The sequence below is a fragment of the Rhinolophus sinicus genome, chromosome 17, assembly GCF_057876585.1.
Source record: "Rhinolophus sinicus isolate RSI-liver-muscle chromosome 17, RSI-T2T, whole genome shotgun sequence".
NCBI classification, from domain to species: Eukaryota; Metazoa; Chordata; class Mammalia; order Chiroptera; family Rhinolophidae; genus Rhinolophus; species Rhinolophus sinicus.
This window is the reverse complement of record NC_142517.1, coordinates 179,783,555-179,855,643: the sequence shown is the minus strand read 5'-3', so window position 1 is coordinate 179,855,643 and position 72,089 is coordinate 179,783,555. Positions and strand designations below refer to the sequence as shown.

The following is a 72,089-nucleotide window of genomic DNA, read 5'->3' as shown; positions in this document are numbered from 1 at the left end:
CATTTATCTTTTGTTATCAGTACATATTGAGTATTACAATTTTAATACAGTTTTTTCCTTTCCTAAAAGGTGTATACCTTTTATTTTGGCACCCTCTGTATTTTAAGGAATTGTACAGTTATGTTTCTCCCAGAGGACACACTTTCCATTTTACTTATACTAACTTGACATATATGAGTATTCTTGGATGCCCAGTTTCCCAAATTACATGAGAATGGGAATGATTTAGACATTGTAAACAGATTCCCAGGTCTCCCTAGAACTACTAAGTTTGACCTGTAGGGAAGAGACCTGGAATTCTGTTTTAACAAGTGCCCCAAATAGTAATGTTCACACAGTGCATTAGTCAATAAAATTAACTTACTAGGGCTCCTAGAATCAACTAGAAAGACTGTCCGTAGGATTGCAAGATGCTAGAAGAGACACTACATAATTTGAGAATTTAGTATAGATCTTAACTTTATTATAGAACAGATGAGAGGAGTGAAAATAAATGTGGTTGGACATTTTTTGAGGGATAAGTGTCTTCTTACACATTGATTAGAACAGTGTTTTCTAAACTATTTTAACCAGTATAAATCTGTGAACATTTGTAAATTATTTGCATTAATACAGATATAAATTATCTGTATTGATGTTGTGAACATTATTAAATATACCCAAAAAGGTAAATTTTTAAAGATGAGAGCTATATAACCAGAAAATTTAATATTTTCCTTGGATACTTAAAGGGTTATCTTGAAACCACCCCAATATATTGGCCACTGGCGTATATATACAACATGAAAGCCTCATAGGCCTTTCCTACTGGTTTTTCTTCCTTTTTTCAATTCTCACTTCATCTTTCCTCCCTTTCCGTAACATGTTTCATAGCAAATTACAAATTTAACAACTTAAAATACCTATTTATTTACTTACAGTTCTGTAGGTCAGAAGTCTGGGCAAGACCAACTGGGTTCTCTGCTCACAATCACATTTCTGAAATCAAGGTATCAGCCAGCATTACTGCCCTATCTGAGACTCGTTCAGGTTCCTGTTTTCTTGCTTGCTGTTGACCAGGGGCTCATGTCTTCTGAGCTCCTGTTCCATTCCCTGCTATATGGCCCTCCACAAAATGGCTGTTTGCTCCTTCAAGACCAGCAGGAGAACTCCTTGCACAGTTTGACTCTCTTAAATTTTATTTCTGACCTTTTCACCCAGATGCAGAGGGCTCACATTAGTAGCTCAGATCCACTTAGATGATTAACTCAAGGTCAACTTTAATTACTGCAAAATTCTTTTTGCCATCTAACATAATCATGTTCCCATCATACTCACCAATTCCACACACTCTCAAGGGGCATGGATGATACAAGGGGTGTCCCCTAGTGAGTGAGAACCTTAGGGGCCATTTTAGGAGTCTGCCTACCATGTATATCAGGGAACTAAAGTCTCATATTTGCTATACTTATGTTTTATTCCATAGCTTTAGTTGAAAGAGCTATTAAATATAAAATGTTTCAGTGCAAGAAAAGCCCCTCAATTCTTTGAATTTTAAACAGCCCTCAGAGGAGAGGAAAACAGTCTCCCATCCCCTGGTTGCTTTGCATGTGTTTTGATTTGTTTAGATAATGGTTTTGTTTTCTTGTTTGTATTGAGCAGTCAGACTTAGATATAGCCTTAACTCAAAGAAGAGTTGACTAGCTTGTTTTATATAGTGAGTGGAAGCATTTTACTGTACTTAAGAGATATAATTTTATATTGAATATGGGTCAAGAGTAATGACTCTAATTCAAGCAAAACTATATAAAATCAAATTGAGCTTTTAAAAATGTTTCTAGTGATTTACTTTTCTCTTGAAAATGTTTGGAGAAAGTCTTAACTTTCATAGACTTTCTAGGTGTGCTTAAATCATAGTATACTGTGTAAATGAGAGCTTCAGGTTTTGCAGAGCTATGCTTTTATTTGAATATTCATATATGTAAATTGGCTCATCCTTCAGTATCAAGTAGTTCTGTAAGTTATGTTCACTTTTTAGTATTTGTGCCATTCTGATCAAGAAAGAGCTATAGAAGGCTTAGCAGCCACAATGATCTAGGTATTCCCATCACTGAATATAAGATTCAACTGAAACAAAGGCCTCTTCACTCTGAAACTGCAAAGATTTATTTAGAAGGTATCTGAAGAGGAAACTTGGATTCACTTTCTTTTTGCTCCCTGAATTGCAGAAAGTAACAGCATTTTCCATTGTGGGCATTACAGAGATTGTTGCCCTTAAGAAGGGGATACAGAATTGGAGTGGAGGAGACGAGAGTGTTGTTTTCTTTCTATAAAATGTTTTGACCTACTGGGAAGAAATATAAAGGAATTTAGTTAAGAAAGGAACTTGGTTTACCTTTTTCAGAAAAACAAAGTATGCCATACAGTTGCATTTTAAACTATTTACTGCATTTAAACATTGACTGCATTTAAAAAATCTTTGTTCCAACTAATTTTTAAGTAGAATTAATTTAAAAAAAGACAGTTATATTTTAAAATTACAGATCCACAGAGTACTTTAAAAGGAAATTGGTTGTTTTGGACAGTAATCTCCAAACTTTTTGATTGCACACCCTTATTGTTAAAAAAAGTTTGAACTTTCCCTCCCCACACATACTATTACTATACTAATATGTAAGTAGAAAATTTAGTCAGGATATATTTTTAATGTCTTATAAGAATAGTCTCGTAATATCAATAGCCAGTATCTCCAGGCAGAAAATATGGTTAGGGCAATAGTGAATATAAATAGATTTTTCAAATAAGCTTGATAATTTTCAACATTAAAAGAGGAGTAGCTTCTCATCAAACCTCATAAGCCTGACAAGATCAGAAGGGTGGGCACTGATACGTTCTTTTGTTGGTTTGTACTTTCGTTACTGATGTTATTTTCAACTTTTTGTGGGAAGGAGCAGTTTCTTGTGAGGAGTAGTTTTACGGCAGCTCACTCATTTTGTGATAGTTATGGTAGTTAAAACTAGATAATGTAATAAATTATAATGTATATAAATTAATATAATGTAATCCATGAATGCTTTAACTGGCTCACATACACTGCAATGTCACAAGAGGCTTAAAATGAACAAGCAAATGAACAAACTAGTGGGGTGCCCTGTCATCTCCCACATGCTGCAGAATTCCCACTCTTCTCTCAGAATGTTCCCACACAGTGTGTGTCATCAGCTATGATAAGGGCTGAGTGTGTGAGGGCACTGGTCTCAATCCATGTATAAAATGTCAGTGCATTCATTTATTAGATTAAAAACATGAAAATGGAGTATGTGTTCCTCCCCCATCCCAATATGTTGTCTTGCACACCCTTTAGAATATACACACCCTCTTTGGAGAAACTTAGTTTAGAATATATTGTGTAATCCTTTGAGGTTGTCTTTGGTAGGTTTTTAATATCTGTATGTTATTCTGAAAGCAAAAATGAGGTTTCTGGATCAGGAGCAGAGTATTATTACTTAAAGCAATAACCACATCAGTTCCCCATGCCCCTTCCTTCCCCCTTGAGGGCACTGGGAGGAGAGCCAGGTGAACCCTGCCTGTGCAAAAGGAGTTTTTTGTTTTTTGTTTTGTTTTGCACCACAGAAGAGGAACTCTGAAATTATGTTGGTAGTTTATATAAGCCGCACACTGCCCTCCTCCCCTCCTGAGAGAGCAAGAGAAGCCTTTGCTTTCAAATGGTTCACAATCCTTTGGAATGTAAATATGACTCCCAGTTTCATCTCCCCATAAAATGTAAACACGTGGCTCCACCAAGCAGGAGGCAACAGAAGAAGAACTTTGAAGAGTAAATGTTTCTGGGAAAAGGAGACATTACAGCATGTTGATTTCCTTTGCTCAGGAACCAAACCATGCAGAAATGTGAAAATATTCATGAAACGTTATTTTCCTGATCGTTGTTTCCTTGACAAAATTCAAAAATAATGCCCCACTCTCCTGACATTACTGTTAGAAACATTTAATGACCTGAAATTTTGGACTCTTTAGGGTTTAGCCACTAAGTGGATGCAGTAGACAAGCCTTTCTTCTGTGTTAAGATTTGACCTGGGACCTTGTCTGGCTCCCGTGATGTGGAGAATATCATGTACACAATTAAAATTCCTTAAGATGCCGTCAGCCAATAGCCTATCTTAATTTCCATTATCCTCAAGATGTTAGGTACTGTAACTACACGAGAGAGTGGAGAATGGGTGTTCTGAATCTGCATTTTGTTTTTTCTTTATCTTGCTGCAGTATCTTACAGTTTTAAATTAACTTTTAAGAAAGAAGTTTGTTGTTCCAGTGAGACTACAATGCGATAACATTTTGGGGTTTTAAAATGCAACTAACTGGAATCCTTAATCAGAAATATATGCTTTAATTCAACTTTGAAGGAAAAGAAACAAGACATAGGAAAACTAAAAAGTACAAGCAATTTCTTTCAGTAAAAACATTCCAGACCATATTATGGGGTTTGTACAGACTGTCTTGTCACTGATACTTTATCCTCTTAGCAGACATTCATTGAGCACTGATTGTACTCATTCCTCTCTCCATTAAAAACCTTTAGAGCAAGGATTATTCTCCACACATTACAAGAAAGGAAATTGTCTCAGAAAATTTAAGCAATTTGCTTATGGTAGAATTTAAACCAGATTGTCTAAAAAGTAGAATTCTTCCACTGAAGACCTATAATATGTAGTAATGTTCATTCACTGTCTACTATGTGTCACAATCTTTTCTGACCATATAGCTATTCCTCTTGCCTTGAGAAAAAGAAAAGTCCATGATGTGCCCACAGGCTGCCTTGTTACTCTTTCTACACTTTGTCTTAGAGATTCCATCTAACTATGACTCACTGTTGTACTCTTGGTGGATGACTCACCCAACCAGACAGACTTGTTCCCTCAGTTACATATCTAAGTATCTCTGAATCAATGGCCACTTAGCCTCTCTGAGACTATCCTCATTCATAAATTACAGCTAGTAATATTATTTTACAAACCTGGGATAAGGATTAAAGGCGATAATGTACCAAATGTTCCTGACACATAGTAGGTCTTTGAAAAATGATTGGTTCTTTCTTCCTCACTTGCCAATCTCTAGTTTTCTCCAAACTGGAAAAACTAGTTTCCACTCACTGTTCAAATTTAACCGTACAATTTCTTTCCCTAAATAGCAACTCGTAGTTTTCACATTTCTGTTAAATCTTCCCAATCACACAAGTTGAAAGTCCACTCATTTTGCGAATTTCTCTCTTGCCTACTACATACATCCAATTGGTTACTAAGCCCTAAACAGTCTAACATTTTAAGATGACTCTTACATTGGTTCTCTCTTTTCGGGCTCCCGCACTAGTTTAGACTATTAGTATTACAAATTTTACAGTAACTTCATAAGTGGTCTTCCTCTCCTGTTTCACCCACTTCCCTTCTATCCTGCATATTATATTCCCACAAATCCTTTTCTAAACAGCAATTTAGTATTATTACTCTCTTTGCCAGAACTTTTTAATCTTCCCCCATACAGTTTAAACTTAACAGTTTGACCAGTCTACAATTCCAGCTTTCTACCATTTTCCAGATACTCATCTCTCCACACAGGCTTTTTCACTTAGGATTCATTTGCAAGAAAAAGGAAACCTGACAAACAGTTCCTTAACCAATCAAATCGTCAGGAAGAAAGTCCAGAATAAGACTCCAGGAAGTCATCAAGAACCAGAGCTCCTGTCTCATTCATTCTCTGTCCATAACAGAGATGACTGTGATGTTTCCATTCCGGGAGGAACACAAAGAGCTCTGCTTTTTATTTGGAAAGGATTCTTTCTTCTCCCTTTCCCACCCTCCCTGACTTCCATCTACAGCTCATTGGCCTGAATAATATCACATGGCCACTACGAGATACCTGGAAGGTTGTAGAAGCAAGTTTTCAGGCTGTATATGTTGCTACCCCAAACATCTAAGAATAGAACTATACTAGTCTGCTTGGGCTGCTATAACGGAATATCAGACTGGGGGCTTAAACAACATGAATTTATTTCTCAGAGTTCTAGAGGCTGGGAAGTTTGAGATCAACGTGCCAGCTGACTCGGGGTTAGGACTTCAATATATGAACTTACAGGGGTCACCTTCAGTCCCTAGCAATAAGGAATAAAAGGAAGCAACGGCAGAGTCTGCCACACAAGCCAACTGGGCTACTGCGCCCCTTTGAGTAGCTCCTCCCTTTGTCGACTTCTCTGCCTTTGCTCAAATATTCTTCGTCCCACATTTGTCAAACTTTTCTCCATAGAAATCTACCAGGTGCCAATCAGGACTGATCTTGTCCTTGCTTCTAGCTCTTACTGTCATAGTGCCATACACGAGGGGAACCATCACATTAGATCTTGTGTACTCTTTATGTACAGTTCTTAATAATAGTGATATTTATTTAGCATCTACCTGTTAGATGTTGTGCTAGGCCCTTTATACGTATCATTTCAAATTCTTACACAGAAAAGTAGGATTACCTCACAGATGAGGAAACTGAGGTGCAGAGAGATTAAATATTTGACCAAGGGAATGGCCAAACCCAGTGTGGAACACTGGTCTGAAGTTCTTTCCACCACACCATGCTGTTTCTCCAAATAGATTGTCTTCTCCTCGCAGGCAGGTAGCATGCCCCTTTCCATATAGTATCCCTCTGTATTCCCACACTTAGCAATGCATAACTTACGTGCTAATTATTAAAGCTGAGTGATAATAAGTACATGGACTTCATTATTATTCTGTTCTCTTTACTTTCATATTGGAGTTTTACCTAATAAAAACATTGTAATTATGGTCTGAGTATATTCACTAAGTAGATTAATACATTTAGAACAACTTACAGAAATAATTGAGAAAAGCTTTTTTTCTTTTTTTTTTTTTTTTTAGCCATTCCTAGTTATTTCCAAAGAATTATTATTATCTGTGGTTATTCAATGTATAAGATTACATATTATAATTCCCAAAGTAACTACTAAAATAATTATGCAAAGTGGTACTGCTAAAATCCCAATGGAGAAATTAAAATAGAAATTTAAAGGTACAGGGCTGGCCCGGTGGCTCAGGCGGTTAGAGCTCCATGCTCCTAACTCCGAAGGCTGCCGGTTCGATTCCCACATGGGCCAGTGGGCTCTCAACCACAAGGTTGCCAGTTCAATTCCTTGAAATGGTGGGCAGCGCCCCCTGCAACTAAGATTGAACATGGCACCTTGAGCTGAGCTGCCTCCCAGATGGCTCAGTTGGTTGGAGCGCATCCTCTCAACCAGGTTGCCAGTTCGATTCCTCGACTCCTGCAAGGGATGGTGGGCTGTGCCCCCTACAACTAGAAAACGGCAACTGGACCAGGAGCTGAGCTGCGCCCTCCACAACCAAGACTGAAAGGACAACAACTTGAAGCTGAACGGCACCCTCCACAACTAAGATTGAAAGGACAACAACTTGATTTGGAAAAAAGGCCTGCAAGTACACACTGTTCCCCAATAAAGTCCTATACCCCTTCCCCAATAATAATAATAAAAAAATACTCAAAAAAAAATTTAAAGGTACATATCATAAAAGCCCAAACCATAAAAAAACTGATAAATTAGACTTCAACAAAAAATACAAATTTCTGTTCTTCAAAATACAGTATTAAGAAAATGAAAATACAGTTCATGGTTGGGAGAAAACCAAACATATACCTGATGAAGAACTAGTATCCAAAATATATAAAGAACTCTCAAAACTCAACAATAAGAAAACAATCTAATTTAAAATGAGCAAAATACTTAAACAGACACTTCAGAGAAGATACATGGATGGCAAAATAAGCACACGAAAAGATGGTCAACATTGCCATTAGAAAAATGTAAATTACAACCACAATGCCTAAAGTGAAAATTTTGAAGAACTGACACCACCAGTGCTGGTGAAACTTTGAAACAATTAGAATTCTCATACCTTGCTGGTGGGAATACAAAATAGATAGTATGTCACTTTGGAAAACAGTTTAGCGATTTCTTATAAAGTTAAACAGAAATTTACCATATGAACCAGCAATATCACTCCTATATGTTTACTCAAAAGAAATGAAAACCTATGTATGTGGATATTTATATTAATACCAACTTTTAATAATTTCCCCAAGCTGGAAGCAACCCAAGTGTCTGTCAACTGGTGCATGGATACATCCATAAAATGGAACATTACTTAGTAAACAAAAGGAGTGAACAGCTGATACAGGAATCTCAAATGCATTATTCTAAGTGAAAGATGCCATATGGTGTGATTCCACTTATGTAACAGTGAAGAAAGGGGAAAAAATGTAGAGATAGAAAACAGATGAGTGGTTACAGGAGATTTGAGTCCTGGGGTCTTGAAGAAATTTTGGGGAGTAATGGAAATGTTCTAAATCTTGATAGTGTTGGTGGTTACATAATTATATACTTTTAAAATTCATGGAACTGTTCACCACAAAAGGATATGTATGTTACATATTAATAAACATTTTTTTACAATTATTTTTTTTAAATAAAAAATTCCCACAAAGAAAACTCCAGGCCCAGATTATTTCAATGGCAAATTCTATTGAATTTTTAATTCTATTGAACATTGGGTGACACCCATGTACAATTATTTCAGAAAATAAAAGTGGGGGAGCCATTTCTCAAATCATTTATGAAGCAAGCATAGCCTGAAACCAAAGCATAACAAAGAAATTACAAAAACAGAAAGTTACTGATCAGTATCCCTTGTTAATATAGACATGAAAGTATTTAATAAAATAACAAATCAATCCAGCAGTATGTAAAAATACTCAGGAATGTACAAATCAACTGATAAGACCAGAATTGCATATAGCAAGGTCAGAATACAAAGTCAATATACAAGAAATATTTTTCTATGTACAAGCATCAAACAATTGTGAAAGAATTTTTATAAAATGCCTTTTACACTATTACAAAAATGAGGTACTTAAGAATACGCAAAAGACCTCCATACCAAACTCACAAAATATTGCGTAGAGAAAATTTTAAAGCCCTCAGATAAAAAGAGATATAATAGTCATTGATTGGAAGATTATTTTTAGGTTGTCGTTTTTCTCCAAAATAATATATAGATTAAATGCAATCTCAGTCAAAATCCCAGCAGGTTATTATTCTAAAAATCTACAAGCTGATTCTAAAATTTATATGGAAAAGCAAACAATTTTGAATAGTCACAATTTTGAAAAAGAATCACACTACTTGATTTCAAGACTACAGAGCTGCAGTAAGTAAGGCAGTGTGGTATTGGCAGAAATATAGGTGCATACATCAGTGGAACAAAACATTTCAAAAATACACCCACATCTTTAAGGTTAATTGATCTTTGACAAAGGTGCCAAAATACTTGAATGGGGAAAGAGAAGTATTTTCAACATATAATGCTGGAATAACTGGACTAGCTCATATGGGAGGAAAAAATAAACCTGGACCCCTCCTCACATCATGCAAAAACTGGATTTATGAGATGAATCATAAATCTAAATGTAAAAACAAAATTATAAAGCTTCTAGAGGAAAATATAGAAGAATACTGTGTGACATGATGGTAGGCAAAGGTGCTTAGACAAAATTAAAATGCAACAACTATTTAAAAATTGCTAAATTATACAGTATAACAATTAAAGACTGCTCATCAAAGGACATCATTAAGAAAATATACAGGCAAACCACAGACAGAAATGTATTTCTGATAAATGATTTGTTTTCAGAATATTTAAAATACTTCTACAATTCAATCACAAAACCTCAAATAACCCAATTTTAAAAATGGAAGTCAGCAAGTAATATTTTCAGCAGAAAGCTAGAATGTCCCCACTGCTACTTGGGAGCACATTATTGTTGGAGGATTAAAAGGTAACCATCTCTGCTGTTGAGGTTTCTCAAGGATTTTCCCAGGACAAGACTTACAGAATGCACTTTTGAAGGGAGAGGGTAAAGGTCTGCTATTTATTCTATTTAGTTTAAACAATTGGATAACATTTTATGCACCTAGAGTACTAAAGAGCTCCCCACATACTAGGACCTAACCATCAATTGTTTTTTTTTGGGGGGTGCTTTTGGTTTGGAGATGGGGGTTGTTGATTTTCTTTCTAGGATAAAAGCTCAGTGGCTCTGTTACAGAGCTCACAATTGATGAATAGCACTAAGAAAGAGAATCATTTGCCCATTAAACCCAAAAATAGACAAAGAAATACCCATGTGAATTGTTCTCAATTTTTTTCCTTCTCTGAAACTACTCGCTTTATCATACAAAATATGTGCCTGGAAATTTAGGTAATATTTTTTAAAATGTTTTTTCTTCCAGTTACTTAGATGATTTTATTAATGGGTTAAAACATGTGGTCCATTACAAAACTATGTGACTCATGGATGGGGTCCTGTCTAATTTAGAAGTCTAAGATGGAACATTTTCTCATTCTTTTTGTATCAAAAAGACATTTTAAAGTATAATTTGACTCACATAAGTCCTCAGGTTCATAATAGACATTTCAACCCAAATCCACTTTGCATTGTGAGTTGAATGACAGAAGAAGCTCCACCTTTCTCAAAAGGGAATAAAGAATTTATTAATAAATCCAGCTTCTAGGTCTGTCCACAGTGCAATGTATTCAGTAGAAGCTAAAGCAGTTGTGGTTGAGTTACAGGTCTTCCTCCTTCATAACTGGCCTGACATTTTGACATTCCTTGTATTTGTTTCTTGTGGCTGAGGCAACAAATTACTTAAAAGTGGGTGGCTTAAAACAAGAGACATTTATTGTCTCTCAGTTCTGGAAGGCAGAAGTCTGAAATCAGTATCACTGATTTCAAGGTACGTGCAGGGCTGCACTCCCTTTCCAGTTTCTCATGGTTGCCCACATTCCTGGTTTATGGCTTCAAATCCAGAACAATTTAAATAGAAAGGTGTGTGTGTGGTCATAAAAGTGACACACTCCCCCCAATCTCCATTGGTTTGTGAGCAAAGTAGAAATGCACCAAGGCTCAAATTTCAAAAGGACACTGTCAGAATTAAGCTCAAATTTTACCTAAGAGTTATTAATTCCATAAACATCTGTGAATGCTTGCCTACTCTATGCCAGGCTGTATGCCAAGCTCTGAAGAATCAATGATAAAAAAGACGAGGCACCTACTTCAGGGAGCTCATCTTGTAAAAAACAAGACCCGTGGAAGCAAATGGAATCATCCTAAGGCAACAGGTAAGAGCTGTTGAAGTGACTAAGTGGTTTCTTTTTCTCCGAACAAGTGACATTTGAGGTGGGCCTAGAAGGACAGGGAGAAGTTCTGAGGGCACAGCAAGCTAGAGAAGGCATTCCAGGCAGAAGCAACAGCAAGCTCAAAGGCACTGGGGTATAAGAGTGGGTGGTGTTCATTGAAGAGGTAAAATGAGTGCAATGGTAGGAGTGGGTCAGATGGGTCATACTGAGGACTCTTACATTGTAGTCAAGAGTTTAGACTTCATCTTATGGACATCAAGTAGCCACTGGAGGCCATGTGATGCTAGTAAGCTCTTCCTCATCCGTATGACCTTGTTTATCTGTTGTCTCTGCTCCAGAGTCAGTTATAAGGCCTAAGGTGTTGCCGACCACCTCAGGCTCTCTGCAATGAAAGCAGACTGCCTGCTGAAAAGCTGTTCGAAAGCCCTAAGGAATGACTGAGCCTTTTATATTTTCGGAAAAATCTTTTACTCCTTTATTATGGCTTTGGAGATACCAGGATGGCCTGAGCAGACACTAGATTGGTAACCGGGTTCTCCAACCCAGGTTGAGGGAGTTCGGTTTGTATCTCAGTCACAGTGTGAAGCTGGATGTACCTTTTCTCGCTCGGTTTCTGTGAGCTGTCTTCACATCAGGCAGGATTCTCATGATTTTTACTTTTTGTTGCCTCTCCTCCTTCATCTTGGTTGCAGGAGAAATAGCTTGAATTTAGGGCAGAACTGAAAGACACGTGCTGGCTGTCCTTCTCTGAAGTCGCACCAGGGGAGGGACCATGGGAGAAAGGACAGCTGAGTCCCAGCTGATGATGAGGAAGACCTGACCTGGGCTTGCGAGCAAACGCTCTCCAGGAAGGACGGCCACCCCACTTAGACCGTGTTATTTTTCCTTTACAGGCCTCTGGCTTCTAGCATTGGCTCACACACTGGCCCTAACAGGTAAAACAGCTATAGCACGTTTTAAATAGAAGATCTTTTTTTCCTCTTTAATATACCCCTTTAACATTTTTAAAACAAAACTGAGGATAGCAAAGAATAAAACGTTTCTCCACAGTGAATTCTAAGGGTCAACTCTACACAATCAGATTACTAACACTGTATTAATACTGCCGACAGGGACAAATGGTAACCATATGGTGGAGGTGTTCGAGTTTGATACATATATCAACCAACTTTGTCTTGACTCTGAGCCCATATCTGAATGGAAGATTGGGGGAGAAATTCAATTTCAGTGGTTTCTGGGCCTTCCCTCACCTCCCAGGGTCCCACAGGATCTGGAAGCTTTATGTGGCCCCAGGACATGCAGAGTCAGCGTCTCTCCCGTCCATTGTGGTGACTGTGGTGCTGTGACTCACAGCTCTTTGCTTCTGTATGTGGGAAGAGGCTTATCTCTGTTCTCCCCTCTTCTCTTTACTCTGCTTTCAAACTGATCTGCCACAAACAGCAGTTATGATGGCTATGAGCAAAAGGTACCTAGCTTACTCCATTAATCACGGGGACAACCCTTCCATTATTTTTTGAAGTTCTCGTCCTCGTTGAGGAAGCAGCCTAAAACAGTAATTTTCCCTTTCCCTTCCTCAGACCAGAGGGAAGAAAAAGGAGATGAAATTCTTGTCCCTGTTCGTAATACAGCTAAATAGCAATATCAGCTCTGTCTTTTTCTTTTTTTCCCAAATAGAGGAAGGATTTGAAAAGGTTATGTAGTCCAACAGTGAAAGTTTTAAAATTTTCTGTCTGCCTCCCACAATATCCTTTTCATTTAGCGTCCTTTCCTCACCTTTACCATTATGTTTGAACTTATAATTAAGTTTGAAATTTAATCAACACGTATTTATTGGATTTCTTTTTTATATGTAGCTCTGTGCTGAATACTCTATTTTTCTCTCAATTTCTAGTCAAGAAATGCCAGCAAAGACCTTCATTCAGATGCTTCTGGGTTTGAAAGGGCCTTTTTGCCTAGAATATCTCAACGGCTACTTTTGGAAATGCTCTATTTAATAAAGAGGCTGAACAGGATAATTTACACCAGAAATTAAGGATTTGGTAACCTGAACTACCCTGGGTTTTTTTTCCCCCTGCCTTTTGATTTTCCCCCTCCCTTATCAACCAAATAGTTGCAAAATATCTACTTAGTGCTGTGTTCATACATTCTGAAGAAAACATCATCATCAGCTTTCTCAATAGTACATTCTGCACTTCAAAACAAAGATTTAAGATTAAAAAACAATAAAAGGAATTAAAAACAATTTTTTTTAAAATATATAATTTATTTTAACAATCAGGGAAACTCCTGTCTTTGTGAACAAGATGGTAAAACATATGCTGCCTTTAGTCTATGGCTCCTTTGAGAAACTAAATATTTCTTAAGCGGAGAGCTCTTAAAAGGGAAAACAAATGAGTAATGCTTTTATACAAATGGAATGACAGTTAAAATGTATTAATAGATAAATGGCTATGAAAATCTATCCTAATTTTTTCAGACTTTTCCATTTGAAAAGTGCATTGTCTGTGTATTGGGCTCAGTGCTTGGCACTGGGAATGTAAGGGTGAGCGTTGTTTAAGGAGTTTACAGAGTAGTGACTTTGCTAAAATCCCATTAACAATTTAATACTTCAACATTGTTGCGTGCTTTAACTTCAAAGTCCTGGGGTTTTAAGGAGAGGTGATGTAATGTGATGCCAGGATATTCACTTACTCACTTAACCGCTGACATTTGAACAGCCTCCAATCTCTCACATTAAAAACAGTGATGACACCACCTTCCCCTGCCTCCATTTCCCCCTCCAGGTACCGCCTTCTCCCTCCTCTGACCCCTGTCTTCACAGCTGAACTTCTCAAGAGCTTGTAGTCACTATCTCTCTTTCCTCACCATCCACTCACTTCTCATCTGACTTTCATGTCCATCTACCAAAACATCTCTAACACTCCATGGACCGTTTTCAGCCCTCATTTTATTCAGTTTGTTCCTTCTTGAAATACTTTCTTTTCTTGCTTCCATACTCTCTGGTTTTCCCCCTATCTCCGCAGTCTTTTTTGTATAGATTCCTTTACATGGCTGGTACACATTAAAATTTCTCAAAGCTCAAGTCCTAGGAAACCTTTTCTTTTCATTTTCTAATCTTTACTGAGGTAATCTCATCCGCTTATATGCCAACAACTCCCATATTTACATTTCCTTCTCAGACCTCCCCTCTAAGCTCCAGAACTGTGCATCCAATTGTGTGTCTTCATCCCCATTTGGAGATCTCAAAGTCTTCTCAAACTCAACATATCCCAAATGAAACTCATGACCTTCATCCCTCCATGCCAGTGTTTGATATCTCAGCGAAAAGTGCTGTAGTGTCCACTCAAGCATCATCCTGAGACCTAGGGATTGGTTTCGAAACTATTCCTCTTAGCTCTGCCTTCCATAGTATACAGTACATTCCAGTATCTTCTAAATAGCTGAGATCAACCCACATCTCTGCATCTGTGATAATGCCCTAATCCAACTTAACATTCTGTCCTGCCTGGACATCTGTAGTAAACACCGAACTGGTCGTCCTCATCCCTCCTCTCTATCTCAATCACCCTTCCCCACTGCAACCTGGGAAGTTTGATCAAACTTTTACAAATGAAAGTCTGACCAAACTTCTTGGATGCTTAAAACCTTTCAATTACTTAGCATTGCTTGCAGCAGAAGGATCGTAATCTGACTACCTCTCCAGCCAGGTCTGGAATCCGGCTCCTTGTTGCTCTCTCTACTCCTCGCCTACCAACTTACTTGCAGTTCTTGCATGTGCCATGTTGCTTTCAGCCTCAGGGTTAGTTAGCACAGTTGTTCACCTCATTTGAAACTCTTCTGCCTCTGTCCTCCCTAGGTTGCCTACGTAACTCCTACTACCAGATATAAGGTCACTTCTTCACAGAAGCTGTCCCTGATCCCTGAGACTAAACCAAATCTCCGTGTTCTACACTCTCGTACCACCCAGTTTTTCTTTGTAGAAATTATCATCACTTTTATTTATACATTTTATTGTATAATGATTTGATTAACATCTGTCTTGCTCACTCATATGTTAGTTCAATGAGGACAGTACCTATATTTATTATTCTTATCATTTAACTTTAAAGCCTAGTGCAGTGCCTGGCATTTAGTAGGCACTCAGTAAGAGTTTGTTGCATGAATGAACAAAGGAATGAACAAATGAAGGTCATAGAGACTTGCGCAAGGTCAAGATGGAAGGCTGAGACCATAGCCAGAAATTCTAATTTCCAGTCCAGATTACTAGCCTACTCAAGCCAGAAATTCTAATTTCCAGTACAGATTACTAGCCTACTCAACAAAGAGCTCGTCTGAATTATTGGAATCAAAACAACTCTCAACCCTACCATTTTCTATGATGGCATTTATTCAGCGAGGGGATGCAATAGGTCTAGTTATTGTTCTGTTTTCCACGAAACATGTGCTATATTACAGCTCTATTTGGAAGGGATATTATGATAAACCATGCCACTGTTTAAAACTTGGAAAGATTCCTGAGGTTCTCAGAAGAAATATAAGGGGTAGGTCATAAAAAGAGCAATTTTGTCTCTTGCAATAGAATTTCCTGTTCAAAAAATGCTGTTAATTTCAGAAGATGACATCTCCAAAAATAATTCTATTAGATGGTATAATCATCTTCATAGTCCCAGCTGCTGTGTATACACCTCTTAAAAGTAAAAAAATGAAAAAGCCTCTTTGCTGTGTGGAAGTGCCTTGTGTGTTTTGTAAAATCCACATAAAATGTTCAGTGGTTGCTATATTTATAAGACAAATTGGTTACCCCTGAAGGAGCTTGAAGATGTGGTTCTCAAGGGTCTTTGTGCTGCAGATGAAAATGGAAGCATTATTTTTGAACTCCTTCTGCTCATGTCAGTGACTCCCACCTGCAGCCAATCCACTGGTTATAAGAAACCATGAATTCCCATGTACTGCAGGATAACAACCAGGGCCAGCCCAACCCAAATTCCCGGTAAGTTTTGCTAGCCCTTAATATGTGTTTTGCTTCCATTTCACACCTTGGGGTGGGAGACAATCTTTACTTATGCTGGTGTGGTGTGCGTCTGTCTCAGACGTGTGTGTAAGGTGCATTTCTCAGTTTGGGTCTCTCTCTCTCTCTCTCTCTCTCTCTCTCTCTCTCTCTCTCTCTCTTTCTGTTGAGACTCCTATCTTAACACTTATCAGTAATTTAAGATTGGTTTTGGGTGTTTTGTTTGTTTGTTTGTTTAAGAATTTCACTTTCTTTGAAGATAACAAAGTGTATTTTTTCAAAGATAAAAAGGCATACTCAAACTTTGTAGGTTGTATTCATAATTACTTTGCTTATCAGTGTATAATGAATGTTCTCATCATCATGGAATCCTTTAAGCTAATCAATTGGATTTTGGAAATCTCATGTGCAAATGAATCGGGAAAAAAGGAAGGCTGCAAAATTCAGGTGAACCAATATATTATTTCTTCTTTCTTGTCTTCCTTTAAAGATGCTTCCTGTTTCTCTTTTCTGCTTTCTCTCGCCTCTCTCTCTCTCTCTCTCTCTCTCTCTCTCTCTGTCCAGGACATTTCCTCATCCTTCCTTTCACTCAGCTTCATTCCACCATGCCCAAAGCATTCCTGCTGCTGTGTGTTGCCCTGGTGCTACTTGGGCCTGTGCACGGAGCCATGAGAAACACAGAGAAATGGAAGCCACTCAGCAACCCCAGAAACCGAGATCTGGTGAGAACTTTCATTGGGACATGCTGGGCTACAGGGTGAAATCAGCATCTCTGGATGTATGTGCACTGTATTCTGCTAGAGCACAGTGCAGAGGAGGCTATCAAGGGCTGAGAAGATTCCGCCAGCAGGATCAGATGAGAGTTTTGTTAGCTGGCATCCTATTGTTCCTCTGGCCAATTTACTTTGTTTCTGTATGGAGAAACAAATTTATATTTAGAAATCATCTTATACACACATAGCACATTACATTTGTAAATGATCGTGTATACACATTGACTTTATAACCTTGATTTTTAGCATGTATACAAAATCAAAAGTGTGCCAGGGAATTGCGTTTTGCACAGCTTAGATTGAACTGATAATAAAACAGATTCTCAGATAAGCAACACTTGCAAAGCACAATTGCAAAAAAATGAAAGTTGACCTGAATTCTTATCAATTTACTAGGCATTATTTTCAACAGAAAGTTATCTAAGAAATAGAATTGAAAATATCTGTAAAAATACTCTTTTTAAAAAATATGCCAAATACAATAAAACTGCTGGCACTGCTATTTCAAAATACAGTTTCCCCAAGGGAAATGATGTGAAATATTAACAATAGAGGATTAAAACAATCAAATAGCCCTTTGCTCAGCTTCTATGTATTTATTTCCTAAAGGAAAGCAAAAAAACTCATGTCTGGAAAAAAACTATTTCAGAAGACAATGACTGGGGTCTTATTTTCAGTCAGAGAAGAGGTGCCAAGCTCTGATCACTGTGGACTTCAATTTCATCTCTGACATTGCTACTCAGGCGTGGTTTACAACGAACCCTCTGACAGTGGTGCTGCTAAATAATTGATATTCCTCTCTCGATTTCCACCATGAATGGTGAATTATCATCTTGTTTAGGGTTGAAATGTCAGACACAAGGCAGGCTGGAGGACAGCAGAGGGGGAGGAAAAGCAGCCAAAGCTGGGCTTCTATGTCTGAGGTTTTCAACTCTTGCCTCCTAGATAAGCCCTAAAGTCAATTCAGTGGGGAAAACAAAGGGGACATTTTTTGGTGTTTAATTCATATATGGTAACTGAATGTTTTCTTTCTCTCTTCAGTTTTTCAGAACCCTTCAGGCATATTTTAAGGAAAGAGGTCTTGATCTTGAAAGGTTTCCAAATATATTTTCCATGAATGAGAATCCCAGACCTCTCTCTTTCCAATCAGAACTTATTGCTTCTGCATTTGCAGGTTATGAAGAGCAGAAAAACTCCTTTCCCAATTACCTGAAAGGCTGAATGTTTCTTCTGAGAGCAGGTAAAAGTTACTTCTTTATTCCCAGGATCTGTCCAAACATACAACTCAGTCATAAAGAGATTTTGAAAGTATTTATTTGAAAAATGATATTAGTTTCTTATAGAAGTAAGTGCTTAGTTCAGAAGATATTCATCATCGGTAAAATTTGGATATGGTTCAGGTATTTCATGATCTGGTTTTAAAAAGAAATGACAGTTATGAATTTTGAAGCATAGATTTCGAGGAAGAAATATATTAAAATAGAATTATCCCTCTTAATATGATTATTAAATGTAATAGAATGCCACACACTTTTATCTATACGCTTTTTTCAGGTGAGGTCATATAGCCAAGTTAAGTGGAAAATCATATAAAAAGAAATTATGTCAAATTGTGCAGTTGCATTAAATAGAAAGTAAAGTTAAAAGAATGGTTTTTTTTAGGAGAAAGCAGCAAGCATAGTTTGAGCTTGAACTTCCTCATCTAGAGGAAAAAAATGATAAAATATTAGTAAAAATGGATTTGTCTCACAGGAAAAATTTTTTAATTTGTTTATATTTAAGATAGGAGTTTTATTATTCTTATTACTTTAGCACTCCTATCAAATAAATACCTACCATTAAAAAAATAAACAGATATGGGGTATTCCAAGAAAATACATTCTAATTCTAATCTATTGGGTTTTTGTTCAGCTGAATAATGCAGGGAACTGAATCAAAATTAAAAGCTATTCCCATTCGTCCACAAGGTAGGAATAATATTGTGAGGAAGCATACTGCTGTTACACTTTATTGTGCATATGAAAGGAGTTTGATTGTCAGTTCTTTCAAATGTGATGATTTAAAAAAATAATGATGTTATTCTAAAAAGAAGATGAAACATACCTGTGGCATATGCATTGTTCTACAATAAGAAAAAAAAAGAGTGAACAGAAAGATGTTAATGAAGGGTTCCCTTGACTGCTTTTTACACTTAGGCCCTAGTTTATCAGACACTAAAACAGAGAATAGCTATTAATACCACAGTACCTACTTTGGTATGAAGTAGTATTGCATAATGCTTGTAAGCCTAGTTTCATCTATAAATTGCAGATACTAATCTCCAACTCATAGAAAAGATCAGACAAAATATCAAATATATACTTTCATGTGAGTGTGGAATGAGGTCATGTTTAAGGGCAGGGAACAGAAAAAGCACCAGGTTGGTGATATTGTATTATAAGGGGAATTACTCAGCTTTGTGAAAGAAGTGAAGCTTCTGATTTGGAGAATATTTCATATTTATAACCTCTCCTTCTCTAATATCTCTGATTAGAAAATGAAGACAAAAAGATTTTTCATTGAAGGATGCTGATCTTTGTATTAATTGTACAGTCTTCAATTTCTATGTTATATATGATATTTTCTCCTTTTTTCAGATGTCTTTTTAAAACTACAGATGAAGCTTCTTATTAGAAAAATTCAATCATGGTCATGGCTAAACATTTTTCCTCTCCACTTTCGTCAATTTGTAATGAATTTATTCTACATTTCCAAGTTTATATATAAAATGCTTGCCTTTGGGATTTATGCAACTTATGTGTATGTTTTTGGTGTTTCTTCCACTTTATAACCATAAGTATCCATGTAGAGCACTGCATATATTTGCAAGAGTTACAAAAAATACCATAAAGTCAGAAGAAATGATGATCCTCTAAATCACATGTTTCCTTTAAGCTTATCTTACATGTGTTTATTACTTTTCATTAATATTTTTATTTGAAAGGGACATGGTTTGTTTTTACTTTAGTCCATTATATGTAATAGGGACTTGGGTTTAAAATTTGTCTTTTTTCTAGAAAAAAGATGCATTTGCACTTTCAGCATATGCTATTGGAAGACTCCTAGTCATAGTTTCATACCAAGAAAGATAAGTGATAAATATCCATAATTAAGTTGAAATAGAAAGCAAAGAAACATGGGATTCTAGGAGTTGCTAGGGTCTCTGGGAAATGTTCTCTGCCACTATGTTCAGAGGTGGACATTGTGCTACGCCAAAATACCCTAGCCACGTCTCAGCTCTGGTACACAGCCTCCTCAAGAAGGGAGAGTAGAAACTGGTATGAATTACAGCCTACCTTCTCCCTTCCCTCCCTGCTGGGGCTGACTTGTTCTGATTCTCACATTCTCATTTGGAATCACTACTCTTCCTGTATCTTTATGGAGAACTGCACCATTTTCTCTGTGATTCCTGCAAAAGGAACACTGTACTAGAAAGAAACTTCTGTGTCCTAATAACACTAGTCTGTACATTCCTGATTAGTTTTCTGTGGCTTTCTTATGGATGATTGATATTGAATATCAAGTGTAACAACATGCAAGAACAAATTCTATGTGTGGTTTAATATGTTCTGTTATAATTAGTTGCATATGTGTCTGTTTTCACTGGACAGTTGTGAGGTCTTTGTAAACCATTTTTATTTCTCCAGCACTTAACACAATGCCTAGCATATAGCAAATGTTCAATAAATACTTGTTGAATTGAAGCAAATGTGTGCTATTCTGCTATTATTCACACAGCAATGGAAGCTGATTCTAGTTAATGTCAAGAATATTTTTTTTACCATTTGAAATATATAAGGAATTATTGATGAGCTATTCCTCATAAAAATATAACCTATTCAGATAAATGGTAGAGAAATAGGGAGTGCTTCGCCATGGTCCAGTTCTGCTCACTGTATGTGACCATTTAGCACACCTGCTCCTCATACACTATATATTAGTAGTTTTCCCACCCCTGACCTATTATTTTAATAACCAAACCTCCCTTCACACATTTCTAAAAGCCCACTGGGGAATTGATTTTGCTCTTAGCTGAGAACTATTGATAGGAAAATAGCAAAGTATAGTGTTTCCTCTAGAAATAAATGTTCTGCAGGTGATCTAGGCTCTCAAGGGATCCATGGGTGCTTCTCTACATAGGTCCTTGGTAGCCTTGTGGAGGGGAGAAAAAGGGAGTTCTATGGAAAGTAATCTCACAGGATGATCAGATCACAAATTTCTAACTGGGCAGGTCATGGTAGATAGTCACACCCCAGGCATATAACTTTTCAGTGAAAGGTTTATCTTTGCCTTAAGCAAGCCCTGGCCAATGTTTCTGTGCATCTAGGTTAAACAGCTGTGAAATAAGCCTTAACCACCCTCAAGAGAGCACATAATTTTGTTAACTATCCTGTAATCCAATCCCCACTTTGCTTTCTCCCACCTCTATGTAATCTTCCTTACCTTCCCTCCTTAATTTCAAATGCATAAAGGAAGCTGCAAAGCTGTTATTTTCTAGAGTGTTTGAGATCTTGCTCACTGGCATATGTGGTCAATTTGGCTCAAATAAACTCATAAAAATTCTCTACAGGTTTGGGCATTTCTTACGTTGACAGCCTCTCAACACTGACGTTCTTCTTTGATGAGCACCACATTCCCCATGCCTACGACATGGCCTATTGTCCCCTATCCCAGATATAGGGTGGTAAAGAACTGTTAAGGGTATGAGGTTTTACTCTACTTGTAAGCTACATGTTATCCTGCTGTAGTTTCTCAGATCCTGGCAGACACGTGAGACTCCTGGGTCTGAAGCAAGGGACTTGATTACTCATGGTGCAGTAGGAAGCACGAGTTTTACATTCGCCTTGGTTCTCCTTATCCCCCAAGTATCATGGGGCCATATGGAGGTGGGTCCTGGTGTATACTGTGCACAAGTGGGTTTGTACCACAGCGGAGGAACCCCAAACATAGGAAATACCCACTCTTATTAGAGGTTTACTAGCAAACAAGCTCAACATTTGCCCCAGAGAGAAACATTATCTTTATTATATTAGTCAGGCAACAAATCTTCTCTCTAGCCCAGAGGGAGACAATATCTCTATCTTTCAAGGCTGTTTGTTCTACAGACATCCTTGAAAAGACAGTCCTGGATGAAAGCTGTCATAAGCCTTTATAGAAAAGTGAGAGAACCATCAAAAACTGGTCTCCCCAGAAGCGTCACACCCCATTCTGGCTTCTCCCTTTGACAAGGAAAACAGGATGGACTCATCTCCTCCTTCTGTACTCTTAATTCTGTCATCATGGCACAAATTCAATGTTATGCTTTCTCAAGACATTCCATTTTGATTCTCAAAAATGAGTCTGCAAGTCTAAAGAGTTTCTTCTTGCTATTTTCATTACTGTCATAACAATTCCACTACATCTCAATGTAATATGGATGTCTCTGACTCACCAGGGGACAAATCTCTTACAGGGAAGTAGAGAAAAGAAAAACAGAAAGATTGCAATTTCAAGTTCTGTTGCTCCATTCTGAGCTGTAAAATAACTTTCATGTCATAAAGATAACTGATAGCAGAAAAACTAACTCTCCATCCCTTGCTCCCCACTCCTTATTCTCTACATGAATCTATATCTTCACAATTGTTATTCCTATATTCCAGACAGCCAACAATAAACAAGACAGCCTAAGCCAGCTGGATCTTAGGAGAGCATTCTCCTTCCTTTGATTACCTTCTTTTAGCAGAGTTAGGCCTAGAGACCTTTGACTTCCTCTTAAATGCAGTTCCCTGACTGCCTGGAGAAATTCAGGGAAGCATTTCCCTATGAGTGATTTCTGTGGATTACCTCAACCCAACCCACTTTGCTTGCCCCCGTGTTTTATACCCAGCTAGAGCCCTGAGGATCTTTTATGATGAGAAAGGGGATGATTTCTAGCTATGAAATATTTTTTTTTCTGACCTGGTAGTCCCCCTCTTATAGGTCCTGGCCCCTCCTCATTTGCCATTCTATTGTTGCTTATTCTCATCTGTATTGTCATAAAGAGGCACCAATGGCCAGGTGATAGGCTCCCTGTAACTTGTCTCTATAACCTTAGTTGTATGCTGAGCTGCCCTGCCCATACCTCAACTCAGGTAGCACTGTTCTCAAGGTGTTGATAGCTAGTGTCTCTAGAGTAGGACAGCAGAGCAATAGTTATAAGACAAGGTAAAATACAAACCACAGGAGCATGTAGGAGGTGAAGAATAGTTTCATTGAGGGGAGGCAGTATATCATATTAATTCCAAGCATGGGATTTGGAGACAGTAAGGCCAGGGTTCAAATCCTGGCTCTATTACTGGTTAGATATGGTACTTTGACGTTAGGAATAACAGCATCCATTTTTAAGAATTATTTTGCATTACGTATGCAATATGCGTAAGAACTGGCCTGTAGTATACGGGCAAGTGTGTGGTGATCATATTAAGCATTTGACTGTTAAGAAAAGAAGAAACCTTGGGTGGGAGTTAGGGGTGGAACATAAAATCCAGATAAATTTATTTACAGATTGAGAAGGAGGCTGAGGAAAGGGAGTGTTTGAGGATTTGTGGAAGAAGAGAAAAGTGATGGTGCCATTCATTGGAGGAGATGAGATTTAGACCGTAAACTGGAGGAGGACTTGAGCTTTCTGTGCTAGGGGAGAACTGGAAAGTGGAACATGCACCTAACAGAGCAACTGGTTTAGTTAAAAAAACACACAAATCACTACAGCCAACATCAAATTGATTTACACAAACATTCAGAAAAGGAAATGGGTTGGGAGTGAAAATCTTAACGGAGGGTTGAGGGAAATGATCTAAATTAAGGAAACTCTCTTTAAGGCACATTTTGTTTTTCATCTTCCCAGTAGTAAAACGCGAGAGCCGGGCGCAAGGAGGCTCCGCCCCAAGGGTACCGCCCACTCCACACGGAAGGAGGCGGGGCAGGCGCTCCTGCGGAACCCGAGCGCTGCAGCTGCGGCGCAGGCCGGGCCGGTTTCACCGGAGGACGCCGCGTCTTTGCTCTCGGCTCCCCGGTGCGGGTTTGAGTCTGAGAGGCGCTACTTTTTCACTGTCTGGGCTCCTGGGGCTACATATCCGGACCCCGTAGACATGTCAGGATTCAGCCCGGAGCTCATCGACTATCTGGAAGGGAAGATCTCCTTTGAGGAGTTCGAAAGGCGGAGAGAAGAGAGAAAAACCCGCGAGAAGAAAGTGAGGAGATGCTAGGCCCGGATGCCCCTCACTTTTTCACCCTCATACGCTTAGAAAAATGTGGGGGACCCACCTGCTTCTTCCCCTTGTTACCGAAACTCCAGTTCTTATCTGTCATGCCTGTGCCAGGCTCCTCTTTAAAACATTTCCCCCACCAAAAAGCTTTTGTCTTGGTTGTAACCTCTTCTCTTTTTTCTTTTGCCAAATTTACTAATTTTTACTTGCAAGTAGCTTAACGCTGATAGGTTAAAGGGGGAAGTGAGTGTGTGTGTGTGTGTGTGGCGTGGGGTGTCGAATTTGGAGTTAAGAGTATCTGGTTCTAGCCTTAGCTTGGCCACTAAGTCTTTTTGTGACTTTGGGTGGGCAACTCACCTCTCTTCTTTAGTTCTCAGTTTCTCTAGCTAAACTGAGGGATTTGAGCTCCCTTTTTTGAGGAGTCTCCCAATGGTGTGATGTAATCTTCCACAAAATAAGTGAATTTTCTTGTCTGATAACAAAATCTTCACTCATACATATTTTTTTCATACTTATGAAGAAATATTAGAATTTTCCCTATATATACTCGCTTATTTGAAGTCTGATGGAAGATAAAATCGCACTTTTTGAAATTAATTGGTGGATTCTTTCCTAATTCATGCGACTAATAGTGCCTTATTTCTTTTCACTTAAAAAACTAGGATACAATGTGTAGGTTAATGAAATCCTCAAGATATTTTTTAGAAATGACTGAGTCTAAAGGACGAGACCTAAGTACACTGAAATGCTTCGACAATATTCACATTTAGATTCCACATACTAAATGTAGAAAGTCAAGTTTTATAGAAATAGGAAGAGAGGCAAATGCCCTATTCTCAACTGAAGAGAGCTAAATCTACATTAGTTTTTGGACTCATTTATCAATTTTCAATCACAGAGTCTTCAGGAAAAAGGAAAGTTATCAGCTGAAGAAAATCCAAATGACTCTGAAGTTCCATCATCATCAGGAATTGATTCTACCAAATCCCAGGAAAAAGATGCCAGTGAAGGTATGTTAAGATCATTTGTTACCTGCATTAAATTTTAAGAATAACTAATAATTTAGTGAAAATGTTATTTTTTCATTGCCGTGACATTCTGTTGTTGATTATCTGGTTTATTAGGAGCATAGTGCTTAGTATGCAATAGGTACTCAATACATACTTGTTGAGTTATTGAATATGGTGGTTGTTAGTCTTATGAGTTATTTTTGTGGAAAAATGTTTCAAATTGACATCAGTATTTGGGAACCTTTTTAGAGTTATTTTTTAAATTTCTTCTCTCAGTTGGTTACTAATTACTTCCAGACTATATTTCCGAAATTGTAATGAATTATATACTTCTATACAAAGTGGCTTCCAAAACACTGCTTTAGCTATAGGAGATGAGGCAGAAATGTAAGAGTGGAAGCCCAGTTGTCTGCACAGATAGGACCGCGCACACAACATAGGTATCTTGGTATGTTACCTCATTCCAGGATTCAGTCCTTAGCTCTGCCTGTCCAGGTATTAGATTTTGTTAGTGCATCCAGACTAATTAAACTCATCAGCACTTAACTGATGAATTAGTCTGGAGACATTAATTTCCAGTGATCTACGTACTATTTCTAATGATCAGAATACTATTAATAATTCATGTTATCCATTCCCCATATCAAATTTCCTGGGGTAATGAACTGTCAGTGAGAATGTAGCTTCCTATGTAGGGTCTGATTGAGAACTAAATTAAACTCTCTAGTCCTAGAAGGTAGAAAAGGCTGTTTTTCCCTCTTTAAGCAAATAAGTCTTTACACAGAGAAAACACACTAGTAGGGTGGACAGAAAACAAACAGGCTTCATTCCTGCCTCCTTGGACTAAGTTGGGAAGAAATGGCAAAGAGGAGAGAAAATTAGGGTTACTGTTTCTTACCTTGCCCTGCACATGGGGTGGGAAAGCTACTGAAATTGTTTTAAGAACCTGTGGGTCTTTCCTTATCTGCTCAGGTCCTTCCTTATTTGCTCTTCCATCATCAGGTCCTTGGAGGTGCAGCCAAAGGTGCCTGCTAGTCCTCTTGCTTAAAGCTGCCCCTGACAGGTGGCTGTGAGGCCCTCCCAAAAAAGGGGGTAAATTGAAGCTAATTATAGCTCATCATGAGAGCAGTCAGGCACAGAAGGAATGGACGGCCTCAGCTCAAATAATTCCATCAGACTGCTTAACATGTTGCGTACGGTGGGGTTTAAATCCCTCGTGAAGATTCTCGTGATCCGTACACAACGTGTTAAGATATAAAACTCCCAATTTCCCAGGATGAAATTGTTTCAGAACTTTATCAACACCCTTGGTGAGCATGGGCATATATTCAGAGCAGAAGAGATTAGTTTTGAACAGGCTTACGCAAAGTCAGTTAATCAGATTATATGGCCATTGGCGTCATTTTCCTCCTGTACATTGTTGAATAACACTACTAAATTTTTGCTCTTAAGCACCTTTCCTGAACACCATGTAAATAGGACCTTATTTTAATTACAATTTCAGTTCATTGTTGTTGATATAAAAACTATTGTACAATTAATTTTTGTTTATTGACACTGTATACAGGAACCTTGCTAAGTTCATGTATTCTGACAGTTTGTGTGTAGATTCTTTTGGATCTTCTATGTACATAATCATATCTGTGAATAATGATAGTTTTATTTGTTCCTTACCATCTTTATCCTTTTATTTCTATTCCCTTATTACATTAGCTAGGACCGCCAGTAAAATGTTGAAAGGAGTGGTGATAGCAGGCATACTTGTCTCATTCCCAGTAACTGAATAATTCACCATTAACTGTATTTATGGGGAAAAGAAATTATATTCCTTATCAAATTAAAGATATTCCGCTGCATTTCTGGTTGACTAAGAATTTTTGTTAGGAATGTGTTGGGTTTTATCAAATACTTCTCTGTGTTTGTTGAGATGGTCATATGATTTTTCCCCCCTTTTTTCCTGTGACTATAATAAATTATGTTGATTGATAGTGTTTTGTTTTACACATTTCTGTTCATATTTATTTTGGATGTTCAGAATTCTCGAAGATGATTCTTAAGACTTCATAATTTTAATTACTTATTTGTTGCTCAGAACATGTGGGTTTTTTTAAACTCTGTTCTTTCATAAACATATTGACTATCTCTTTTATCCAGCATCTTCGGGGTTTGAGGTTTTCCACATAAGTGAATAAGCTTAAGAATTTTTTAACACAAAGATGCATGTATTTTAAAAATTTTAACTATTTTGTTAGAACTCTGTAAAATATGTTACATGTCTCTAAAAGAAAATTGGCTTCTAAACTTAACTTTTTTAGTCATGGAAGATTATCATTATGAACTAACAAAAATCATTGCACTGTAGTGGTGTCCTTAGACAGAAATGAAGTATATCGTTATTTTGTTACTGAAATAATAATAATACTATTTTAATATTAATAATATTAAGTTCTTACTACATGTTGGTCATTATTTTAAGTGCATATAAATAAAAACTTATCCTTAGAGTAGCACTATAACACAGACATTATTATTAACCCCTTTTTACAAATGAGGAAATTGAGGTACAGAAAACTACAATAATGTGCCCAAGGTCACACAGCTAGTGAGAGATGGAGAGGAACTTTGAAACCAGACAGCTTAGTTCTAGAGGCCTCACCTTTAACCACTATGCTGTACTACCTGGTTCTGGACCACTAGACTTATTTGATTCTTAGGTCTTCACCTTACAGTTTTCAATTTTTTTTCCTCTCTACTCTTAACTGTTTCTGTGTGTACTTCTGACTTCCTATTTAATTTTACCTGTATGTATATCTAGATGAGGATGTGTCAGTAATTCCTACAGAGTAAAATACATGGCTTTGTGAAAGCTTTCTTTTTTGGATTGTTTTTGGAAGTGTTCATTTGTTTCTTTTTTACTTTTGAGTTTGGTATTGCTGGGGTAGAAATTTATGTTCCAGAAAATACTGGGTTTTTTCTTTTCTTTCGACTACTGAGCATTCTAAATCTCCCCCTCCTCTCCCCCAATTTCAATGTGTCTTTCTTCAGGAGAAACGTCAGATGGAGTTAGTAAGTCAGTTCACAAAGTCTTTGCTTCCATGATTGGAGAGAATGAAGATGATGAGGAAGAAGAGGAAGAAGAGGAAGAGGAAGAAGAAACACCTGAGCAACCCACTGCAGGAGATGTGTTTGTATTGGAGATGGTCCTTAATCGTGAAACCAAGAAAATGATGAAAGTAAATTGTTACTTATTTTGGTATTAATAAAGAGAATGTAAAAATGTGACATTGAAAAAGAAATTGGGGGCAGCTGGTTAGCTCAGGTGGTTAGAGCGTGGTGCTCTTAACAACAAGGTTGCTGATTCGATCCCCACATGGGCCACTCTGAGCTGCACCCTCCACAACTAGATTGAAATAATTACTTAACTTGGAGCTGATGGGTCCTGGATAAACACACTTAAATAAATAAAAAAATACATCTTTAAATTATACATATATTTGGAAAGAATTCAAACTGTAAGAAAGGAAATACTATGAGACAACTGTTACTGGTTTCTTATGTCTCATTTTAGAGATTTTTTAAAACTGTAAAACCTTAATTATTGAGATGTACTATAGTTTTTCTATTAAAAGGTCCATATTGTAACTTGATATTTTTTAACGTACTTCATTCTTAGTAGATAAATTTGAAAGGAGGAGGATCTTCAGTAGACTGCGTCATAATAAGTCTCCTGGCATATAAATTCATTTTGCAGCATCCAGTTGTACATTTGTTTTTATTCCAATTGGTAACTTACTAATTCCTGACTGCTTTGGTTTACTTTTTTTATATATTTTACTGTGCTTTAAACTCTCTACTATAGGAAATTTTCTCATTTTTCGTCTCAATTTTCTGAGGTGTGCCCCGTTTGGAGAATATCGTAGATTAATTTCTGTTTCCTATGATTGAGTTTTAGACTTTTTCTTGAAATATGGACTCTAATGTTAATGAGTCAGTTGGAATTGTAGCCATTTAGTCTTTAGTTCTGAATGTAGATCTAAAAGTTTTAAAGAAAAATTTCAGTTTCATTATGGTCTATATTTATTAATATAGCTGGAATTGAGATCTCAGACATTACTATATTTTAACCTAAATGTCATTTAATTCTGTACAGGAAAAAAGGCCTCGGAGTAAACTTCCCAGAGCTCTGAGAGGTCTCATGGGGGAAGCCAACATTCGCTTTGCTCGGGGAGAACATGAAGAGGCAATATTGATGTGCATGGAAATTATAAGACAAGGTGCTTTCTGTTTTATTGACAGTTGCAGGTTAGCATTAGCAAAGGGGGATTTTCATGAGGGGGCATGATGTAGAATAGGGGTTTCCATGAAATTACATTTTGTTTAGAGAAGAGAATGCTTTAAAAATAATACAATTTAGTGCTTATTTTAGTGCTTATAAATTCCATTTAGTAGTTTGTATAATTCTGATAGAGTTATTTAAAGACTTTAAATATTAAAAATGACCCATAGTTTGAGCCATAGGATTGACATCAGCTCCAGCCTCTTCCGTCAACCAATAGAATTTATTCTGTTTTTTTTAAATTTTTTATAGCTCCCCTGGCTTATGAGCCATTCTCTACTCTTGCCATGATCTATGAGGACCAAGGTGACATGGAGAAATCTCTGCAGTTTGAGTTGATTGCTGCACATTTAAATCCCAGTGACACTGAAGAATGGGTTAGATTGGCAGAAATGTCTCTGGAACAAGACAATATTAAGCAGGCTATTTTTTGCTACACAAAAGGTAATTAAAATGTTTTTCTCATTTGATAACATGTTGCATAATAGGTTTTTTTGATAATGGTACTTGTCACTTTGGGGTGATGTTAACTGAAATATACTTATTCGTTATATTCTGTTATACCAGAGTTAAGTCTTTGGGGTTCCTCTGTTTTCATGTAAAATCAGCAACTTTACTTATATTGTGAGATAATGTAACATAAAAGTAAGAAGAACAACAGTACTTTAATTTTCCTACTGAGGTCAGTGTCGGTTCTAAGCTGTTCCTTGAGGTTTAATATCAGACTGGAGTGATCAAATTAAGATTAATATGATTCAGTTTCTGTCTGGTTTTAGATCAAACCTTGTTGAGAATTCCAGTGAAGGTAGATATATTCCTGAATAACCCACTTGGTTTCATAGGAGAATTCGAGTGTTTGTTAAATTTTCTGAAGACAACATGGGTCACACCCAGGTACCACGAACCCCTTTTTATGATAAATCTTTTTTTTCTTTTTAGCTCTTAAATATGAACCTACTAATGTCCGTTATCTGTGGGAGCGATCAAGTCTTTACGAACAGATGGGAGATCATAAAATGGCAATGGATGGTTATAGGCGTATTTTAAACCTTTTGTCTCCATCTGATGGAGAACGATTTATGCAATTGGCTAGAGATATGGCAAAGTAAGTTCGTAGTGAAATGTGTACAAATGTTGTTATTAATCATCTTATTTTAGAAGTCAAAGCATATTTGAACTAGAATGCACTTTTTATTAAGGTTCAAGGAACTGTTTTGATTCCTGTGTTTGTGCTTAAATGTAGAACACAAAAAAAATTGTTTTTTTGTTTGTTTGTTTGTTTGAGTACTTTTTTGTTTCCAACTGAACTGTATGAGTGCTTAGAAAAATTTGTATATACAAATACCTTTCAAGTGCTCAGAAGCTGAAAAATAAATTATACTCTGAAAGGATGACTAGATTCTCAGGTTTCTATAACTTATGTGAAGTTAGGTACATTTGCAGTAATATTATTATAGACTATTGCAACTGTGCTGATGAAATGTTTGGGATCTGGGGTCTTCTGTAATCATTTTATCTTGAGCCAATACTAGAATAACATTTTAAGATGAAAAATTTTCTTTTTAGTTGGCACATGTGACTGACTTTGGTACATATTTTATTCTAAAATATTATGCCCAACTACATTTATTTCTCTGATATACTGTACAGCAAAACAAAGCAGGAAACATTTGACTAAGTAATGCCGTGCGGTATGCTTTCTATTCTAGAGATATCTGTTACCGTATTTCAGTCTAGAATTAACCATCTTGATATAGGTATCTTAGGGTTAACCCTATTAATTCCATGGCCATTGTCATGAAGATGCTTGGCTGTAAACACTGTGCTCCCTAGAATGGGTTATGTAGGATTACTGGAAGCATTTTAGGACATTTGTTGAGGCAAGGCAACCCTAAATTGATCCTTGATGTATATAATGAGCATTGAGGACAGGTTTTTCTGTTAATTAAATCTCTAGTTTTCATAGTGGTTAGCCCAGTGATCTTCTACTTTATGAACTATTAGATAGTAAATTTGTTTTCCACTTTATAATTTATAGTCTTATTATTGGGACAGGGTAGTGAGGGACAGTTCTGCCACTGCCACAGAAGTGTTTCCTATATGAAATTCTATTACTATAAATTCTGATTTATTGGGCTTTCTCTTTCCCTCCATAAATATTTATTGAATAAAAATTATGTGCCAGGCACTGTACAAGGTACCAGAAGATCCAGTATTGAATGAGTTTTAAAATTCCATGCCCAGTGGAGCTTACGTTCTAGTTGGGGGAAGATAGGCAATGAGCAAATGAACAACTAAGTATTTAGTATGTTAGATGTTGATAAGTGATATGAAGAAAAATGATCCAGGGAAAGGGGGATAGGAAGTTGGAATAGAAGTGTGTCATTTTAAGTAGGGTGATTAGAGAAGGACTTAATTCCTATGTCATAGTCATACCGACCTGAAAGTGAACGGGGTATGGGAGCAGAGATCAGGGAAGAGTATCACTGGCAAAGGAAATGGTAAGTGCAAAGGAGTGCTCAAGAAACACCGTAGAAGTTGAAGGTTTAGGGAGCATAGCGGGAGTAATGTCAGGGGTCAGAGGAAAAGATCACTTGGCCCTTCTGGGCCACGGTAAGAGCTTTGGCTTTTACTCTGAATGAGTTGGTAAGCCATTAGAAGGTATTAGTCGAAGTGTGACATAATCTGACTTAAGTTTTAAATGCATCAATTCTGGCTGCTTTTTTGAGAACAGATTAAGGAAAAGTAAGGGCAGGAGCAGGGAGAACAGTTAGGAAAGTATTGCAATACTCCATGGAAGGGATAATGATAGCTTAGATCAGGGTAAAGGCAGCAGGAGGTGGTGAGAAGTAATCAGATTCTAGATGTATTTTGAAGGCTGAGCTCTCAGTGTTTTCTGATATATTGGATGTGAGATGTGTTATGTGCATGTGTGTTTGAGAGAAGAGAAGAGAGGAGGAGAGATGGGAAGAATTCTGAGGACTAAACCCTGACGTACAACAGTGTTTAGAAGTCTGAAAGATGAAGCAATAGGAAAGCTGAAAGGAAATGGGCAATGAAATAGGAGGAAATGAAAAGAACATAACATTCTAGAATATTGTTGAAGAAAGCACTTCAAAAAAAGAACAAAGACAACAACAGAAAAAGAAAGAAAGAAAGCATTTCCAGGATGATGGTCTGTGTGAAATAGTGTAGATAGATCGATCATGTAAAATGAGGATTGAGTGTTGGCATTGAAGACAGGCGGGGGCTTCTGGAGGATAGGCAACTCTGGAGAAATTTATAAAGGGAGCTGAGGAATGGGAGGTAATTGGAATGGGTTGTAGGGGTAAGAGATAATTTCTAAGTTTGGAAAAATTGCAATATATTTGTATTTTGATAGGAATGATTCACAACTGAGGGACGTGTTGAAGATTCATGAGAGAGGGGACTATTTGCTTGAGTGATATCCTTGAATAGATTGGATATCTATTCAATCTATTTGAGGGAATGGGATCTAGTTGGGAATCAGCTATATATAGGAGAGGGAGAAGATATGGCTGTGGGTATGGGTAAGTAGGTAGATTTAATTCTTTGTAAAATAAGCAGGGTCATCAGGTGAGAGTGAGGATAGGAGAGTGTTGGAGATTTAGAGGATCACATGTAAAGTAGTGTCTAGGTCCTTGGGACCTTGCTACCTCACAGATTGGCAGCATTTGTATCACCTTGGAGCCTGTCACAGTTGTAGAAACTCAACCCTTCCCCAGCACCACTGGATCAGAATAAGCCATTATAAGATCCCTAGCTGATTTGCACATTCAAGTTTGAAAAGTACTGGACTAGGTAACTGTAACAAGATTGCTGCTCAGCACCATGGGCCCATTTGAGGCTAGTGGCCATTAATTTAGAATGAGTCCAGTCAGCATGGTCAGCTGGGTAGCTGGCCGTGAAGAGTAGGCATATTTGAATTAACTAGGGCTGGAGTTTTATCAGATGATTTAGATAAAGGGAGAGAAGGGCAGGAGAATTGAGGAAGTAATTATAATGTTGGAGCATGGAGAAGGAGGCGAGTGAAAACAGGAAGGGTGCAGAGACAGTAAAAAAAGTGGTAGGATCAATGCCTTGTAGATCCTATTGAGGTAGAAGAGTTGTTGCTGTTGCGGTACAGAGGGAATGAGCTGGAATAATATGAGGTAGCTCTAGGAGAGAGATGCTTGACATTGTGATGTTATATTGACATTGCACATTTTTCTCTGGATAAGCTCTGATTATGATTTTAAAGAAGAATTTCTTCTCTTTCCAAAATTTAAGAAAGTGAAAATCATAGTTAATAGCTAAAGGGCCTAAGCAAGGAAATGAATTTTATAATCTGAATTAAATAAGCACTCATCCATTTTGCCACTTAGTTTTTTTTTAAACAGCTTCCTATTTTTTAAATAGGAAGATTTTTTTAAATTAGTTTCAGGTGTACAAAACAATGTAATGGTTAGACATTTACACCTCTCACAAAGTGATAACCCTCCTCCCCCAATACCCCTCTGACGTCGTATATAGCTGTTACAATTCCATTGACTCTATTCCTTATGCTGTACTTCATATCCCATGGCTAGATATATATTAAATTATAGCTGACATTCAGTATCATTCAGCCTCTGCTTCAGGTGTACAGTACAGCGGTCAGGCATCTACGCCATCCATGAAGTGATCTCCCTAATAAGACAAGTGCCCATCTGACACCCTACAGAATTTTTACAACATTATTGATTGTATTGCCTAAACTGTCTTTCATATCTCCGTAGTAATATTGTGACTACCAATTTGTGCTTTTTAATCCCATCACCTTCCTACTTACTTTTTTAGGAGTTACTATGAAGCCAATGATGTTACTTCAGCTATTAACATAATTGAAGAAGCTTTCTCGAAACACCAGGGCCTAGTCTCCATGGAAGATGTTAACATAGCAGCTGAACTATACATTTCTAACAAACAATATGACAAAGCTTTGGAGGTAGGTACACTTATGTCTTTCTCTGTTAGGTTTTAAATACACTTCTGTGTTCTAAAAATTCTTACAAATTAACAATTCCTCATTTTAATTATATATATTAAATTACTTATGTACTAAATTATATATTTAATATTTATATATTTAAAGTCTGCATGGAAACATTTCTACATTCTATTGTAATTCCATATGAAATATAAAATGTAGTATCACATGATAAAAGCTATCATCATTATCACAGGTGTCAGCCATGTCTGTACTTCAGGGTAGCAGGACTCAGCAGCCAGACTAATTACTACAATTAAATTCTTAATCTGTTGATTAAGCATTAGTTAATATGATATAAAAATGTTAACATATCACAGTGCATCCTTATTTTAAAGAGACTTACTATTGCTTTTTATAGCCCATTTATATGTTGTAAGGAATATTTGAATTAACTGTAGAAATCTTTGCATTATGAAAAAGTTTTTCACATATATCTATTGTATTATTTTCTCCCCCTCCCCCCATGCTTTTAGGTAATTACAGATTTTTCTGGAATCGTGTTAGAAAAAAAAACTGCAGAAGAAGGCACTTCGGAAGACAATAAAGGTTGTAGTTTTCCTCTGCAGAGGAAAGTGCATCTAATCCTGTCTTTTTATAGTGTAGTATTTTGAAATTGATAGTTAATGTTTTCATAACAGGTTTTCCCAAGAAGCATTTTTTCCTAAGAGAGATGTCGCATCTTTTTGTAATCTTTTAAAAAATTATTTTTCAGTCCCCTTTATTCCTCAATTTGTCCATTTGAAATGGTATTTCTCACTGACCCAGGGTCTTTTTAGTGCTATGTGAAAAAAGAATAGATTACTGAACAGTGTATTAAAGCAATTTATTTTTTAAAAAGGACTTAAAATGCTCTCTACTAATTTACTCAAACTTATGCATTGAAAAAATTCTACTTCAAACTTAAGCATGCACATAAAATGGTCCTTCAAACTTAAGCATAGTATTATTTTATTTCTTTTCAACCTCTTTGTAGTGAAGACTATCAGAGGCTTGAATTCAAGAAGAGAAAAGATAGAGTGTCATTTTTGTCTTTTTAGTTCTTTGTAGTTTTGATAGAAGGTGTGGGAATTTATGTAGGTTTTGGATAAGTAGGTAGGTGTAAGTACCTACCATGTTTCCCTGAAAATAAGACCTATCTGGACCATCAGCTTTAATGCATCTTTTGGAGCAAAAATTAATATAAGACCCGGTATTTATATAATATAATATAATATCATAATAATGATATATTATGATATAATATATCATATCATATCATATTATATTTTATATTACACCCGGTCTTGTATTATATTAAAATAAGACTGGGTCTTGTATTAATTTTTGCTCCAAAAGATGTGTTAGAGCTGATGGTCCGGCTAGGTCTTATTTTCGGGGAAACACGGTAGTACTAGAGTTGGCCAAATTAGAATTGACTATGGAATCATTTCCTTTGAATTAAGTAAATGAGATCTTACAAAGAAGATAGTTTACTCCATTTGCCCCACATTCTAAGCTTGCATATAGGAACTGCTGTTTATCTGTCTGCTAATGCACAGCTGGGGAGAATGTTACCTGTACTATACCTGATGGAGTGCCGATAGATATCACAGTGAAGTTGATGGTCTGCCTTGTACATCTCAACATCCTTGAACCACTTAATGTAAGTGACATTAAGATCTGTACTTGAGATACTTCAGAACAAGTCCACAATGTTTTCTTTAGATGACAAGAAGTTGACCCCAGATTTCACATTTCTTAATAACCAGGAAGTTACCATAAGCATCTTTGTGTGAATGTCTTATAAAAGCTAAAAGTATTTTGGAACTGGGCTTGTAATACTTTGTTTTTCTTTTAAAATTAGAACAACCGAGGGATCAGAATTTGAGATTGGGCTTTTAGACAATTGGTAATTTCTCACAGCTAATTCTGTCTTGCCAATATCCGATGAAGTATTTGATTGAATAAAAAAATTAAGCATTTACTTTGCAGACGTTAGGATAACATATTTAATAAAATATACAAATCCCTGCCCTGGTGGATTTTGTCCTAATGTGATTAGATAGATAATAAAATAATATGTAAAATATAGGATGTTCGTTGGTGATAAATGGTTTGGAGAAAAATCAAACAAGGAAGAATAGGGAACATTGGGAATGGGAGGAGTTGCAGTTTTAAATAGGGTGGTAAGGAAAGGTCTCCTTGAAAATGGGGCATTTGAATAATGACTTGAAGGGAGTAAGCCATGCTAATATCTGAGGGGAGAGCTTCCAGAAACACTGCAAACACAGAGGCCATGGTTATGTTTGACTTGTTAGAGAAAGAGCACAGAAGAGCAGTGTTGTCTTAGCTTCTGCCATGCCAGCCTTATAATATGGCTTCGAAAGGAATGTGTTGAATGAGTGAATAATGGCTGTATGAGTTCTTTTAATAGAGATACAAAAAACGAATAGAAAATTATTTAAAGCTGTTTTTATTAATTTTTAGGTTTGCCCCAGATTAACTGATATATATGTTAAAAGAGAAATAGACATAGATGTGCACTTTTGTAATAAATATTTGACTTCAGGCTTTAATTTTGCGGTCTAGCCTCTTTTGACAACACTAGTGGAACAGAATCCTGAAGATATGGGAGACCTCTATTTAGATGTTGCTGAAGCTTTTCTGGATGTTGGTGAATACAATTCTGCACTTCCTCTCCTTAGCGCACTAGTCTGTTCTGAAAGATACAACCTCGCAGTAGTTTGGCTTCGGCATGCAGGTAATACTTTTTTGTGGGAGGGAGAAGTTTTAATCATATATTAGGAGACAGGAATTTTGTTTCACAGCATACTAATAATTATAAAATATTAATGTCTTGGAGAAAGTATTTCTGGTTTCAGAGTACTTTTTTGAAGTTTAGTGTGTTTTTTTTAAAATTTTTTATTGGGAAATATTGGAGAACAGTGTGTTTCTCCAGGGCCCATCAGCTCCAAGTCATTGTCCGTCAATCTAGTTGTGGAGGGCTCAGCTTGGCTCCACGTTCAGTCACCGTTTTCAATCTTAGTTGAGGGTGCGCAGCCCACCATCCCATGCGGGAATTGAACCTGCAACCTTGTTGAGAGCTTCTGCTCTAACCAACTGAGACATCTGGCTGCCCCTGAAGTTTAGTATTTTTAATTGGTATGTCACTAAATGATTTATCCCTCACTAATGCTTTGGATGAATGATTCATTTAATAGTAGCAGAGTGAAGCAGGACTAATGTGTCCCTGTTAAAAATACCTTAAATACCTATCTTTTATCTGTCTTAACCATAGAGTCTGGTTTCTTGTAATAGATTGCCAGACTTGGGGTGCAATCTAATTTTTGAAGAGCTTTTATGGATTTATATTAAAAAGTATTTTCAATATTCTTTGAGCTGAAAATATGACCAAGATTGGGTTTTATCTGTCATTTTATTTCTAAGTCTACAGTAGTCTGAAATAAATCATATAGAGTAGGAAAAATAGCTTAGAAAAACAACTACATTTCTTAAAGAAACATATGAAAGCCAAAAATATTCTAATAGGATTTCCTATTGAATCAACATAAAAGATGCATTAAAATTTGAATAGTCTTTAAAATACTACATGATGGCAGAAAGTTCTCTATAACTAGAGAAGCATTGATTGACATTTTGGGATATTTTGAGATGTATCACAGACAAAAAAATAGCAAAGAGAGCGCTTAATGATTAATATAACACTTTTAGTAAATATGAATACAAATGTAATATACCATCGTAAAAAGTTATATTATTTGTGGAATTTGACTTTTAATGACATGAACAGAGAATTGGAATTTTTATTGCCTTCCTAAGGCTGTGATATTGAACCTGCTCCTGTAACTAATAGTAGGTACTTTACAAATCCTGTGTAATTATGATCATGATGCTGGTAGACGCTGTTTCTATGTTGAGACTGTGTAGCTTGAGACGAGTGGAAGATAAAACCTTAGAATCATCTCAACATCATAAAGAAATTTGGGATCATGATATGAGAAACATCATTAGAGGAATTTAATGCTTAGGATAATAACAAAATATTTTTAAAAGTGAAAAATAAAAAAATATGAGAAATGTCACTGTGATGATCCATCCATATTTAGTAGTCTTCCCTTATTATCACAGTTTAACTTAAACATGATGGTCAGGAGAGATTTGAGAGAGCAATTGAGGCAAAAGCACCATTTTAGGAGATAATTGCAGTGAAAGATAAAAGTGATGAAAAGGGCCTAGATTTGTGTTATATCTATTAGGTTGGAGAGAAGAAATGCTTATAGCGATGTTTTCAAGTTCAATAATTGATTAGCATAAAGTTTGAGGAATAGGGCCCAATAACCTCACGTCTAAGAATTTATCCCAAGGAAATAATTGAGTGAGGGGAAAAGAAATAGTTTATACTGGAGACACAAAACTCAGGAGCCTGGCAGGTAACAAAAATGAGTAAAGTGGGCAAGTGAGAGGACTGGGGAGGGTGAGAACTGGAGAGCCCTGTCTGAAGGATGCTGCTGTTTCTCAGATGTTCATGTGCCGTGTGGGCATGGGGGACCCACTGTTGCCAAGTGCAGATTTATCAAAAGAATCGAGTAATTTGGATTTCATAAAAATCCTAATTTTAGAAAATGTAGATAATTTATTGTTTTTAACAGCACTGTGACCAAACAAAACACATCTGTGGGTTAAATTGGTCTTCCAATTTGTGAATTCTGGCTCAGATACGTGAAGATATTTACTGAAGTATTATTTATTAGAATGAAAATTTAGAAATAACCTAAATGTCAAAAAATATGTTTAAGTAAACAATCTATTTAATTGGATATTATAACATTCAAAATGCCAATGAAGACATGGAAAAATGTTGAAAGCATAATGCTAAGTGAATCAAGCAGAACCTCAAATTGTATATATATGCTGATTACATCCTGATAGCAATTTGAGTTTAGTTAGGGGATTTAATAGAACAATCAATCAATAGATAGAAGTTAGAACCAACAGTTGTTATAAAGTACTGGAAATATGCGTACATTTCTTATTATAATTCTTTTGATACTGCTATAATATGTCTGTAAAAATTGGATAAATAGTTATGGCAAGCTTACACATCTGCAGTTCATATTTATACTTTATTTTACCATCTTAGACTGTTTAAAGGCCTTAGGCTACATGGAACGTGCTGCTGAAAGCTATGGGAAAGTGGTTGATCTGGCCCCGCTCCATCTGGATGCAAGAATTTCACTTTCCACCCTTCAGCAGCAGCTGGGCCGTCCTGAGAAAGCTCTGGAAGCTCTTGAACCGATGTATGATCCAGACACTTTAGCACAGGATGCAAATGCGGCGCAGCAGGTAGGCCATGTATCCTAGAAGGAAGTTTCTGTCAGTGGATCACATTTTAAAACTTTCTCCTCAGTTAAGGATGTCTGTACAGTTTATATCCAAACGTTTTATTTTAGTGTATTAAATTCAATGTTTTTGAAAAATGATTTTGAGTGTTAAGTTTCAGCCACTCATTAGACATCATAAATTATAGTTTCTAAAAGATTGGATCTTAATTATAATGAATGACCATAAAACAAATGTTCTTAAACTTTGGTTTCTAAGATAAAACTTTTCTGTTGAAACAAAACAACTTACAGTAAAGGAATCCTGTCCCACTGATTATCATGTGCTTATTTATTTAGGAACTGAAGTTATTACTTCATCGTTCTACTCTGTTGTTTTCACAAGGCAAAATGTATGGTTATGTGGACTCCCTACTTACCATGTTAGCTATGTTTTTAAAGGTGGGTAATGATCTTTCTTTATATTAACGTCGTTGCTTTTTAAATGTTTAGAATTCGATTTAAACATAGATTGTAGCTATTTTGTAATTGTTTTACTCTATTAAACGCAAACTTTTTAAAGTAAAAATCAGATACAGACAAAAGGCTTAGAGATTAATGGTATGTTATTGAAAGTCTACATGAAAGTATGTAAATTTGACTGTAGATGAAGTGAAATAAAATCCTTGATAGTACATATTTAAGAAAGTGAGAGCCGTAGTTTTATGTTATTGGCCCTGTAGACACTAATATGTGTCAAAATTTTTCACTTTGCAAAAATGTTTTCCAGATTATGACATTCTTTCCTAGTCTAGCTTTTTTGCAGGGAGGTGGTTATGTATATGTGTGTGTGTGTGTATACAAGTATGTTATAAAATTGATGTGAATTGCCTTCTTTGTGAGTAGTGTAGTATAACCCAGATTCCTTTGATAAGAAAAAATCTCTATTCAATCTTTTTTAGATGTTCATATACACAGTAATTTGGTCTCTTTTTTCCTTATTTCAGAAGCTTTCAGGCACTACTGTGGTACTTGTGGCCCGTAGACTTTTCTAAAAAAGTTATATGACTAAAAAACCCTCAATTTATCTTTAATGTAGGTAGCAATGAATAGAGCCCAGGTCTGTTTGATATCCAGTTCCAAATCTGGAGAGAGGCATCTCTACCTTATTAAAGTGTCAAGAGACAAAATATCAGACAACAATGACCAAGAGACAGCAAATTGTGATGCAAAAGGTAACTACTTTTCATTTGCTTTATTACATAAAACTTGGCTGAGTTAGAAAAAAGACTCAGGAAATAATTAATACCTGACATTAATCTAATTGAAACTATAGCCTTTTCAAGTGAAATGAAATTTTCTCATCTAAATCCTTCGAGTATAATAAAGTTGATATTTTAAAAAAGAAAAGAAAGGCCATATGTAAATAATTTTTACAAAATTAAGAGGAAAACATCTGCTTGGATCTTTTTGTGGAAAAAAACCAAAACTTTTAATTTGTGCTTTTAAGAAGAAATTACAGTGGTACCTTGGTTTTCGAACGTAATCCATGAGTTCTGAAATGTTCGAAAACAGCTGACAACTAGGCCTCAGGATCTTGCACTCAGCGGAAGCCGTGTGACATGTTTGACTTCTGAGTCGTGTTCGAAAACCGAAGCATTTACTTCCGGGTTTACGGCATTTATAAACCAAAATGTTGGTCAGTGGAGATGTTCGAAAACCGAAGTACCATTGTATATCTTATTTTAAGAAATTTGTGAAGATTAGATTACAGTACAGATTAACCTATCTGTTCAGTCACTTCAATTACATATATTCCATTCTCTGTTAAATTCAATTTTGACAAATGTAGCAGTAGTCATAGAAACTCTGGAAATAAGTTGATTTGATCCAGTCTCAAGTAATACGACTTTAAAAACCATTTGTTTTTAGTTAGAAAATCATCAAGTGTGCTTAGGTGAGGTTATTACTTAGAGAACTTTAGAAAAGACCTAGGCTATAAACTAGAGAGATCAATCTGGTAGAAAATTATTTCATTGTTAATTCAAGAGACATTTATTATTTAATTACTACAGGCATGACAGTGTGCAATGGCCAGGGTTTTAGAATGCAGAAGAGCTGAATCTCTATTAGCATGATATAAGGATGTAAGATAGGAAAGGTGTGTGGGAAGAGTCAGAGGAAGGGAGTGAATGCTTAGCTGCTCAGTTCACTGATTCTGAGCTCATCCCAACAGCCTCTGCCTCTGCAGCTTGTATTTGGACTGTTTCATGAAGTCACATTTATTTCTATATCTGATCCTGTCTGTTTTCTTTTCAGTATGTCCTCATTTTAGCTCCATTGCTGGTTGTTCTTAGGCTCATAAGGTGTTTGCTGTTTTGCTTTGTTAGTTAATTTTACCACAGTGGGGATCGCATTATACCAGGACAGGATGAGCTAGGCATCTTTGCCGTTTTGTATGTCTTTGTCCTCTGGTTTTTTTCCACTTAACATTTTCTCATGTTGCTCTATTCTCTTGATAGCTATTATAGTTAAGGAATGTGTAATATTCCATTGGATAGCAGTGCCATAATTTATTTAATCATTCTCTCATTATTTTTTGATATATGGTTGCTTCCAGTCGTTTTCTTTTATAAATAATACTGTTGTGAGCATCTTCATGCCTATGGTTTTATCTACATTTATGACTAGTTGTTTAGAAAAGATCCCAGAAGGAGAATTACTAGGTCAAAGATTGAAACATTTTTGTGGTTTTCAAGGGCTATAAAAGGGAGGCTTCTTACAGACAAATAAGAGAAGATTTTTGAAGGAAAAGAAATTTTGAGGCAGAGGAAAGAAAATTAAGGATATAAAAAAAGGACAAGCACAATATGAATCTCAAAGTTTGAAGTTTTTTGCTGAGCAAACATTTGAATGCCTTGTATGTGCAAAATCCGTATCTGACCTCAGTCATGGAAAGCACACTCATTCTGCCTGGAGGACCATATATCCCAGCTCTCACTGAGAAACACAAATGAGGTAGCTGGACTTTTTAGAGAACAAATCAGCAGTGAGAATCACCTGAAATTGCAGATTGTTAGGCAGGCAGAGCAGAGTGGGTGGTGTTGAAGGCGTGGAAACAGGCAACTACCCCCTTCTCGTCATTGTTAGAAGAGTGTTATTAGGACCATAGTTATTAAATTTAACCTTAAAATTTAACCTTGAAATCAATTATGTGAATTTTTCTTTCTAATACTGCTGTTTCTAGAAGTACAGTATCCTAACTGTTTTTCATTGGTCTCATTGTAGCAATATTTGCTGTACTCACGAGTGTTTTGACGAAAGATGACTGGTGGAACCTTCTGTTGAAGGCCATATATTCCTTATGTGACCTATCCCGATTTCAGGAGGCTGAGTTACTTGTGGATTCTTCATTGGAATATTATTCATTTTATGATGACAGACAAAAACGCAAAGAACTAGAATACTTTGGTCTCTCTGCTGCAATTCTGGACAAAAATTTCAGAAAGGCATACAACTATATCAGGTGATTTTTCTAATAACTTACTTTAATTAGGTTCTCTGATAGAGTATGTATATTTACTTTTACTTTGTCTCTCTTGCTTAAGAATTAATGAAATGTTTTACTTTAGCTCTCCTGCTAGTTACTGGTTAATTCAGTTCATTGGTGATGCTCAGAGGTAATATATGAGAGCATGCATTCATATATTTAACCCCTTATGCCTTAATCTCCCCATGTATAAAATGGACATCATAATACGATTGCCTTATAGGATTATTGTGAGGGCTGAATGAGTTAGCATATATAAATCCTTTTAACAATGCCTGACACACATTATTATTCAGTGTTCATTGTATTGCAGCTGTAGTGGGCAGGGAGAAAAGGTAAAATTTAAAGCACTTGATTCTGTGTTTTGATCTAAATGTTTTGTTAAAAAGCAGAAACAAGCTGTAGAAATATTAACTACAAAGCAGAATTTTCTGGGAAAAATCTTTCACTGTATAATTGGTTTTGCTAAAAAAGGAAGAAACAATCTGTTCTTCTTTGGTGGGGGATAGTACATTTCAATGTTGATAGGACAGCACTGAAGGGTTTCATTCTTAGAAATCAGGAAGGTTTTCCTTTTACATTATTTTTTACCCCCATCCTCTTTCTGCAATTTTAGGGTAATGGTAATGGAAAATGTCAATAAACCCCAGCTCTGGAACATTTTCAATCAAGTTACCATGCACTCTCAAGATGTACGCCATCATCGCTTCTGTCTCCGTTTAATGCTGAAAAATCCAGACAGTCATGCCCTGTGTGTGTTAAATGGACACAATGCATTCGTGTCTGGTAGTTTTAAACACGCCCTTGGTAAGTTCTGGGACATGACTTTGTCAGGCAGGAACAGTGTGGTGCTTAAGAGCCTGGCCTCTGGATCGGAAAATGCCTGGGTTCAAACAGCAGCTCCAACATTGCAAATTATCTTACCTCCTTCTGCCTCAGTTGCTTTACCTCTGAAATTAAGATAATAATTGGACCTATCCTGTAGATATTGTGAAAATTAAGTGAGTTAATATAGAGTACTTAAAACAATGCCTGGCACATATAGTACGTGGCTATGTTAGCAATGACGATAATAATTATTTACTTTTCTTATGAAGCTTTGGTTTCAAAAGGCTGAAGTAGGTCTTATGATTCATTTTAAAGGTCAACCATTCTCCCTACTTAGGCTTGTTTATTTTTAAAATAATTTTTACTAATTATGGATGATTTCCTACCTGAATTTAATTTGCTATACAACAGAGGATTTAAGATTTGCTGATAGTTCATTCCTTTAGGAGAAAAGTCTTTATATCAAGATTTATTTACAGAGTGCTTACTAATTCTAATTAAACTCAGGGAAAATTCATTAATCATATAAAACAAAGTTCTGTAATAAGAAATCAGAAACAAACAAGTAGAAAAATACCTAACCAAATGTTTAAACTTAAAGTGAGGCATATGTTTCCAGCTGTCTAGAAGCTAGTGTTGCCAAGTTCACTTCTTTTGAATAAACTGTGATTTGGCTATTTTAATACTTTTGTATTTCTTTGTGTATGGGTGGTGTTTTTAGAATTGTTCAGCCAGTAACCTTGAACATCAGATGTTGACACTTTCCTCCACTGTATGTGCTTTTGAAATTATTTATATTACGAAAATATAAAATGGAGATTTATTTTTCTATATTAGAAACTTATAGGTCAAAATAGAAAGTCCAAATGGCAATCTACCATCTATGCTGCTAAAGAGATTTTAGTTCCTTCTGGAATAGAAGCTTTTATCTATATATGGTAAATTATAGGTCATTCCTTTGTAAGAAAAAATACTTAAATTCCCCTATCTCATATGGGTAAGCTTTTGACATGAAATAGTTACGTATGCAGAATACATGGAATTCACAAAACTGCAAATTCTTATTTTATTATTACATACATTTAGCATTTCTGAGGAAAGACATAGTAGCAGCTACTTTTGGGGAAATACCCATAATCTAAAAAACAAAACTGTTTTTCTTTTTTTACCTCCATGATCCATTACACTTGAATTTATAAGACAAATCAACTAATTTTACAAAAGAATTCAACAAAAGACACATCCAGTTTTTTAAATAGATTTAAGATCGTAAGCCTTATGATCACAATTGATAAATTGCTTATTTTGGCAGTATTATTCTACAGGAAAATGACTTGCTGTGCCTAAAAGAATATTACTTTTAGTTATTCATATTTCATCTTCATGGTCAGGATACATTCATGGGTAAATCTTTCTAATTTTGTTGTATGTTATATATTATTTTAAATTTCAAATTTGCACCTGGTTGGTATTTTAGAATGTGCACCTTGCATTTGTTAATATCAGTAATGTTTGTTTAGCCTTGAACTATATTTGAATAATTGTTGAGGAAATAAGGAACTATGTTCTTGTCACACCATCTGACATCGCTGTTTATTTTTCAGGCCAGTATGTACAAGCCTTTCGCTCCCGTCCCGATGAACCTCTCTATAACCTCTGTATAGGCCTAACCTTTATTCACATGGCATCTCAGAAGTATGTATTAAGGAGACATGCTCTTATTGTGCAGGTATTTCATTTGGATTTCTCATTACTTGATTATCTTTAAAAATAATACATTTGTTATCCTGCTTCAAAAGTAATACTGGCTTAGTACATGTGTTGGGAGTCCCCAATACGTATCCTTATGTTCAGCACTCAAGGACACGACACCTAGAATACTCCTGGCTAAGACTTATGCAGCCGTGTAGAAAGGGAACAAAGCCAGATCATAAGGGAAAAAGACTCAGGCAGAATCTCGGGGACTTGTGTGCAGGCTTCCTTATACAATGGACACTCTAAGCCCTCCAGCCTTGTAGGTCCTCAAGATTGATTTATTTTAAATTAGTTTTTTAAAATACAATAATATATATACAATAATAGATGAATATGTGAATGTGTGACTGTTTCCAAACATCATCACCAACAAATTGCTCTTTTAAAGTTTTCATGGTTCTTATATAGCAATTTGAGATTACCTTTTTGTTTTCTTGTTTACTTTTTATATAGTTTGTTTCCTGTAATAAGAATACACTCAAGCGATCAGAGATCTTGTTAACCACTGTATCATCAACACTTTTATTTTTATGATTGCAGTTTTTATGTTTATATGTTTGATGCATGTAGAAACATGTTTTTTTAAGTAGAGAAAGAGAGGAATTGTTGGTTGGCTTGAGTGGGATAGTAGGATTTAGTAAAGTATTTTTTAGTTTTTTAAAAAAAATTTTAAATTTAAAAAAGGTTAAAAGAATGCCTAAATTAAAATGATGATAATTGTTAAAACTGGGTATTGGGATTCATTATAATGTTCTTTTTACTTTTATATATTTAAAAATTTTTATAATAAAAAGTGAAAAACAAAACAAAACAAAAAACCCCAAACCTGAAGTTTTCCTTTTCTTGGGTATTTACTTGTAATATTTTGTCCACATCTTCCTCTAAGCTTGTTTTTCCTCTTTAATGGATACTTTGCTGTATTAAGTAATATAGGATTATACAAATTAAACAAATATGTATTGAGCACCCACTGTACCATTACTGGGAACATGGCATTGAGTGAGCACACAGGCAGAATTCCTTGCCCTCATAAAACTTACATTCTGGTAAAAATTGACAGGAAAATTTTGTGGAATAACTTAGGCCTGGTAAGACAAAAATTTACGTGTAGCAGGTCCTTGAATAACATCATATCATTAAACGTTATTTCGTTATAACACTGATGAGATGCTGTAGGAATCTGACTCGTGTTTCTGTCAATTAGCTTACAGTAAAATTGGTTTTGTCATATGTCATTTTGCTTAAAGTTGCAGAACCTATCAATGACATGAAGTGAGGACTTACTGTATTTCAGAGTAATTTGGAAGCTAAATTTCAAGTCACTTTGATAGTTAAATAGTAGGTTTTAAATGGTTGGGGCTAGAGATGAAACAAGAGGTGATCAGTAGATGGGAATTTGTTGTACTAGTTTCTTGTGTATGTTAGACATTTTCCATTGAAAAAGGTTTTTAAAAAGTAAGTTTTGTTGTAAGTAGCGTGATTCTTAAATTGTTTTAATTTCTCATGAATTGATTTCTTCATGCTACAGGATTATAGTTTTCCTTTGCACTAATTAAAAAAACTAATTTCATATGTTTTACTATCTTTCCTACCTTTATATCATATTTTAAGAGTAAAACCTTACATTTCTTTACTTCTACCTTTAGTTATGATTATATAAACAGTATATACTTGAGCTCTTTAGTGAGTGATGTGATAAAAATGCTTGAAATGTCTCTTCTCTTTTCCATTTAAAGGTTTTTATTTGTCATTTTTTGTAGTTTTATATTTGATGGTTCAATCTAAGAAATAAGTGGATGCCTGTGTTACCTAGTTTTTTAATCACTGAATATTTGAATAGTCTTTCAATTGTCAGGGAGATTATCCTCCTCAACTTGTTAAAAATTTCTTAAAATACAGCAGATAACTCCTTTTATTGTATCAGAAGACGTACAAGTTCATTTGAGTTGCAACAATTCATCTGGTATTCCCGTTCCTTCTTTCTCAGATTTTTATCTTTAAATTTGTCATTTTAAAATATAAAGATTTGATATTTCTCTGAGATTAATAGTTTGTCTTCTATTACGTAACAGAACCATGTTTTTCAGTAGAGTAGAAGTCATGTTCACATACACAATGGGTTCTTTTATTATGCAGAAGTATGATTTGTTTATTGAACATAACTATTTTTGTCCCTAAAATACATTAATTCTAAAGAATTCATTAACTTTATTATTTATTTACTTATGAAGAACAATTGTTGCCATTTATTGTATAGTAGATCACCAGGGAATAATTGCATTTTAAATTCTATACTCACAAATTAGTAGATTTACTCTTAATTCTCAGTAACATATTTACTTATTTCTTAGGACACTTGCACCTTTGCTGTGGGTAACTTTCTGTGGATGATAAAAGTTGCAGCTGCATTAAAGGGGAAAGTGAAATTAAGGGAAGAGGCAGAAGAGCAAGTTGCTTTTGGGATGCTGTGACACACAGGGATCCTGCATTATTATTATAGCCGTGCTCTGAAATAGTCGTTTTCTCCATAAAACCTTGGAGTCAGAAGCTTTCAGGGGAACAAAAACCCAAGTTTTTTTGGGGTTAAGAGGTTATTAAGGTCTGAGAAGTACCATTTACCCAGAAAGATTAGGTATACTCAAGTGAGTTTGCTCCAGAGGATAAACCTTTCTAAATTAACATCATAAGGGCTCAGATTTTATATTCTGCTCAAGTTTTCAGACATGTATTTCAAACCAAAAAGTTTACTGGCTTCTAATGCAACAAAAGCCAATTTGAAACAATAAAAAAATATATCCTGTGTTCTTACAGATTATAGATTTTTGACAGCTAGTTGTAACATTTGACCTTGTTTTCGTAAATGTTTCTGTCCTTAGCTTAAAAAAAATCTTTCCTTTACATCTCTGGAAGAGCTCTTCACTATACTGTGATACGATACAACAGTAGAGACGCATGTTCTTTTCAGATGGGACCGTGTCTCTTTTTTTAATATTGGTATTTCCAGCACCTGGCACATATGGTGGTTCATATTTGCCAAGTGAGTGAAATACTGAATTGTTTATCTTTTTCTTTTGGTAGGGCTTCTCCTTTCTTAATCGATACCTCAGTCTGCGTGGGCCTTGCCAGGAATCTTTCTACAATTTGGGCCGTGGCCTTCACCAGCTGGGGCTGATTCATCTTGCAATCCATTATTATCAGAAGGCCCTGGAGCTCCCTCCACTTGTGGTAGAGGTATTGTATGAATTACTTTGAAAACTGAGGAGTCACTTCATTTCATATATACTCGTAGATAAGTGTCGTTAGTTCAGTGTTATGGTCCAGACAGGGAAATAATACCAGCTTATATATTAAAATGTGTTTTTCCCTTATTGAATGTATTAATGTAATTATGTTCAGCAACAAGTCAATCTTTGACATCTTGGCTTTATGACTAGGTCAGCAACCACGTGGACATACATGACTTGTGGTTATGACCATTTTAATTATCCTAAGATAGCCCCTGTAGTTTACAGGTATGAGCTGGTAGACATGAAACCTTAGTTTTGAGTAATATAGTAGTCATCGTTCATTTCCAAGTTCAAGTGTAATTAACATACTTCTTTCTAAAGATGAAAGACCAGTATTGATGTAATTTTTTTTGTTTCAAGATAATACAATATTGGGTAACGTTTAATTTCTGAAGAAAAGTATATGTTTTCATTGTTAAATTTTTAAAGTTACACTCATAATCCCCACACTCCCCCACAACTGTTTTCTAGTACCCTTGTTTAACTTTAGTTGTTAAGCAAATGAATATATACTTTTATAGTTACTCTAATGAAATACATACACTTTGGTGTTCTTTATTTCATAAATACCTTTACATGTTGCTCCTTAAGCTTTATAGGTATCATTTTTCATTGTTGCAGATGTTTTTTCTGTTAACCCCCAAATTTTGGGTAATAACACCCCTAGGGGAATCATAATCAATTTGGTGTCTGCCCTCCCAGACATATTTGGTACATGCCTTTCTGTTATATAGTACATGTATTTTGCCCCATCTGGTTGTTCGTGTTGTAATTTACTTATTTTTTTCCATTTTTTATGATGTCATAGCTATTAATCTTTCCTTTTATAGTTGCTATTTTTGCTATTATACTAAAAGGGCCTTTCCTATCGAAGATTTTGTTACCCTACTATATATTTTTCTTTTATGATTTCATTTTTTATTCTTAAATCCTTAATTCATCTGGAGTTTATTCTGCTGTGGCATGTGGGTCAGACTTTTTCCTTAACTTATTGGATAGACAATTTTAAACATTTGATAGATACAGTTGCTATAATGATTAACTGAATCAGCATAATCTGATAAAAATTTAGAATCAAGGTTGATGCATAATTTTATAATTTTTTTAGTATTATGAATTTTAATAACTTGAACACTTACGCTTATGATTTAAACTGTTTATTTGCGATAAAATTATCCTGGTTGTCAGTTTGAAATATAACTTATTTATGTATTTTCCCCTCTAGGGTATAGAAGTTGATCAGATCGACTTACGAAGAGATATTGCCTACAACTTATCTATCATTTATCAGGGCAGCGGGAATATTGCAATGGCACAAAAACTTTTGTATACCTATTGCTCTATATAGGGCACCTCGGCCGAAAAGGAGCACAGAGTAGCTGTTGTGCGTGGACCAGTGTTTTCTGTCTCAGGGCTTATTATTAGCCCCAAAATGGAAATGATAATTTCAGAATTATCTAACCGTGTATTTCATATTTGATATGTGATAATCATCTTTTTCTAGATGTGCAAAAATTACCATTCCTATAAGAATTTGTATATTGTTCTGTCATTTTCCTTTAGCATTTTTTAGTAAAATTGTCCCGAAAGCAGAAATGGACAGTAATAAGCTTTGAGTTAGCTTGGAGTCAAATACACTAATTTTTCACTCATACCATTTATTCACCTGTGCATTTAATACGATATATTAAATACCTACTATATACCAGGCACAGTGATAGGTGCTAGGAATACAGTAGTAAGATATATGTGACCTCTCAATACAATTCCTTAAATGCAGGACTTGAGATATACTTATTTGTAAGAAATATGTGCTGCATTTCTACATCCATCGTCATTGTTGTCAGTCATGTATTTCTTAGTACCCTGTTACTATTGCATGGATAGTTTTTCAAATACATAGAAAATGATGTTGCTTATTAAAGGAAAGACAAACTGGGACTCTTTCTAATGTTAACACAATTATGTAATTCACTTAGCTCCTAACAGAATTATTTAAAATTGTTATGTGGTAGGAAGAGAAATAATTGAGTTACTTTTTTACTTTTCATCTGTATGTATCTTAACTATGTAGACTATGACCTGGGAAGCTGGACTTAATTCAAAATATCCTGCTCTGAGGCTAATTAAAAAATGCATTATTAGTGTTTGTCAATGGCTTTCTGACAAAAAAAAAGAAAAAAGAAAAAGAAAAGAGAGGACCATGTTCAATAACATGACCTGGATTCCATTTCAAGATCACTAAGAATATAGGAAGAATGGGGGAATTGTCTATGTGGAATGCAGTATTGCTGATAAAAAGAATAGATAAAAAGCTTTTACTTAACTCCAATATTGTATGTTCTTTAATCTAAAATAACAATACTTGTTAATATACTATTGGTTTATTAATAACAGCATCTTAGTTTCTTTTTAGGGAAAAATGAATGCTATATGTGCATATGGATTGTAAAACCCAGTTCAATTGTGGGAGGTAAGTAGGTATGAGACATAGGGTCAAAAAAAATACAATGGGGGCTTTTTAGGAATTCTTACCACTATTTACATTGTATATATAACTTTGTAATTGAGAAGCAGAATTTGTATGTGATAAGTAAATGTATTGTTTCCTCTGTATGTGTGTGTGTTTACATATATGCATAGATATTTAAATAAATTTTATTTTTATAATGAAAGTGAATTGTTTCACATGCTTGTATGTATTTTATTTCGTGCCATTCGCAGGCAATGATAAAGCTAATTGTGATAGAGGAATGAGTTTAACATTTGTGTCTTGGAATCCTGTGGAATTGAGAACCCTGAGTTCAGAATTTCTCTTCTATTAAATTCATGGGATTGTGACTCCAGTATCTGCTGAACAGCCTTGGAGGAAACAATAAATCTCCCTAGCAGTCTTCTAAGAAAAGAAGTTGATATGCAATTGCATGAGTTTGTTTAGCATTTAAAATCATAGCGCCCATTTGCTGCGTGTTTGCCATGCTACTGTGCACTAAGTACAGTGCCAGATACAGATATGTTAGCTCCGATCCTCAGAGAATCACCTGCAAGGTGGGTGTTATGGTGTTATTATTATTGTCTCCATCTTGCATATGAGATTAAACAGCATGTTCAAGATCACTAGCAAGCTACTCCTTACTCAGAGATGTTCCTTCATCTCTGGAACATACTTGCTCCAGTTCAGAGTAACAACACAAAATTGTGCATAAATTTATTTTAGAAAGATAAGGGAGACTTTCAGCCCTTCAATCTATTAAAATCCCTTGTAGAAAACACCTTTTGGGGTGTCTTCTAAAAATCGCTATTCGCTTCCTTACCCATCATCCTCAGCGCAGTCACGGATAAGATCCTGACAGCCACTTTATACAATGAGATTCTTTTCTACTGGTCACTGTTGATTCAGCAGGGAGTCGGCTCCTGAAACAAGCTGAGCCAATCAAGAGTTGCCTCCCTCCTTCCCTGGGACCTGTAGAAGTGAGGTAGAGCCTTTCTGTTGAGCTAGGACTTGAGAGTTATGAGGCCATTTTCTGCTTTCCCTGTGAGCTAACTGGCACTTAATCCACTCTGTTGGGAAAGAAAAATAAAGCCTATACATTAAGAGAAGCAGAGATGAGAAATGGAGAGAGCACTGCTTGAGTTCCCAGAGATTTTTCCAGTTTTCCATTTCCATCCTTTCTAAGGCTGCTTTCTTACCCATAGGTTCTTCCTATAAGATATCCCTGATTCTATAATAAATTCCACTTTAAAGTTTACAGTAGCTTGAGTTTTTCTGTTATTTGCACTAAAAAAAAAAAAAAGTCCTAACTGATCCCCTATCATTCCATCTTCCTTTTCATTTAGTGTTGATGCTTTTTAGCTATTTTCACAAGAAGGAAGGACACAAGTGAATTCTTCATTTGATTCTCTAAGACAACTGTATCCTTCCCATACATTTCTCTTTCATACATAAGCTAGCATACTGGTTGGTTTTTTTCCCAGGAAGCAAGTGTTGGGTACAAAAGGTGCTTTGGGGACTAACACAGGAAAAGAGCAAAGCAGGTCTGAGGAAAGCCTCTGCAATGACAGATCCATCTAAGCACATGGGTGGGGCTGAGGGCAATCACGGAACAGAACTAATGCGGTAGTAGAAAAATAAAATGTAAATACCCTCATGAGAAAATATTGTACACATGAAGAATGCTATAAAAAGGAATATTCAAGTAAGCTTTACGAAATTAAAAATGTAACTGCCACAATTAATGGAAGGGGTGCAGAAACTGAAATTTTAAAAAGACAAAATGGAACATTGTAGAGATGAGAAAATTTCAGGTGAGAAAATGAAAGGTTACAAAATAGTCTAAATTACAATTTCTTTGTGACAGTCTGGTGTGACAGTCACCATACCTTATACATTAATTTATAGTACTTCAAGGTGTTTGCTTGATTATCAGTAATTCCAGTGTAAGAACAAACTCCTGCCATGAATTCTTTTTATGCAGTAGATGGCAGCACATTTCTATAAATTTAGAATTGTACAAGTACAGTTATACCAACTTTTAATATTTTCCTAAAAAATGAACTTAATTTTGGGAGGGATTAAGTTTTTGTTTGGATTTATGTGGGCGAGGCATGATACTGCATCTTCATTTCACATGGTCCTCTTATCAGACCAAGGAAGGAGGAGAAAGGTAGTGACTGACCACTTTTGTTTGTGATGCTAGTTTTTTTCAAATAAGCACAATAGTAAGAAATGGGGCTCGGAAAAGGGTAACAAATGTGGGCCACACGTGCTGCCCCTCAGGGCTATGTGAGTAGTACACTAGCAGCTTCCAAATGCAAGGCAGGTGTCACCCATTTTTCAGTTGAATAGAAAATTTCAGTTTGGAATATCCTGGGTGTTTGAGCAATAATATATAAAAAGCTCTGTCCCTTTGCACTGATCTCCAATAGCATTGAAAGGACAGTTGGAAATCTAATGTGTGTTTTTTGTCCATTTTTCAGCCTTGACCACATCATGCATGAAAAGTAATCCCACCCTGAAAATCATACCCCAAATTTACCGTTTGCCGACTCAAGGTAAGCAAGCTTAGAGTGACAATTAGCAGGACCATTTGGCATTTTAGTAAAGACAGGTATTTATATTTCAGAAAAGAGTTCAAGCAAGTGAAGAGAGGAAAGAGAGAGCTAAACAGATACCTCCGATTCAGTGACCCACAGCTGCGTATATGTCAATCCTGATAGAGCCAATTCTAAGGGTTCTTCTTTGTTCTAAAGTTAGTGTTAAAGATTCTAATTTCAGGTTCTAGTTTCAGAGGGGTTTGAATGCAGCAAAACAAGTGTTTCTTATTTAAGCACACCTACGTACATATAGACAGCTGAAAGAAATATTTTTCTAATCTCTTGCGTTCCAGTATTAGTTGTCTTGTTTGGACAGAGATGCTTCTTTTACTGTGTTTCCCCGAAAATAAGACCTAGCCAGACCATAAGCTCTAATGCGTCTTTTGGAGCAAAAATTAATATAAGACCCGGTATTATATAAAATATAATACAATATAATACTGTATAATATAATATAATATAATATAATATAATATAATATAATATAATATAATATAATATAATATAAATACCGGGTCTTAAATATAATAATATAATATAATATATATTATTACCAGGTCTTATGTTAATTTTTGCCCCAAAAGACGCATTAGAGCTGATGGTCGGGCTAGGTCTTATTTTCCAGGACACACGGTAAGTTTGTGCTGTGGCTGTGGCATAATAGTGCATCTCCACTACAGATGCTCCTCTCCTTTGACCAAAGGAAGAGAAAGGTAGTGACTCTGACCACTAGAGGGAGCATGACACGCACAGAATTTCCCAGAGGCCGGAAGGCTTCCAGTTAGGAGCAGTCTAATCACCTCATCAGGCCCAGGGAGGCCGGCAAATCCTAGAGCCGCTGGTGTACCCTATAAATGGTGCCTTTTTAGCTGTGTGCCTCACCCTGAAAAAGGTTTGAAAGCACTGTCTTCGACTCATTCTCCAGACACAGAGAACCAGCTTTGGGGTGAGTGAGAAACAATTCACATTGACTCCGTATTTCCAGGAGAATATCAAAGCCTAAAAATACCCTGATAACTTCAGCAGTATTGAATGACAGGATGGTTTTTCTTCCCCCTCTCCTTAATCTCTTTTCTCTTCCCTTCCCCACTTTCTCAAGGTCTCTGGTAAGCTTGAGAAAAGAGATGGGTTGCCATGTTGACACACTGAAGTTCTATTCTGTCCATCAATATTAACAACATAAAGGTCTGTTCGTCTTGCATATGATTCACGCAGAAAGACCTAAAATTTTCCTCCAAGGATGCATAGGAATTGCAGGAACTGATTTAGCCCTAACAGGGGAAAAAGAAAAGAACTGTGCAAGTCTGTCTGTGTGTAGGCAGAATTCGTGGATTGGAGAGTACTGGCGTTTTCATACATACTGCCAAGTTGCCCTCCTGTGGCTGTATCAATTGTGTGGGCATACCTGCTTCCCCATGCCCACTTCAAACCTGATCTTTTTCCCCCGATTGACAGGTGGAAAATGGCTGTTGCATTTGCATACTAGTAAGGTTGAAATCTGTCTTCTCATGTTTATAAACCCTTTGGATATTTTTTCTTCTCTGAATTGCTTTTGTCATATCCTTTACCCATTTTTTTTTTTCTAAAAGTGGGTCCTGTTTTTCTTATTGAATTATAGGCATTTTTTATTTAATCTGGAATTAAGTCTTTGTCACTTCTTTTTTTCACTTTATTTATGGTCTCTTTTTGTAAAACTCACATTTTGAATTTTGGTATAATCAAATTTGTCAATTTGTCAACACCCCCCCCCCCCCCCCCATTTTCTGGCCAACATGAAACCTCAAAAGAAAGTTGGGTTGTATTTAGGAAAGTAAGGAAGATCCTGGAAGATCTTAGGAAGATCCCAGTAGAAGGTAGAGCAGCCTCATCTCCATCGGACTGACAGGAAGTAGGGAATAAACCTTAGGACCACTGAAATAGCCTGGGTGGAAAGCTAACAGGATCTGAAAGCAGAAAGTGGGTGCTGAAGAAGGGAAGAGGCATCTCTAGAAATATGGCTGGACTTCTCGGAAATTGAGGCAGAGGTGGATTTTGAAGCATTTACAAGGCCCTCTTTGAGATGTTGTAAGTATTAAAAATACATGGCCTGTGTGCTTGACTGCTGCAGGGGCCTTGCAGCGAGCTTTTGGCTTTGTCTTACACACGATTCGTCTCATCGTGAAGCCAGAAGTCTTTTCTAGGACGAGTCAAGAACTTATCAAATATGTTTTTAAAGGCAGTGGAGACAGGGAGGAGTCATGTAAGTGCTGGCATCTGCGGGCCAACTTCAGGCAACTGAAGAGGCAAAAAACCCCACAAAACATGCTTGAGATTCTTCTTGTTGATTCTGATGGAAGAAGGGAAAGCTGGAGCTAGAGAATTAGAGAAAACAAAGGGTAGCTCTTCTCAGCTAATACAACACCTTGAAGCAGTTGAGGCAGACGTGGCCTTGAAAGGTGTGGGAAGAGATGTTAACACCTGCGTAGAGTATCAGGCAGTAGAAATCAGAAACCTCACCTGTGGAAGAAAGCTCCTGTCTGAGATCGCAGAATCTCCTTTGGCAGGATCCTTACAATTGGTGGCAAACTCTACCTGCCTGGCCGAAGGCGTCTCCCTTGGTACTGGAAGGTGCACAAGTGGTGTCAGGAAGTGGACTGCGGTCCTGACTAATCCACAGAGACTCTGCTCAGTAATCACCTCAATCTCCACTTGACTCCAGGCCGTAAGGCCACTCCAGGCCCTTTTCTACATTGGAGGGATGGTGAAAAGCTGTGTCACCATGCCTAGAGTTGCTGGTCCCAAGTAATTATGTTTTATTAGTCATTCTAGACGTTAATACTTGTAAGGTCTCTGTGGCTTCAAAACAGAAAGTTACTTATAGTTGGCATAGCCTGTGAGGAGCCTACACATTTCCAGAGCATGATGTCGGGTAAGAGAAGAAGCGGACGTGGTACACGGTTGTGCCAGAGATCCTGGCTCACCGCAGTAGGTGAGGCCGTTACAGCCAGCTCCTCAACCCTCTACTGTTGGCAACAGGCTGAAGAAGGTGACACACACATGCTGATGTACCCTTTGTACAACACAGCCATCAGTGTCCCCCAGGGCTCCTGGGAGGGGTGAGGTCAGGGCCGTGCCTGGCACTCCCCAGCATCCACCCTAGAAAGGGAAGGAGGTTAATATGGAGGTTGAGGGCTAGGAACGGGTGTGTTGTCTGCACCTGGGAATAACAGTCATAGAAGTGCAGACATTTAGTGAATGTTGGCAAGAGTATGGTCAGAGGTGCATGACTTAAAGCAGTGCCGTCAAATGAACTTTCTGTGATTCTGTAAATGTCGGTGATGTCTAATTTGGTGGGCACTGGCTATGTGTGGCTATTGAGCCTTTGAAACGTGGCTAGTGAGACTGAGGAACGGAATTTTAATTATATTAAAATTGCCACGTTGGCTCCCATATTGGACTATATAGATTTGAGGGACCACATTAAGGAATTCTTAATTAATGGCATTATATCTGAGTTTTAAATTCCTTGTGCATTTCCAATAGGCCCCAAGAGGTGGAGGCTGCGTGTGAATTACAGGTCACTGAATACACGGACTTAGACTGATCAGTTCACTGTACCCCGAGGTCAGGATGTTCTGGACTGCCCCACGGGAACCGTGTGTTAGAGAGAAGTGTTACCAGATGCTCACGGTGGAGAAGAGAAGACAGCTTCCATTTGCCAGCGGGAGGCGTCACTGAAGACCCAGCTGTCTTCAGCCCCTGTGTGGTTAGGAAATGAAGTAAGGTGGTGGTGCTACTGTAGATAATGATTCAGTGACATTGAAAGGCTTTGAAAGAGCATGAGAGACAAGTCCCTGAGGTGCTGGCTCTCCTAGAGGAAATGAGGGAAGAAATGTCACTTGATAATTGTCATTTCTCTTGCACTTGAGAGAAGTATGCGAGACACATCATTTTTAGTAAGCATCGAATTCACATAGATTTTTCCCCTGGTTCATCAGCTTCTGAGTTCAGTGGGAATTATGGGTGTTTGTCAGAGACGGTCCTGAAATCACCACCCTTTCACCAGTTTGACTCGAGTAACTGGGCAGCACGAGAACCTCTCCTGGGACTAGAAAGCGAACAGTAGCTGCCCTGTGGATGAGCAGCAGCCCACATGCTACTTGAGGCTTTGCAACCCCCTCCCTCCCAACCCCACATGTCTTGCTTACTGCACCATTTTATTTCAGAAAGATTTTCAGGAAATCTGTGGGATGTGCTAATGGTTGCTCTTCTGACAGTGAGGCCTTGTGTGTCCTGTGTGCTTTAGACTGAAGTGGTCTCAGGACATATGCAGGTCTGTCCTGACGGCCACAGGGGCCTTGTGTTTGACCCTTTCCACGCAGGCCACAGGTGTAAGACACAGGAAAGAGGGGGAGAAAACTCGGGTCTGTTGCGTGCCTGTTCAGTTTGTTCGTAACACAGGCTCTTTTTCTAGTCGTTATTTTTTCCTTTCAGATTTTCTGCGTTTGGTGTCATTCTTAGAAATGTCTCTTTCTCCACAAGATGACAAATCTTTACACTCATATAATCTAGTACTTTTATGGTTTGTTCCCCCCTTTTAAAAATTGTAATGATATGCATCACACATAAGTTACCATTTTAGCCATTTTTAACTGTCCAGTTCCATGGTATTAAGTAAATTTACGTTGTTGTGCTATCACCACTGTCATCTCCAGAACTTTTTCATCTTCCCCAGCAGAAACTCTGTATCCCTTAGACACTCGCTCTCTATTCTTTCTGCCCCTACGCTCTGGCAACCAACATTCTACTTTCTGTATGAATTTAACTACTCAAGTACCTCATATAAGTGGGATCATACAGTATTTGTCCTTTCGTGTGTGGCTTAGTTCACATAGCATAATGTCTTTAAGGTTCATCCATGTTGTAGCACATGTCAGAATTTCCTTGTTAAGGCTGAATCACATTCCTTTCTATGTCTATACCATATTTTTTTATCCATTCATCCATCAACAGGCATTTGAGTTTTTTCTACCTTTTGGCTACTGTGAATAATGCTATGAACGTTGGGGTACAAATATCTGTTCAAGTCCCTCTTTGCAGTTCTTTTCGGTGTATACCTGGAAGTGGTGTTTTTCCCCTTAAATATATACTCTAGCTCAGGGGTGTCCAAACTGCGGCCCGTGGGCCAACTGCGGCCCGCAATCCATTTTTAATTGGCCTGCAGCAAATACCAAAAATATATTTAGTTTACTTAAATAAACCAGGTGAGGCAATACGTACTTCACCTCGAGTGAGTGGCCCGGCTGTTTGTGTATTTTACCGCATATGGCCCTTGGTGAAAAATGTTGAAAAAAGTTTGGACACTCCCGTGAGTCTAGCTGAATATAAAGGTTTGTTTTGTGAGGTAGGATGAGGTGGAAACACACCTTTGTTTTACCAAAGGCCAACTAACTAGCTTATTGTCTCAATGGACTTCACTGAACAATCTTTTACCCCTGCTCTGAGATGCCATCTGCAGTGTCCAGTCTCCAGTACAGTGAGCTCAGGTTCGGCGGGACACTCACACTCACACGACTAAAAGGCCACACCTGGCGTCAGCCTCTCTTCCTTCTGCTGGAGGATACAGGACATAAATTACAGTATGTCACCAGAGCAGCATCAGGATCTTACAACAGCCCAGGACTTGGCTTTTGGCCCCCACGTGACAGTGCAGGTGTAAGGGAACAAGGCCTCACAGGAACCAAGACCATCACAGGAACCAATATTGCCTGTTAAGAGCCCATGAATTGATCACTTCCTGACACCCGCCAGGAAGGTCACACGTGTCTGTGAGCTCATGCTGCACAGGGAAGGCTCAGAGCCCTGCTCCCCACCATCGCTGGTGTCCGTTTCTAGTCCTCCCTGTCTAAGTGCAGTGTCCTCATCAGAAGTCACTTTTATGTTAGGGAACGCTGCCTGGGAACACAGCTGACATTCCACCCTATCAGGTTTCCAGGCAAAGAATGCTGGGAGAGGGTAAATCCAAGGTCTTTTCCTCCCGGAAAAAGAGAAAGGGTTTTAATTCTTTATTCACATCATCTTTATCACATACCAAATTTTTTTTTTTTTAATTAAAGTTTATTGAGGTGACAATTGTTAGTAAAATTACATAGATTTCAGGAGTACAATTCTATAATACATCATCTATATATCACATTGTGCGTTCACCACCCAGAGTCAGTTCTCCTTCCATCACCATATATTTGATCCCTTTTTACCCTCATCTACCATCCCCCTCTCCCCTTACCCTCTGGTAACCATTAAACTATTGTCTGTGTCTGAGTTTTTGTTTCTTTGTTTGTCTTGTTCCTTTGTTGTTTTCAGTTTTATATCCCACGTCAGTGAAATCATATCGTTCTTGACTTTTTCTGTCTGACTTTTTTTGCTTAGCATAATAATCTCAAGATCCATCCATTTTGTTGCAAATGGCACTATTTCATCTTTTCTTATGGCAGAAAGGTATTCCATTATGTATATATACCACAACTTCTTTATCCAATCATCTACATACCAAATTCTAATGGTGACTATTTCTGGACTTTTTGTTTTGTTTCATTAAAACTGTTTGTCTATTTTTGAGCCAGTACCAAATTATTTTAATGATTGTAACACATTTCTTTTTTAAATGACTGATTAATGGATGTATAAATACTTAGGGAAAAGGGCTCAAATCCTGTGTAGGGCCAGTGACTTATTACAAAGTGAACATAGCCATGAGCGCACCACTGAAATCAAGAAGCACGTGACCAGCTCCCCTACAGGCCACCCACACCCATTACTAGAAGTATGGCCCTGTGTGGTTTCAACTGTGTCAGTTTGGTTAAGTTGGAACTATGTTTCCTGGAATCCCTTTCCTTTTGTGGTCCCATGTTAGAGATGGCCAGGGGACTCTGCAAGAAATTTAGTACATGGAAGTGAAGCAGAAGCCATTATTCTGTGTTAACCATGGTGGTTAGATGTGGGGACAAATGCAGCGGTGTTGGTGGGTTTCATTTATCCTTGCTCTTCTCGGCCCTGCCTCCAGCTCATTGCCTTACTGCCAGCTCTGCTGCCCCAAACCTACACACACGCCACAGCTTCCCATAGGTGTTCACCAGCTCCCCTCTGTGCTCTCACTCTGGCCCCTGGACAAGCCTGACTTTCCAGATTCCCCTGCAAATCACATCACGGCTTTAGGAAGGCTGGTTAAGGACTGCTGGGATCCTCCTACTCCCTCTGGACCTTTACTCCCTCCTACTTCCCCATTGTGCGAAGCCTTATTCCTTATTTAATAACACTCAGTGCTTTCCTAATAGAACCTCTGTAAAAGCTACTGATTTTTGTATGTTTCATTTACATCCTACTAGTTACTTAATTCTTTTATTGAGTTAGTTTTACTGTTAATTCCCTCAAGTTTTCCAGGTACACTGTCATCTGCAAATAGATCATTTTACTTTTTAGTTATCCAGTCTTATGCCTTTGATTTTTCTAATTGCATTGTTTAATATTTCTATTTATACAATGTTAAATAATAATGGAGATAGTGGGCATCCCTGCCTTGCTGTCAGGAATAAGATTTTATGTAAAATAAATATATATTTTTATGTATACTTACATATTTGATGTTTTTTAAAAAACCCTCTCTATTCCTATTTTCTTGCATAGTTGTATCTTCAGCGGTGTTGAATTTCATCAAAGGCTTTTGCAACATTTATGTAAATAATGATGACTTTCTCCCTTACATTTTAAATACAATTTTTTCCATTAGATTTTTTTGAGATATAATTGACATATTAGTTGCAGGGGTAAAATATTGATTCAATGTTTATATATACTGGAAATAATCACCATAAATCTAGTTAACATTCATCACCATACACAGTTACAAAAGTTTTTTTGTTGTGATGAGAATTTGTAAGATTTATTCTCAGCAATTTTCAAATATGCAACATAGTATTATTAATTATAGTTGCTATACATTACATGGCCATGACTTATTTATTTTATAATAGGAAGTTTGTCACTTTTGGCACTGTTCAAGCATTTTGCCCTCCTTTCACCCCCTGCCTCTGGCAATCACCATCTATTCTCTGTCTTTATAAGCTTGGTTTTTGTTGTTGTTTAGGTTTGGTTTTTAGATTTCACATGTACAGGAGATCACATGGTATTTGTCTCTCTTATTTCACTTAGCATAATGCTCACAAGGTCAATCCATGCTGTTGCAAATGGCAAGATTTCATTCTTTTTTATGGCTGAATAATATTCCATTATATATACAGAGGGTGCCAAAAAATGTATACACATTTTAAGAAAGGAAAACTGTATTAAAATTGTAATACTCAATATATACTGATAACAAGAGATGAATGAATACAAGTCACGTTTGACTTCTGCAATTACAAGAGGTGCTCAAAGTGGTTACCATCAGCGTAAACTGTTCTAACACCAGAGCAGAAGCAGGACTTGTTGCTGTGCGAGACCTCCTGGATCTTCCCTTGTGCACATCACACACAGTACCATGCTTCTCAAACTTTCACGAATGTGTGCAATTGTTAGGCGTGTTGGAGGTTCTGTTGCACACTCATGCCTCTGTTGTCATTGTACTTCCACAACATTCTCAAATTTCAAATACTACTTCAAAATGGTCTTGTGCGCCTCAAATGACAACCATGCTTCCACTATTTTCTTTGACTGTCCTGCCTGTTGCATGGTGATGCTAACATTCGTTTGATTAATGCCATCTTTTGAGCAAATGTCATACTACACATTGCTACCATAATTCAATTCAACTTTGAAAAGTAACACATAGATAACATCATTTAAAATTTGTATTCTTTTTTTGTACACACATTTTATATACCACATTTTATATACCCTGGTATATACTACATCATCTTTATCCATTTATCCATCAATGGACACATGGGTTACTTCCATATCTTGGCTATTATAAATAATGTTTCAATGAAGATTGAGGTGCATATATGTTTTCAAAGTAGCGTTTTCATTTTCTTCAGTTAAATAGTCAGAAGTGGAATTGCTGGGTCATATAGTTCTATTTTTAATTGTTTGAAGAACCTCTGTACTGTTTTTCATAGTGGCTGTACTAATTTACAATCCCAACAGTGTAAAGGGTTCCCTTTTCTCCACATCTTCACAACACTTATTTGTTGTCTTTTCCATAATATGACTTCACAAGCGTTAGAATGGCTGTCTCATTGTAGCTGTTTTTTTTTTTGCTTTATGATGCATACTTTATTTTCAGAAATAAAGATCTAAGCACAGACATAACAGTTATTATTTATACACACCAGAATTTCTGGCTGTTTTTTTTTAAGTGGAGGGCTGCTTAACTTTCTTTATTTTTTTATTTTATTTTACTCAAATTTTTTTTTTTCAATTTTTCAATTACAGTTGCCATACAATATTATGTTAGTTTCAGGTATACAATGTAGTGATTAGACATTTACATAACTTACAAAGTGATCACCCCAATAAGTCTAGTACCCATCTGACACCATACATGGTTATTACAATATTATTGATTATGCAAGGAGGACTTTATGTCCCCTTGACTGTTTTTATAACTGACAGTTTGTACTTCTTAATCCCTTCCCCTTTTTCACTGATTCCCCCTAACGCCCCTCCCATCTGGTAAGTATCAATTTGTTCTGTCTCTATGAGTTTTTCTTTTGCTTGTTCACTTATTTTTTTTTAAATTTTTTTTTGATTCCACATATAAGTGAAATCATGATATTTGTCTCTCTCTGACTTATTTCATTTAGCATAATACCTTCTAGGTTTATCCATGTTATTGTAAATGGTAAGATTCCATTCTTTTTTATAGCTGAGTAATATTCAGTTATATGTACGCATGTACCACTTCTTTATTCAGTTGTCTATTGATGGACACTTAGGTTGATTACATATCTTGGTTATTCTAAATAGTGCTGCAATAAACATAGGGGATGCATGTATCTTTTTGTATTAGTGTTTTGGATTTCTTCAGATAAATACCCAAAAGTGGAATTGTTGGGTCATAAGGTAGTTCTGTTTTTAATTTTTTGAGGAAACTCCATACTGGCTACAGCAGTTTACAATGTCACCAACAGAGCATGAGGATTCCCTTTCCTCCACCTCCTCACCAACACTTGTTTGTTCATTTGTTGATAGTAGCCATTCTGACAGGTGTGAGGTCATATCTCGTGGTTTTTATTTGCATTTCCCTGATGATTAGTGATGTTGAGCATCTTTTCATATGTCTGTTGGCCATTATGTCCTCTTTGGAGAAAGGTCTATTCAGGTCCTCTGCTGATTTTTAAATCAGATTGTTTTCTTTCTTTCTTTCTTTCTTTTTTTGGTGTTAAATTGTATGAGTCCTTATATATTTTGGGTATTAGCCCCTTATCAGATGTATCATTGGTGAATATCTTCTCATTCAGTAGGTTGTCTTTTTGTTTTGTTGATAGTTTCCTTTGCTATGCAAAAAATTTTAGTTTGATGTAGTCACATTTGTTTTTTGTTTTCCTTGCCCAAGGAGATATATTCAGAAAAACATTACTAAGAGTGATGTCACAGAATTTACTGCCTATGCTTTCTTCTAGGAGTTTTATAGTTTCATGTATTACATTTAAGTCTTTAATCTATTTTTATTCTTGTATATGATGTAAAAAAGTGATCCACTTTCATTCTTTTGCAGGTATCTGTCAACTTTTCCTAACACTATTTATTGAAGAAACTGTCTTTACCACATTGTATATTCTTGCCTCCTTTGTCATAGATTGACATACAGGCATGGGCTTATTTCTGGGCTATTCTACTCTGTTGATCTATGTGTCTGTTTTTATGCCAGTACCATCCTGTTTTGATTACTAGAACCTTGTAGTTATAGTTTGATATCAGATAGTGTGATAAACTCCAGCTTTGTTCTTTTTCAAGATTGCTTTGGCTATTCAGGGTCTTTTGTGGTTGCATATAAAGTTTAGGATTGTTTGTTCTATTTCGGTGAAAAAATGCCATTGGTATTTTCATAGGGCTTTCATTGAATCTATAGATTGCTTCAGGTAGTATGGATATTTTAACGATGTTAATTCCTATCCATGAGCCTGGTATATGCTTTCATTTATTTATATCTTCTTCAGTTTTTTCAGTGTCTATAGTTTTCCAAGTACAGGTCTTTTATTACCTCCTTGGTTAAATTTATTCCTAGGTATTTTATTCTTTTAATACAATTATAAGTGGGATTTTCTTTTCTTTTTCCCCTTCTTCCACACCCCCCCCCCACTCTCCCCCACTCCAGTTCAAGCCGTTGTTTCTGTCTAGTTGTGTAGGACATAGCTTCCTGACCCATGCAGGTATGAGCCTTGAGTTCCCCCGGCTGAGGCAGTCAGTCACCAGTGTCATTGGTCAGCTGCTCACAGCAGCTCATGGCAGCTCTCGCCGGATGCAGGCCGCTCATGATGGCTGCCGGCCACTCAAGCTGGTCACTGGCCGCTCATAGCGGCACAAGGTAGTCCACAGCAGCACTCAGCAGCCGGCGGCAGCTCACAGCAGCCTAGCTCCAGGGAGAGCTGTTGTTCACAGTCTTAGCTGTAGAGGGTGCAGCTTACTGGCCTATGTGGGAATCGAACCAGCGACCTTGGCATTAGGAGCACAGCGCTCCAACCACCTGAGCCACGGGGCCGGCCAGTGGGATTTTCTTAATTTCTCTGATAGTTCATTATTGAAATATAAAAACGCAACTGATTTCTAAATGTTAATTTTGCATCCTGCTACTTTACTGAATTCATGTATTAGTTCTAATAGTTTTTTGGTGGATTCCTTAGGGTTCTCTCTATGTAGTATTGTGTCATATGCAAATAATGACAATTTTACATCATTCCAATTTGGATGCATTTTCTTTCTTTTACTTGTCTGATTACCGTGGCTAGGACTTCCAATACGACGTTGAATAAAGTGGTGAAAGTGGATATTCTTGTCTTGTTCCTGATCTTGAAAGATTTCAGCTTTTTTACCACTGAGTTTGATGTTAGCTATGGGTTTATTATATATGGCCTTTATTATATTGAGGCATGTTCCCTCTATCTCCACTTTGCTGATGAGTTTTTATCATAAATGCATGTTGGATTTTGTCAAATGCTTTTTCTTTATCTATCAATATGATCATATAATTCCTATTCTTCATTTTGTTTATATGGTGTATCATGTTAATTTATTTGTGGATATTAAACCACCCTTGCATCCTGGGAATAAATCCCACTTGATCATGATGTATGATCTTTTTAATGTATTGCTGAATTTGATTTACTAATGTTTTTTTTTTTTTTTTTTTTTTTTTTGGAGGATTTTTCATCTGTTCATCAGGGGTATTAGCTTATAATGTTCTTTTTTTGTAGTGTCTTTGCCTGGTTTTGGTTAATGCTCACCTCATAAAATGAGTTTGGGAGCCTTCCCTCCTCTTCAACCTTTTTAGAATGTTTGGGAAGGATAGGTAGTAATTTTTCTTTGAACATTTGGTAATATTCAACCTGTAAAACCATCTGGTCCAGGGTTTTTGTTTGTTGGGAGTTTTTTGATTACTCATTTGATTTCATTAGTGGTTATTGGTCTGTTCATATTTTCTGTTTCTTCCTGACTCAGCCTTGGAAGATTATATGTTTCTAGGAATTTGTCCATTTCTTTCAGGTTGTCCAATTTGTTAACATATAATGTTCATAGTATTTCCTTATAATTCTTTGTATTTCTGTGGTGTCGGTTGTCTGATTTTATTTATTTGGGTCCTCTCACTTTTTTTCTTGATGAGTCTGGCTAAAGGTTCATCAATTTTGTTTATCTTTTTAAAGAAACAGCTCTTGATTTCATTGATCTTTTGTATTGTTTTTTAGACTCTATTTCACTTATTTCTACTCTGATCTTTTTTTTTTCCTTGCTTCTCACTTTTGGTTTTGTTGTACTTTTTCTAGTTCCTTTAGGTGTAAGGTTTATTTGAAAATTTTTTTGTTTTTTGAGGGAGGTCTATATTGCTATGGATTTCCCTGTTAGGACTGCTTTCATTGTGTGCCATAGATTTTGGGTCATTGTTTCATTTTCATTTGTCTCAAGGTATCTTTTGATTTCTTCCTTGATTTTGTTGTTGACCCATTCGTTCTTTAGTAGCATGTTATTTAGACTCCACATATATGATTTTCAGTTTTCTTCTTGTAATTGATTTCTAGTTTCATAAAATTGTGATCAGAGATGTTTCATTTTAAATTTATTGAGACTTGTTGTGTGGCCTAACATGTTGCCTATCCTGGAAAATGTTACATGTGAACTTGAAAAGAATGTATTTTCTGCTGCTTTTGGACGAAAAGTCCTAAAAATATCAAGTAAGTCCTTCTGCTCTCTTGTCATTTAAGGCCACCGTTTCCTTGTTGATTTCTTGTGTGGATAATCTAGCCATTGATGTCAATGGAGTGTTAAAGTCCCCTACTATGACTTTATTACTGTTGATCTCTCCCTTTATGTCCATCAATATTTGCTTTATATATTTAGGTGCTCCTGTGTTGGGTGTGTAGATATTTGAGTTATATCTTCTTGCTGGACTGATCCCTTTATCATTATGAAATGCCCTTCTTTGTCTCGTTACAGCCGGTTTTAAAGTCTATTTTGTCTAATATAAATATTGCTACCCCAGCTGTTTTTTTCATTTTCATTTGCATGAAATATCTTTTTCCATCCCTTTACTATCAGTCTGTGTATGTGTGTCTTTCGATCTGAAGTGGGTCTCTTGTAGACAGCATATGTATGGGTCTTATTTTTTATCCATGTAGCCACCCTATGTCTTTTGATTGGAGCATTTAGTCTATGTACTTTTAAAGTAATTATTGATAAGTACATAGTTATTGTCATTTTATTGTTTTCTAAATGTTTTTGTAGTTTTTCTCTGTTCCTTTATTCTTTTGTTCTCTTATATGTTGGTGACTTTCTTAGTGTTTGGATTCTTTTTATTTCTTGTATATCTCTTGTAGATTTTTGGTTTGTGGTTACTATGTGCTTCATATATACCAGCTATGTTTACAGCAGTCTATTTTAACTTGATGGTCGCTTAAGTTCAAACATATTCTAAATCACTACAAATTTTACTCACCCTCTCCATGTTTGTTTTTGTCATTTTTACTTCTTCTGCATGTTTTTGCATCCTTTAATTTATTGTTGTAATTTTACATGATGTTCCTACTTTTGCCTTTTAACCTTTGTACTAGCTTTATAGTTGGTTGATCTACTGCTTTTCCTAAGTGTTTGCCTTTGCAAGTGAGAATTTTTTTCTATATTTTCTTATTCATATTTTTTATCTTTCTTTTCTACTTAAAGAAGTCCCTTTAAGGCCTGGAGAAGAATCAGGAAGGTTTGGAACAACTGTGAGCAGTTTCAGAGAAACGTCTACTTGCTCCCGTGTAGAAGGGTGGCAAAAAAAAAACAAAAAAAAAGTCCCTTTAATATTTCTTGTAATACTGGTTTAGTGGTGGTGAACTCCTTTAGCTTTTTCTTGTCTGGGAAGCCCTTTATCTGTCCTTCGATTCTAAATGATAGTCTTGCTGAGTAATCTTGGTGGTACGTCTTTGCTCTTCATAACTTTGAATATTTTGTGCCACTCCCTTCTGGCCTGCACTTTCTGTTGAAAAATCAGCTGATAGTCTTATGGAAGCTTCTTTGTACATGACTTTTGCTCCTTTTAAGATTTTCTCTTTGTCTTTAACCTTTGCCATTTTATTTATGGCGTGTTTTCGTGTGGGCCTCTTTGGGTTCATCTTGTTTAGGACACTCTGTGCTTACTGGACTTGTATATCTATTTCTTTCTTTAGATTAGGGAAGTTTTCAGCCATTATTTCTTCAGACAGATTTCAAATGCCTTGCTTTCTTTCTTCTTTGGAAGCCCTATGATGTGAATTTTGGTATGTCCCAGGGGTTCTCATTTTTTAAAATTTTTTTCAGTTTGCTGTTCCAATTGGTTTTTTCCCACTAGCTTGTCTTCCAGACTGCTGAGTTGATACTCTACTTTATCTAACCTATTGATTCCCTCTAATATATTCTTCATTTCAGTTATTGTGTTCTTCATTTGTGAGTGGTTCTTTATGGTTTCTCTTTGTTGAATTTCTCATTGAGTTCATCTATTCTTCCCCTAAGTTCATTGAATATCCTTATACCAGTGTTTTGAAATCTGCATCTGTTAGATTACTTGTCTCCATTTCATTCAATTCCTTTTCCGGAGTTTTGTCCTGTTCTTTCATTTGGGACATGTTTCTTTGTCTCCGTGTGTTTGTTCCTATGTATTAGGTATCCTGTGAGGCCCAGTGGCAGAGTCTCCCTATTCACCGGAGCTGGGTGTTCCAGGAGTGTTACTTATGTGGGTTGAGTGTGCCCTCCTACTGTAGTTAAGCCTTGTTGGCACATCAAGGTTCAGACTGGCCCTCAGGCTGACTGGCTGTGAGGGCTGGCCATGACTATAGCAGACAAGCTGTTGTGCTAGGGCTGAACCCAGAGTGGGAATCGCTTTAGCAGTGATATGTTGCCAACAAAGTCCACCCTTCAGGTGTGTTATTTGTGGACCTGGTTGGGTGGTACTCTGGTGTGGTCTGAAGCTGGCCATTGGGTGTACTGATTCTGAACCCTCTGGGAGGGGCTCCAGTGCAGGCCAAGGTCAGCCACCATTTGTGCCCATCTTGGGGTTGCCTGATGGGGGCTACAAAGTTGCTGCTTGTGCCGAGCTTGGAGGTGATTGGAGTGGCTATGCTGCAAACAGGCTGGCGGCCACTAGTGCTAGGCTTAGGACTCTTTGGTGGAAACACAATGTGTGCTGAGGCCAGTGACCACTAGTGCCAGGTTTGTGGTCACTTAGTTGAAGCCACATTCCAAGCCAGGACTGGCTGCAGCTTATGACAGGCTTGGGGCCACCTGATGGGTCTCAATGCAATCTTTGTTTGTACCAGGCTTGAGGCCACTTACTAAGAGGTACAGGGCACTCTGAGGCCAGCCACTGCTTGTTTGGGGTTTGTGGACCTTTGAGAGATGTTAGGAATATCTGCAGCATGAGCTGAAACAGGCTGCTTATGTCAAATCTCTGACTTCCCCCTTTTGCAACCAACTGGGGGAAATGGCTTTTAAAGGATGTGTGTGATTAGGTCAGGCTCACCAGGATAGTGTCCCTTCCTGAAAGTCAACCATGATACATAATCTAATCATGGGAGTAAAATTCCTCATTTTGACAGTCCCAGGGATGATGCAGGCATGTACACCAGAGGGTGGGCCATCGTGGGGCCTACCTTAGGATTCTGCCTATCACTCTGTTTGTTCCATTATCACCTTGCTTAGTGTGTTGGATTTTTAAAAACTGAATATATTTGTCATATAGCGGTGTAAATGGAAGGTATACATTTTAACTTAATATATTTATATATTGTAATATGATTACCATTGTAGTGACACTTATTACCTATCACCTTGCCTAGTTATCCTTTTTTAGTGGTTGGATAATTAAATTTTAGTCTCTTAACAAGTTTGATGATTGTAGTACAGTATTGTTGTCTGTATTCATTATACTCTGCATTACATCTCTATGGTTTATTTACTATTTATTGCAAATTTGCATCCTTAAATAACATAAATCTTATCCCCCACCCCCTGGTATAGTGTGTTGGTTTTTAAATGTCTGATGCCGGTCTCTTTTGCTTTAGTAAGTTACATGATCCTTGTACCTGTAGACCTTGAGAATATTTTATTTGCCTTTAAAATCTAATAGTTTTATTAGACTGTCTCAAAGTGGATCATTTGGTTTTTTCCAGGTACCTCATGAGTCCTTTCAATATGTAGATTCAGATATATATTTTTTCTATTTTTGGAAAGTGTTCTTGGAATGTAATTTTAAATGTTACCTCTGTTCTTTTTTTTTCTTCCCCAGGGGCTCCAACAACACAAATATATTATTCTGTCTTTGCCTATCTTCCATTAGTTTTTCTCTGACCTTTTTAAATTCTTTGTCATTTTCATTTTCTTGGTGGTTTTCCTGCCTTTCTTCAATGACTCTTACGTTCACCTGAATCTATTCTCCCTTATAACTTATTCTTCTTAGACCCCTTCACTAGCTTCCTTTTTCTGTCTTTCCAGCTTTTTATTTTTATTTTTAATTTTATCTGCTTTTGCCTGCTACTCATCCTTGTGTGAGGTGAAGTGAGGTGGGGCAGAAGTGTGAGAGAGCATGCAATGGGATCGGGTAATTTTTGTGCTTTTATTTATTTTGAAGATTTGACGTTGTCTACCTCAAGTTATGCTGAGAATGTGGTTTTTGTGTAGAATTTACTTTTCCTTTTTTGTTTCACATTGCTTTTGAAGGAAATATGGGGAGTTACCTAGCTATGTAGTTGCCACTGTCTTTAGCTACCTGGAGTCCCTGTTCACAGATTATTAAAGAATCAGTTTTTAAAGCTTCTGGAAGAATGTGACAGCTTGTGGCTATCTTATGTAAATGCTCTGGAGGAAAAGGAGTGCCAATGTAACAGGTACCTAGCACTTAGAGCTCTCTGGCTGCAGTGTTAATGAA

At 36.7% G+C, this 72,089-nt stretch overlaps 2 protein-coding genes and 1 long non-coding RNA gene across 3 annotated transcripts; all 3 read left to right on the top strand.

The window, feature by feature from the left end:
- The first annotated feature begins 16,845 nt into the window (after window positions 1–16,845).
- On the top strand, window positions 16,846–20,727 carry C17H2orf66 (chromosome 17 C2orf66 homolog). The gene is made up of 3 exons (XM_019741294.3): window positions 16,846–16,994; window positions 18,087–18,285; window positions 19,682–20,727. The coding sequence occupies exons 1-2, from the start codon at window positions 16,878–16,880 to the stop codon at window positions 18,264–18,266; spliced, it is 297 nt and encodes a 98-aa protein (XP_019596853.3). The 5' UTR covers window positions 16,846–16,877; the 3' UTR covers window positions 18,267–18,285; window positions 19,682–20,727.
- Window positions 20,728–24,027: 3,300 nt separating this feature from the next.
- On the top strand, window positions 24,028–51,617 carry GTF3C3 (general transcription factor IIIC subunit 3). Its single transcript, XM_019741323.3, has 18 exons — window positions 24,028–24,292; window positions 25,206–25,317; window positions 28,363–28,550; window positions 29,468–29,591; window positions 29,906–30,097; window positions 30,593–30,758; window positions 34,493–34,640; window positions 35,159–35,231; window positions 36,224–36,327; window positions 37,254–37,425; window positions 39,826–40,028; window positions 40,364–40,465; window positions 41,103–41,238; window positions 43,292–43,529; window positions 44,170–44,360; window positions 45,986–46,110; window positions 49,215–49,367; window positions 50,649–51,617. The coding sequence occupies exons 1-18, from the start codon at window positions 24,191–24,193 to the stop codon at window positions 50,769–50,771; spliced, it is 2,652 nt and encodes an 883-aa protein (XP_019596882.1). The 5' UTR covers window positions 24,028–24,190; the 3' UTR covers window positions 50,772–51,617.
- Window positions 51,618–52,351: 734 nt separating this feature from the next.
- Window positions 52,352–58,162, top strand: LOC141572942 (uncharacterized). The gene is made up of 3 exons (XR_012498522.2): window positions 52,352–52,471; window positions 54,401–54,475; window positions 58,040–58,162. It is a non-coding gene; the product is annotated as an uncharacterized LOC141572942 (long non-coding RNA).
- Window positions 58,163–72,089: the final 13,927 nt, after the last annotated feature.

Coding starts and splice junctions, on each gene's coding strand:
- C17H2orf66 (XM_019741294.3), top strand. CDS start 16,878: ATGCCCAAAGCATTCCTGCTGCTGTGTGTTGCCCTGGTGCTACTTGGG. Junction 16,995..18,086: donor ACCCCAGAAACCGAGATCTG/GTGAGAACTTTC, acceptor TTCTCTCTTCAG/TTTTTCAGAACCCTTCAGGC.
- GTF3C3 (XM_019741323.3), top strand. CDS start 24,191: ATGTCAGGATTCAGCCCGGAGCTCATCGACTATCTGGAAGGGAAGATC. Junction 40,029..40,363: donor ATGCAAATGCGGCGCAGCAG/GTAGGCCATGTA, acceptor TTATTTATTTAG/GAACTGAAGTTATTACTTCA. Junction 40,466..41,102: donor TGTTAGCTATGTTTTTAAAG/GTGGGTAATGAT, acceptor TCTTTAATGTAG/GTAGCAATGAATAGAGCCCA.